Source organism: Schistocerca americana, chromosome 7 (assembly GCF_021461395.2).
Source record: "Schistocerca americana isolate TAMUIC-IGC-003095 chromosome 7, iqSchAmer2.1, whole genome shotgun sequence".
In the NCBI taxonomy this organism is placed as follows: Eukaryota; Metazoa; Arthropoda; class Insecta; order Orthoptera; family Acrididae; genus Schistocerca; species Schistocerca americana.
Genome location: NC_060125.1, coordinates 265,987,615 through 266,059,703, shown reverse-complemented (window position 1 = coordinate 266,059,703; position 72,089 = coordinate 265,987,615). Strand labels below are relative to the sequence as shown.

At 42.0% G+C, this 72,089-nt stretch overlaps 1 pseudogene; it reads left to right on the top strand.

Moving 5' to 3' along the window:
* The first annotated feature begins 49,133 nt into the window (after positions 1 to 49,133).
* On the top strand, positions 49,134 to 49,251 carry LOC124623400 (annotated as a pseudogene).
* The last annotated feature ends 22,838 nt before the right edge of the window (positions 49,252 to 72,089 follow it).

Below are 72,089 nucleotides of genomic sequence, written 5' to 3'. Positions count from 1 at the left end.
CTCCTGGTTGCAGTGTGTTTGATTTCAGACATTTCACGCCATACACGCCAACGATCGCCTTTCAGAGGGTGCATCACGTGAAAAGGCTGCCTGTCGGCCCTCAGAGGAAGTCCAGTAGGGCTAATGACGTGCTAACTACAGCCTTCGTCGCCGATTAACAGCAGTCGGCATCGGTGCATGAACTAGGCGCCTGTTGCGGAGGTCCATACGCAGCAACGTTAATTGAATGGCACTGTTGGTACCCCCTTCGTTCTTCTGGGCGGTCAGTTGCTCAGTCGTTGCACGCTTATTCGTAGGTGCAAGTCTCCGCAACAGTCTTTCATCCCTGTCTTCTATGACCCGTGCTGCACCGCTGTAAACTCGCGCCGATTATGGGTAGTGTCATTTTGTCATGCAAGATATAAATTAAGCACAGCGCCAGGCGAACTGTTTCCAAACTTAGTCGTTTCGGAAATGCTTCCACTCAAGAGCCAGTGACCAATTCATTTTGGAGGTGAGATAAATCGCTCCGTTTCCACATTACGACAACGATTGCAATGTTTTCTGCTTCCCCATGACAAGCTTTGTGTACCCGCCACTGCCAGCACGACAACTGCTGTCTGAGACTATATGTTACGCGCTGGTGTTGAACATAGACGCTGGCCACATTAAACCAGCTGGACAGTATATTACAATGAAATGAATAACCTTATCTGGATACAGGCGTTGATATAAGTCAAGTTGGCAGTTAAAAATTTCTTCCCCGACCGGGACCCGAACCCGAGATTCCCTACTTACATGGCAGACGCTCTATTCACCTGAGTCACCGAGGACACAGATCACAATGCGACTGCGGGGACTTATCTCTGGCACGCCTCCCGTGAGTCCAACATTCCCAACTTATTGCCCCGCACTACATTCAGAGTGCCCCTGGCCATCATGCTCATTACTCGCGGCTTTACTGCCGATTCCCGTAAGAGTTCTGGCACTGTTTGTGCATCTGCACAGAAGACGATGGTCGAATGGCCGGTGAACCTTAACTATACATACATCAAGATGATATCTGTTCTTTCGGACGCGTCAGCGCCATCTATCACAAAGCGAAAAAGGTGGTCCAACTAAAATATTCATATTTCTTTACGTACTACACAAATACGTAACAAAAAATGAGTGTTCCTATTTAAAAAAACGCAGTTGATATCCGTTTGACCTTTGGCAGCGCCATCTAGCGGGCCAGCCATAGCGCCATCTGGTTTTCCCCTTCAAGCTGGACAAGTTTCGTTCTTTGTAGTTTTTTCGTTTGACGCTTATTTCGTGAGATATTTGGCCCGGTCACGGTCAATGGACCACCCTGTATATGGACAGTATATAACCAGCGCAGCCGTTGTCATCCATCGATTCACAGAGATATGAGAGGGAAACACTTCATCTAGATTGAATATCCAATATATTTTTCACCAGATTTGTCTGCCCCTCAGTGTAGTCACTATCAGCTAGTTTCGATGGCCATGGGTCTCACTTCTCTGGCGCTATTAGGACGTGGAGCTGTCGTGTAATATTTGTGGCGAGTGGCCGAACTTATTGCAGTAGTAGTCAGTTCACACTCTAGTCACTCACTTCTTACCGATGTTCCATCCTGATAGAGAACACCCCCGTGTTGTTAGCGCATCCTCTCTGCTTGTAATTGAGGACAATGAGTGACGATGGGCCGCCTATGACCATTTAGTTTCGTAGAATTACGGGAAACTTCCGTCCAGTGTAGTATAATCAGGCATGTCTTGCTCATATGGCTCCTTAGAATGCAGTGAAAGAAAATTAAAAACGAATAGCAATCTAACTGTGAACTAAAACTTAAAACACCTCATGTACACTCTCCTGGGATTTTCCCAAACAGAAGGTCAACTCAATGATGTCAGCAGAATTATAACACGCGGCAGCTACCCACGTATCACGTGGCACATGTCCGTACACAACTGCTCAAATTTGCTACCGTTATACGTCGTCCTTGTTCCGCGCCGAGTCTGATTAAGATACTTACTGATTGAAGTGCTATGAAAGGCGCTAACTAACTTGACGGCTGCGCCAACACAAAACACGTGGCATGCGGACCTAATTAACTCCGTGCGTGTCGCGCACAATTATCCCCTAGGCACTCTTAATTAGCTATTTGTTCTGGATGCCCTTGTCATCTCAAAAACAATTAAATGAAGCAACACGTTTCTTTCTGCAAACAATGTACACTAATATTTTTGATCTCTACAACGGTTTTGTGACATTTGACGCATGTACGAAATACAGTGTATTCGATCTGATGATAATATAGTACTCTCAACAGATTCTGAAAAGGACATTAACTATTCCTTAAAATTTTGGTCTTACTCCTTTTATAACCACAGACTGAAAATAAACACAATCAAGACTAAAATAATGGCGAAGAACTTGTAAATTAGTATACGGTTACAGTATTTTATTGATAACCAGCTTCGACGGAAGCTGTAAGCTACTTTCATATCACAGGATAAGAACTTTTTTCTGTGTAAAATCACCAAGCGGCAGGACCCGCCACAACTTTTCGTTTTATTTTACAGCTATGTTGCTTCCACAGAATTTACGAGACGTGTCCTGCCTGTTGTTGACAGTACACAGAAAAAAATTCTTATCCTGTGATCTGAAGGTGTCTACAGCTTTAGTCGAAACTAGCAATGAATAAAAATAGTTAATTGCGATCTTCTGATCGAGTTTCTGAACAGAGACTTTATGGTATCCAGGCTCTCAGTTAAGTTCTAGACCACCAGCCATATACACTGCTGGCCACCGTAAATGCAATACTAAGAAGGACAAGACATAGCACAACAAAATATATTTTGTAGATAACATGTTGACCAAGTATCAAATGATTACGTTTACAGACGTCTGTGACATGTGGTTCCTGCCAGAATCAGTAGCCAGAGTAGCCGCCATTGTTGGAGATCACCGCTGCCACACGTCTCGGCATTGAGTCAAAGAGACGTTGGATGAGTTCCTGGGGTACAGCAGCCCAAGCAGCTTCCACACATTGCCAAAGATCATCTGGTGTGGCAGCTGGGGATGTAATCTGGGTCACTCGTTGAGCAACCATGGACCACATGTTTTCTATCGGCGAAAGATCCGGAGAGCGAGACAGCCAGGCAAGCACTTCAATCTGGTTATTGACGAAGAACCTTTGGACAATGCGTGCCACGTATGGCTGTGGCCTAGTCCTGAAGGTAAGGAAGGACAACTGGCTCCAGCACCTCGGATATGTAGCGCCGGCTATTTAAAGTACCGGCAATGCGTACTAGAGGCGTGCGAGAGTAATAGTCAATACCGCCCCATACCATAATACCCGGTGCAAGACCAGTGTGGCGGTGCATAATGCAGCTGTCCAGCATCCTCTCTCCACGGTGTCTCCACACTCGAATCCGACCATCGTGGTGCTGTAGACAGAAGCGTGCCTCATCAGTAAAGACAACGTCATTCCATTCTGCCGTCCACATCCGTCTGTCATCACACCATTGGCGACGGAGACGTCTGTGGTTCTGCGTCAATGGTAGACGAAGCAATGGACGTCTTGCGGACAGACCACTCTGCTGTAAACGGCGTCGAATGGTACGCGCAGACCCTGGATGATGCGTTACAGACGCAATGTGCTGTGCTATGGTTCGGGATGTCACTGAGCGATCCGTCATAGCCATGCGCACAATTTGCCTATCAGCACGTGCAGTGGTGCACCGAGGTGAATGCGATCGACCACGTCGGTCCGTCGTACCCTCCTGCATCCAACGGTGACATATCCGCATTACAGTTGTTTGGTTTCGTCCAACACGACTAGCGATTTCTCTGTCTGATAATCCACAATCTCGGTAAGCCACTATCCTTCCTCTGTCGAACTCGGATACTTGATCAAACGATGTTCGCTGTTGTCTACGAGGCATAACTGATCGTCTTGTGAAACAACCACAAGGTAAACACACGTGCCGAAAGTACACTCGTCGAAATCGCCAAGCCTTAAATGACGCTATGAGGTGGCGGCACAGGCGCGCGTGATGTGCGTCTGCGCTGAAATTCTAATCAGTTGCATATCTCATCGCTGCAAACCCATGGTGCAAATTTCTCTTGATTCGGATGCTTCTTTCAGGGTGTTGCATTTACGGTGGCCAGCAGTGTACATAGTAGATATATCGAACTGAAAGATAAGTGGAAACATTACGACACGAAATAAAGTGCTACAGCATGGAAATTAATTTGGCCACTATGAAGTACGGTACCTGGTACTGTCACATTAATGTGATCACCTTTAAAAAGCCTGAATAACCACCTTTTGCAGCACCGACATGCAAGAAAGGTGTCAGTGAGGTTCTGGAAGGTACCGACAAGATGTGAAGCTTCGAGCCATGCTGACTCCCGTGCCGCGGACAGCTACATTATGTTTTTCGGTTGAGGATCCATGGCACGAACAGCCCGATCTAGCTGGTCTTACATATTCTGTATTGGGTTTAAGTATAGGACGTTCGGCGGCCATGAGAGTACGGTAGACCGATGCTGTACACACGTAGACACATTGCATTGTCCTGCTGGGAGGTACCACCGTTCCAAGGAAAACCAGAATGCATGTAGGGGTGGACATAGTTCAAAAATGGTTCAAATGGCTCTGAGCACTATAGGACTTAACATCTATGGTCATCAGTCCCCTAAAACTTAGAACTACTTAAACCTAACTAACCTAAGGACACCACACATCACCCAGTCATCACGAGGGAGAGAAAATCCCTGACTCCGCAGGGAATCGAACCCGGGAACCCGGGCGTGGGAAGCGAGAACGCTACCGCACGACCACGAGCTGCAAACTGTGGACATAGTCACCATGGATGCATGCATATGATGGATGCATTGTTGCGTTGATCCATTGTGCCCCCGCCGGAATGACGAGATCGTCTAGGGAATGACGTGAAAACATTTCCCAGACCATAACGCTTTCTTCTCCTACCTCGACTCTTCCGACGATTGTTGCAGGTCCGCACACTCTCACAGTCATCTGTCCGATAGAGCATAAAGGGTGATTCGTCATAAGAAGCCACCTCTCGCGACTCAGTGGAGGTCCTAATTTCGGGCATTGTCGCCGATGAAGAAAATTCAGTGCGGATGCATGAACTAGGCGACTGCTGAAGTGGCCCGTTAGGAGAAAACTTCGCTAAACGGTTGTTGCGGAGACAATGTTGGTAGCCCCTTGGTTCATCTGGCATGTCAGTTGCTGATCAATTGCACGTTTACTTGCCCGTACACATATCAGCGAATGTCGTTTACCCTTGTCACCTATGACCCGTGTTGCATCACAGCTGCCTCGACGCATATTTTGCATAGCCCCGTTTTGCCACGCACGGCATACTTCAAATCATGGCCGACACGCGAAACATTTACAAACTTCATCGTTTCGGAAATGCTTCCACCTTTGGCCCGAAAACCTGTGATCATGCCCTTTCGGACGTCAGAAAAGTCGCTCCAGTTTCCACATTACGACATCAACTGCACTGTTTTCCGCGTCCCCCCCCCCCCCACTACCCCCCCCCCCCCCCGCACCCCCAGCCCCCGACACACCTTACCATATCTTCTAGTGCTATTACTGCCACATGCCGTCTGCGAGTGGTCATTACCCGTTGATGTCGGACATAGACGGTGGTCACGTTAGTTTGACTAGACCGTGTATAATGAAACAAAAGAATAATTGCAATGACTGAACAAGCATTCATAAATAAGAGTAATTTATTAACTTGTAACAGCCTTAACATAGAAACAAGAAAGAAAATTATCAAAATATTTATTTGGAGCTTTTTAAGCTTTGGTTGTGAACGATGTGCTCTGGGAAAATAGGGAAATAAAAAATTTTAAGCAAGGTATATACGAATGTGTGTAATGCCATAAAGGTATCTTGGACTGAAGCAAAACTGATTAGCAGATACTACAAGATATTAAAGAGAAAAGGATCATTGATTAACATGATGTCGAGAAGAAATACGAAATTAACTGGACACCTAATTCGAAATAAATGCTTGGTAAAACATGTTGAAAGAAAAAAATCTGGAAGAAAATTAAACATGAGGCCCAGACCAACCGTATTCCATAGTGTTATTAGTGGAATTATCTGCAGCAGGAGCAACAGCAACGACTTGATAAGGATGGCGAGGGCGAGAGACGCTCGGCTACGTTAGCAAGATGTTTCATTAATTTCTGGTGATGAGGATGATGGATATTTGCAAATCTCTTATATGCACTGTGTATTTTAGCGAAAAATATATACACATTTAAAATGTGTTATACTATTTAGTTTTGTTGTAAAGCAGTTTGAGATTTAGAAGTCCATCATCAGACAACAAAACCGCTGCTATGAAAGGCAAGCATTGTAAACTAACTGTATTACTACTTGAAGCTACTTGACTTGAACAGCAAAAAGATTTCAATGCTCGTCAAGTCTGCGTGCTTACGGTAGGCCTATATAATGGAGGATATGGTTTCACGAGGATGCTGTGAGCAACCTCCTTCGGGAATGATTTAGTCCTTCCAAGACTTTTAGCAATGAGTCTCAGTCTGCCTGCCCCATGGCTATATTCTTGCTGTGCTGCAATGTTAAACCGCTTAGTACATATATTTTTAGAGATCTCACGCCATCGGATGCTTCTATTGAGTGACAGCCCTACCGCACTCTCGATTATTTAGATTGGTTACGGTTCAACAACGAGTCTCTTGACCCGGTTCGAACCATGCGGAAGTCTTTCTGCAGTGCATAACACCTTGCTGAAAGTACGACTTCCCTGTACATAACTTTTTCGTCAGCAAACAGTCTCAATGAGTGGCTACAGAAATCGTGCCATCACATTTCTTGCCGATAAAATGGACGTTACCTTTTGGTGATCGAAAGCTAGTGAGTGGCGTCTTGCTTATCTTCCGCTTGGGCGACATCAGGTAAATCATAATCGTATACTCTTTAATTACGTAAATTTACTAAAATGATATGTGTACTGAAATGCTGGTGTTTTCTGTTTGTCTTACGTTGCGCGGCAGATACCCTGGTAGTGACTGATCGGTGTTCCACCGATGCAGCAAATCGGCACCGCGGGTCACTGATCACAAGAGCGTCGACGGTCCGCGGCGGCGAGACCATCGGGTCACCATCACCTTTGCACATTGTTAAAAATTGATGTTGTAAATGAATATACAAAAATTTATAGTTCTAAAGGTCTTGAGCTTGAATAACAATTGTGTGTTTTCAACGTTTGTAAAATAAATCAAACTGAATGTTAACTAAATGCGTGCCAACTATGTCTACTGATTAGCTGAGTAGTGGTACGGCTGAACCATACTGAAGTTACTGAAGTTGTATTTCTTGCAACATAATCTTTAAAAGCATCTGACTGATACTGTATTGGAAGGATAGGTCTTCTACTGTAGTATGATAGCGACTATTGAAACCAGTTTTGCAGTTATTAACGGACAAGATAACTTTATTTATTAATGCACGACGGAACATACAGCAAAAGGTTTTCCGATTTGTAAGAAGAGCCGAAACTAAACTCGGCAAGAGTTATATAACTGAAAACATTAACTGTTTTTAATACGACGAACTTGGAGCAGAGAGCGAAACACTTTCATCGGCTGCCTGACTTAAAATTTCATCTTGGTGGTCATTCAAGCAATCAATATCTTCACGTAAATTTTCACCTTGCATTAAAATGTATCAGGCCTACTGGTCATCATTCCAGAAAAGTGAACATAGGAATTTAGAAGCGTAATGACTCTTACAGTTTCTTGTCAGTTACCGATTGACAATCGAAAGTCATACATTTTAACGTTACGCGGCAGAACTGTTAAAGAATATCTGTAGTCGTTCGAATGTTATCAAGCTGATGTGCCATTGTTTTAGCGAAGTGAAAAAGTAACCCTTACTCAACGAGGACGATTTAGTATAAATTTAAAGGAGCCCCTTCTCAGATAGGCATTCTAAACAAATCTGATATATGCGTATTGCCAGAAATAGGAGTGTAATTCCGCTTAGAGAAGGCCTTAAATCACCTACGAAGAGCTGTGGTCCCATCGGCGAACGCTCATTTATGTTATTGAAATAGTCTTTGAAGAAAAGTTAACTGTTGGTACTTCTGTAGAAATGCTTTATCATAACCTGAACACACCGGCTTGACTCTGTCAATTATTGAAGACGGAGAAGCCTTTAATCATGAAGATAGTATTAAGGAGAGAATACGCTACCAGTGGAAGAGTGTGTCACGCCAAGTACGTAACTAGCAGACCATCTCAGCTTTCGTGTCTGTATAGATCTTCTCAATAAAAATGAGGCATTGTTTCGGAAGCTAGAAAACATAGCCTCAGACTAAGGACTAGATAAAAATGTTATCTCACTCTGTATATGTAACTGTGTTAAGGCTTACTAATCGATGGCTAATGATTTAGTTACAATGTGGTACACATTTGCACAAAAACCAACGTGATACAATTGCATTACATGTGTGAAATATGAAATATACAAGTTTGGTGCTACTGTGGGTGTAGGGATGGGGTGGTGACGATATATCAAGACAATAACAGTTTCTGAATTAGATGAATCTCACTGGAGAGTAGAAACATACACTGGCACCTTATTGGGCTGTAAAATGTGCCGACAATAATTTATAGTGTAGCGAATGAAGAAACACTAATTTTATCTTACTCGCTGGATAGAAAATAGTATTACGGTATTAAGAATACGTCGACACCAAGTTAGACTATAGAGTTGTCATCGATATAAACTGCATTACAGCAAGGATGAAGTGAGGATCAAATGCAATAAATTGAATGCCTGAACACTTCATTACAATGTGAAGTATGAATACATGCGCAAACGTAATGATTAACCACCTGCTACTTATAACCGCTAACTAGCGGTTCTCTGTTAAATGTGAAGGTACTCCTTTGTCTTGTAGGGTGAGAGGGACGACAGTATTCACCTAGTGAACTTCGACATTCCTTTGGCATTAGCAGCAATAATAAATGTTCGGATGTGTACTACTACAGCTAGTTAAGCTGTGCGTAATTTATTCTCTTGGACTTTATAGTTAGAGGTTGCATACACTTCCCCAGATGACCTACGGTTCACGAAAATCGGATGCCAGAACACACACGTGTAGGTACGTACTCCAATTACCTTCCAGTGGATACAGGAGTCCTGTTATAGCGATACCAGATCCTCTTCCCGTTAATTTACGTTACTCTGTGACGCAACAGGCAGATATATGAAAATCCTCTTCGTGTTCCCTTTTCACTCTTGTTATTATGCATGGTAATGTAAATTTATATTGTCATTTCCAGGGCTTTGCTTTGGTAAGGCTCATTTGATTGTATTGATAATGTGTCGTTCTTGGTATCTGTCCGAATAGCCATGGCTACTTTTATCGTGGAGTTCATCGTGAAGGCAGCGTAAACTGCCATCAAGCCTTTCGTCTTCATACAGAATTAAGAAAAAGCGTGCCAGATTGCCGTAAGAAAGAAACTTTTTTACTCATTAACGGAGAGACGGGTGCACTGATCTTTTGAGACTGTCTAAATCCGTATGACGAACAGGTTCTCCTTTCTGTTTTTTTTTTCACTTTATGGAGTCGCATTTATTTTCAGCCAGTTATCTGACGAGTTGATAGTTCAGCAGAGAAAATCACGAAAACAATGTGCTTTTCTTTCTACACTTTCCATTTCCTATTCCTGAAGGCAGAGGGCTCTGTTCGATTAATGAGACTATGGGATTTTTCGGCCAAGTACCAGACGACCTCGTGAGACAAAGGGAGTTCAAAAGGGGAATATTTGAGTAAGGTTATCCAGTTCCAGCATTCGTATTACAACCAAGGAAACTCTTCCGAAAACCTTGTTCAGAATCCAGGACGGGCGCCATTTGTCATTTAATTATGGGACACTATATCCCAGTCAAAAATGTGGAAGACTAATGTATGTTTAGGTGTATTTGTTCATTAGTATACACACCGAAGTCGAAGACTTGCTCGACGTAGGTAGTGTACCCGTTACTGTATGTCACACCCACATCTATATTAGTACTCCGCGAGCCATCCAACGGTGTATGGCGGAGCGTACTTCGTGTGCGACTGTCGTTTCCTTCCGGTTCCTATCCAGGAAGCGAATGGTTCGCAGCAAAAACGATTACTGTTAAGTCTCCATGTATACTCGAATTTCTCTAATTTTACATTCACGGTCCTGTCGCAAGAAATACATAGGAGGAAGCAATATGCTGATTGACTTTTCTACGAACTGTAGGCTCTACGAATTCTAACAGTAAACTACGCCATGAAGCAGATCGCTTCTCTAACAGTCTGCGATCGTAGTTAGTTGAGAATCAGCGCGACACCTTCGCGATTGCTAAATGAACCTGCAACGAAACATGCTACTTTTCTTTCGGTCTTCTCTGTTTTCTCCATCAATCTTGTCTCGTACGGATCCCAGGTTGACGAGCAGTATTCAAGTGCTGGTAGACTGAGGGTTTTGTAAGCTGCATCATTTGCGGATGGACTACAGTTCCTGATGAATCTTCCAATAAATCAGTCTCACGATACGTGCGAGTTATTTTATGTGGTGGTTCCACTTTAAGTCGCTCCGTGCGCATGTTCAGGGTGAATTTTCAGTCATTGGACCAAGCGCCAAACCACTGCCGGTTTTCCTGCATTTCATTACAATTTTCTAGTGTAATGCCTTCTCTGTATATAACAATCACCCTCTTAGAGACTCGGAACTTCTGACGTTATCTACTAGGTCCTTTATATACAGAGGAATGTCAAGGTCCGATAACTCTACATTGGGATATGTCTGAAGTTAGCTTCACGTCGTAAGATTTCTCTCCGTTCAGAATGATATGGTGTGTGCTGTTTGCTAGAAGCCGATCGGTAGAGTCACACAGCTGGTCTGATATTACGTATGGTCGTATGGTTTTCATTGGACGGTAGTATGTAATCAATTCGAACACCTTCCGGAAGTTAAGGAACACTACATCGCCGGCCGACGTGACCGAGCGGTTCTAGGCGCTACAGTCTGGAACCGCGCGACCGCTACGGTCGCTGGTTCGAATCCTGTCTCGGGCATGGATGTGTGTGATGTCCTTAGGTTAGTTAGGTTTAGGTAGTTCTAAGTTCTAGGGGACTGATAACCTTAGAAGTTAAGTCCCATAGTGCTCAGAGTCAACACTACATCAACCTGGACGCCAGCAATACTAATTTCTGGGTCTCATGGACGAACAGCGGGAGCATGGTCTCACAAGTTGCTGTTTTCGGGACCCATGTTGAATCATACATAGAAGATTTTCCGTTTCCAGAACTGTCAAAATATGCTAGCGTCAAGCTGTTTCAAAATACAACAGACCGGCGTCAGATATATAGGCCTATAGTTTTGTGTGTCTGTTTACACAACCCTTCCTCAGAACGGAAATAAGCTACGTTTTCTTTTTCAATCATTACGAAAGCTTCGTTCCTTTAGTGGCCTACGGTACACTAATTCAAGAAGGAAAGCAAGTTGTTTCTCTTACTCTAAGCAGGATAGTACTGGTATATAGTCATGTCCAGTGGCCTTTCCTCGTTCGAATGATTACATTTCCATTCCAATTTCGTTGTCACTTATTTCGATAGCTGTTATTCTGACGTTCGTGCAACGAAGTAGGGAATGAACTATAATCCAATCTTCCCAAGTGAAACCGTTTTGGAAAAAATTACTATTTGGGCTTTCTGTACTTCATCATCCATTTCCATGCCATTATGGTCGTAGAGTGAAGAGGTGGTTTCAATCCGTTTGCTAATGTCATATAAGATCAGACCCTCTTGGTATTTTTTGTCGACGGAAGACAGAATTTTACCGCAGAATCTGATGAAATCATCACACATGGCTTTCCTTACGCTAGTTTTAGCTTCGTTCAGTTTTGTTTGGTTTTGAGGTTTTGTTTACATTTAAATTTGCAGGGAAACTCCCTTTGAATTCCTAGCTACTTGCTAAAACGACTGTCGAACCACAGCGGTTTCCTCCCATCCTTAACATTTTGGCTCGGCACATACCTGTCGAAACACTATTGTACAGTGCTCTTGAACTTTGTCAACTGATGCTGAGTATTGTCAGTGCCGCAAATGAAGTTTCCACGTTGACTACTCAAGCAATCTTAAATTTTTCTTCTCGCTCTCTCTAAGGAGAAATTCCATCCCACCTTTCTCTGTATTCTTATTCACAACCATATTCAGTGAAGCTTTAACATCTTTAAGATCACTGAATCCTTGTTTTACATTCAGTCTAGAAGTTCGGACCTGTTGGAGACGAGAATATGTAAAACAATATTTTCACGAATTTCCGGATAAGGCATGCATAAAAGTTTCGTTACTCCGGTGTGCCCACTACCAGTCCTAACCACATGAGTCTAACAGTCTTTAGCTGGTAATTAGAAATTACAGCTAATACTATAACATGACCAGGAAATGTATACGAAATGTTCCCCATATTTCCACTCAAACGTTGAGGCACTACTGCTCCTGAGGCAGGGGGTGTACAAAAGCATCCGATGATCACGTTTGATCAACATTTAACACCTATCTTCACAAAAATTTCTTCTAATTTAGAATATGTACTAATCTCAGTAGATATTATCGTATTTTTTACTGCAATAAATACGTATCTTTCATCGGCGTTAAAGGTATCTTTGCGATTACATTACAACCATAATTTAGAAATTCATTGTTGTTAACATCCGGTTTCAGCCGAGTTTCTTTCTTTGTTACTACATGGGTAAGTAATCGCTCCTTAGTTATTGGTGATAGTAGTCTCTCCTGTCTTACATCAGAAGTGTTGTGTGGGGCGTATGGAGGGATTTATCTATCCTAAAAAGCCCTTACTTGTACACCATCCGTCCTCTCTCACACTTTTATGTGCTTCCTGTGCATCGTGCGCGCCTATCCTGTTAAGAGCGTTCGTGCAGTTCTCCACCCGATAACCGAGATCATCACAGAATGTCTAAACCGCTAGCTCAAGCCTTCTAGTCCACTCCAAAGTTCCGTGGTCGTTTCTGGGAACACTAGCTCTGCTTCCAGTCCACAAGCAAAGTTAGTTTTCACCAATGCAGCCAGCCACCTGTAAGAAACGAGAGTGGCCTCTGAACCTAGACAGCAGGCGTAATTTGTGCCGAAATGAGCAACGATTTACAGCCGGGTGCATGAAGTGCAGTGCATTCAATCGTTGCCCGGAAGAACATCCTCCACATCCAAAGGACCCTGGTCTTCTTTCCCCACCCGACAGCCAGCTTTCTAAGGGATTCCATCATTCCATCACCCGCCTAACGCAAGAAATCGTAATGATAAGCAATCCTACCCTCGGCGTTTTTCATGTTCTTTCTAGAAGATCTGCCCCTGTCGCAACAGACAGGTACCGTCATGTAAGTGTCGACTGGCCGGGACGTGAGAACTGGAAGGCCTTACGATATCAGGTAACCGAGGCAACCTAAAGGCTCGAGAAGTCCCAAAGCATTCGTCTCCAATGCACCTGTGCTACTGTAGCCTGAATCATGTCGACTGTATCTACATAGCTTCCATTTGTTTACGAACAGTAGCTAAATCCCTCTCCATCCGTACACAACATGCACAGTCCTTATACACATTACATTGACTTTCGTATACACCAAGAATAATATAACATAAACCCAAGTTGTCGCTGGATGTAATATAAGTTCTGATACTACGTAAGCTTCATCGCCAGGGTGCGTCAAAAACTGCCTGCATGATGCAAGGAAACAGTTTGAAACTACAGTTTTCCAAACTTTTTATTTTGGCTATGGTTATCATGAACATGTCACGTACCGAAGTAATGCAAACCGCAACAATGAATACATTCGCCTTGGCAATCATCTTCCGCAACAACTCTTGTACTAGTTAGATCTATTGTTTTGACATTTTCCTTGTCAAGTGATCTGGAAATTGTGTAAGTCTCCAACTGACTCGTATGTGGTTGAAGTACCAGTGGCTACATTGTATACAAGTGCATCACAAATCTTTGAACTTTCTTTAACGATGACTGTCAATTTTCTGCAGTGTATTGCAGCATTTACAGTTTCTTTTTATATTTTATGAGGTCATCAAATTTTTCCTTGTGTTTTCCGTACAATTTGTAGTCGAAAATTAAATACACATTCACTGGTTACTTCTTGATAGAAGAACAATTTTTTATGAACTGTAATAACCTACAAAATCTGATCGTGGCTGACCCTGTATTTCAGGCAATGAGGTGTTGCTGAGTTTTCGTTTCTTTTGATAAGTTCTGAGATTAGTAGAGTCCGCACAAAATAAATTGGTCCTTACCACACTGGATAGCGTAGTAACGGCGAGGGGGACAAACGTTCCTTTGACAACAAATATTCCGCGGTAGGTGAGATATATAATTACAGCTGACTTAAACAAACGCGTACCTCGCAAAATTTTACAGTTTACAGCAAGTACGCAAATGATCGTATTAACAGGTTATTTCAGTACGTCCAATAATTTGAAAATGTTGACACTGAAAGTCAATAGTCTCTAACTTGAGTTCCGAAAAAGAAATAGTGACATAAACGAGCCAGAAATCAAAGTAAATCAAGTTCGACCTCGCACTGTCAGAAGGAAATCTCATCAAATGTCGCTTACTACGACACTGACGATGAAACATGAAGAACATTGGACACATCGAAATTGTGTCAGTTTCCTGACACCTAGTTCCCATTATTATCTAAAAATAAAACTTCCTTTCTATTCGTAAGTGTGTTTCCGTAGTAACGAAGCCTTCTTAACTGCCCAAAGTTCTGGTTTCTACCTCGTTCATTACGATCTTTTTTGAGCGAATGGAATAGTGAGTGACGCCTGTAACCTTCTCTACACGGAGATTTAATGATAGTTTTGCTTCCTGGTTTGACACTTCTGAAAAAAATTAATTTCATTATAAATTACACTTGCCTATTTACGGAGAACTTACCCCATAGCTACGGTGCATGCAGACCTCATTGCCGTGCTGTGTAGCAGAGATAGCAACGAGAACACTAGAAGTGTACAGGGCGGTAGGGGGTCGCAACTGTGGTAGCTGTAACTGGGAAAAGGGATGCACACACCCACCGCTGAAGACGACATTATGCTTCTGCTCAAGTGCTGCGTTATTCTACTCCAGATTTACCTACACCGTACCTATACTGTCTTTATTTCACTGTTCATTTCCTTGACATAACTATCATCATCATCGTCATCGCCATCATCAGCCATTTGATATGCACTGATGTGTTAATAAATACATCCCTGCATTAAGGCCAGCTATTCACTTCCACATTGCTCTTGCAAGATTTCTAATGAAATTTACCCACCTGGCAACTAGTTGTTTTGGGCCATTTTTCGTCGTCTGGGAATCGCCTGGCTGCACACCCAATCCCTGCCACCAAATCACCCTTTTATTTTCTTTACCCAAATTTCTAACGTGCTCAAATTAGTCTGTTGTCTGGCGCATCTGTTTGTTCTCTGTCTCTCTCAATAATTCCCAGCATCCATCTCGTCCATTTGTTCATTGTCGCCCAGTAACTTTCAATTTTTGAAGGGATCTCCTATTAAAAATATACATCATGCTAGCGACGGACAGAACTCGTAATACGTATCCATAATACGTTTTGCTTTACAGACATATCGGAGCTTGTCCAGGAAAACACTGCGAAATGTGCAAGAAGTTACCAGCCAGCCCACTTTTACTCCTCTGTTTAATTCTCTTTCAGTCCATACAGTCACTGTCTTCGGTCGTCCTAAGCACAAAAGCTCATTACCCGTCTAAGTTCAGTGTTACTTATGGCCTAGCCCGTATCGCCTCCGGCTGATACTAGGGTATGTTTAAATTGGTGCTTATATACGATTTCGCATGCTTTAAATTGCTTATTTTACTCTCTCTGTGCCAAATACCCGTTTTATTTCCTTTTAAGGACACCCTGTTTTATCTATTTGACAAACGCTTCTGGCGGGTTACAGTTTTTTCGGTGACGTAAAGGACGGGAGAGGCTACAAGGAAAGAATTAAAAAATTTTGTACACATAATTACGTAATTATATAATGTTCGAGTCTATTCTACTTCATGTAAAAGTATTCACTAAGCCTGTGTAAAAAGAAAAATTGTGAAATACTTTCTTTCTAAATCCTGTTTGGCTCACTTGACGATACGCCTAAACTTGCGAGAAACCGATCGTAGTATTAGCAAACTTTCTACGGCTAGAGCGGCGTTTGTTGCTTTGATATAGAATCCTACCTAACATTTCACTGTTAATATAATTGCGTAGGTCCAACACTTCACTGTTAATATAATTGCATAGGCTCCCGCGGCCAGAGTCCGTCGACATATAAGTTTTCTGGTTATGGTACTGATTCATAATGTATAAGACTACTGCTGCTGGAGAAAAACCAAAAATGTTACTGACCGCCGGGTTGGGATGCAGCCTGTGTTCTATAGCAGTCGCAGGATCCAGGACGTGCTAGGCTCCACTAAGGACAAGGTGGATACCTTACACACTGCAGGCGTGTACAACGTGGAACGCGAATGTGGAGAGGGATACATCGGCGAGACTGGCAGGCCAATAGCGACGCGCATTAGGAAACACGACCGCTATATTCGTCTAGGTAATACAGCAGATTTGCAGTGGTAGAACATCAACAAGACTGCGGAAAAGAAATAAAATTCAGCAAATCCTGTGTGTTGGCCGAACAGCCGGCTATGACGAAACGCAAAATGAGAGGGGCCATCGAAATACTCAAACACCCTAATAACATGAATAGAGAGGATGGAGTCAGACTGGCCCCATCTTGGCGCCAGCAATCAGAGCACAAAAGACGGCACTGTCAACACGAGGCACGAGCACTACCGGCGAGTAACTGCCGCCGCGCGGCCGACGTCCAGCATTTGGTAAACAGCAGCCAACTTCTCAGTCTTTGACTCCACGCGGTCTGATACATTCTTAGTTGAAGGGCGGTAGGTCACGAACGTATTCAGTAGTGTATATATATACTGAATCAAGAGATCAAGTTTGAGGTAAGTCTGCGCACCTAATTTGTAGAAATGATTTTTGGCAACTAGTTAAATTTGTTCATATGCTCAGAGCTGGTATAAAGACCACCCCACTTTCCTGAATAATGCTTAACATACCAAATGATTAAGCCGTTTGGTTTTTTGATAGAAATTCTCTGTTAACGTTGTACCCTATTTAAATCATAGTTCACTTCGTTAAGCATAGTTCTGTTCAGACGAAAGTTATGTTTGCAGAACATGCAAAGACTTGCTCTTTTTTTGAATACATACTTCTTTCTAAAATTGTTCTCCTGGAATATCATTTCATAGTAGTAGTTACTCTCCCTATCCCATTGTTTAAAGGTTTATCACTACGCATTACCACGTTGAGCCATGTGGTATGCAAGAGTTCATTTAAAAATAGATATGTAGCTTAGCGGCAGCCTGGTTGCTATTTTCTGTTGTCTTTTCGAGAAATCTGCAACAATGTTATCAAGACTCGAGGTAAGTGGAAATTTTGACGAGGGCCAGACAATTGTTTTAGTTCAGTTGTGCATTTAATATAAAGACAGTTTGTTCAAAAAACTCTGATCACTATGGGACTTAACTTCTGAAGTCATCAGTCCCCTAGAACTTGGAACTACTTAAACCTAACTAACCTAAGGACATCAGACACATCCATGCCCGAGTCAGGATTCGAACCAGCGACCGTAGTGGTCGTGAGGTTCCAGACTGTAGCGCCTAGAACCGCTCGGCCACTCCGGCCGTCTATTCTCCTTTTATTAGTTATTAGTGGTATATGGAACATGATGATACAGGTAGTTATGGGGTGGACCTCCGGTAACTAGTAAAGTTTTACTAGTATATGACACCATGTAATCAAATGTTTTACATGCAGTCAGTACCCGTCAGTATATAACTGCATTATTTTACTCCCGTTGTTTCATGGGCACTGCATTAGCATTATACCGTGATTATCTATGCATAACATGAAATATTGACCTCAGTTTAGTAGATTCCCCTTTCACCCTCATATGTCATATATACTTCGCTCACTAGTTTAAGTTAATATGGTACCCACTGTTCTCTTATTTTATTCCTTAATTTATATGAAACTATATGTAACTGCCACACTGCTTGGTATTGTGATGTTATTACATTTTACCAAAGTATACAAGACTCCCATCACGCCCCTTTTTTAGTTTCGTATTTCATACTAGTACCATTGTTGTCTGCACACATGCCCTGAAGATGGCGTAGTAAAACGACCACAACGGCCAAAATGAGTGAACTGCTCCCATAATCCACGTTAAACGGTTCATACAGTTTGATACGTCGTCTCAGTTGTAGTCCATCTGTCTCCGAAATCTTTTAAAAACGATTATTGACAAGAAAATAGAGCCTGCGAATCATCTCGTACCTGGTGTAAAGAGTGGAATGTTCAGCTGAGGTGCACAATAATATCGTCTAACGTCTTAAAGATGTGGAGCAGAAGGAGAAAGTACATTTTCCATTTGAGATATGTACGTTTGTATACTTATTAAAGGACCCTACAGTTAATTGTCTTTTACCAGTTATCTCGAAGTTTTAATTTTTGACCAGTTTGTGAAGAAACACAACGTCTTTGCGAGGACGACTGCTTTAAGATAGCGTTCCCCAACTGCAGAGCCGAGACCCGGCACCGGGACACGAAATTAAAATACCGAGTCGCACAAATATCTCCTAAGGGAATCATATGACAGTTGTATGTAACATAGAAGTTGTACTCATTCTAGTAAATAATGAAATTGCGATTCGTTAAGATACTTCCTGCGTTTGGCCTTACACTGAGGCTCACAAAGCTAAGAGAATTTCAAAGAAAGTACAATATGGGCTCATTCCCGCACGATACAGCAACTCTTACGAAGGCGCTGCAGTCATGGACTGTGCGGCTGGTCCCGGCGGAGGTTCGAGTCCTCCCTCGGGCAGGGGTGTGTGTGTTTGTCCTTGGGATAATTTAAGTTACGTAGTGTGTAAGCTTAGGGACTGATGATCTTAGCAGTTAAATCCCATAAGATTTCACACGCATTACATATCTTACGAAGGAGCATTTGCTAGGACTGGACAGTGGACACTAATCTGAAATATTTTCCTTCAGTCAACAGCAACCAAACATGGATAAGGAATCTATTTTCAGTCAATTTAGAATCCTGTAATTTGTCAGATTCAAATGCTAACTAGTTACCTGTGCTGTAGTGTGACAGATTCTTGGATATCTTGTCGTCAAAAGAGCCCGCTTTAGCAGAACAAGCGATAAAATTTCTAATGCCTTTAGATTCGATACGTAAGTGTGAACCACGGTTTTCAACATGGATGTTCCTGAATACACAAAAAGGCCTATTAAACCGATTGGAATTTGTACCAGTCCTAAGGATAATGATAACGTCTTTTGAACCGAATATGTAGTTCATAGTTAAAAATAAACAGCTAAATGCTCCTCAAAAAAGGGTTCAAATGGCTCTGAGCACTATGGGACTTAGCATCTTTGGTCATCAGTCCCCTAGAACTTCGAACTACTTAAACCTAACTAACCTAAGGACATCACACACATCCATGCCCGAGGCAGGATTCGAACCTGCGACCTTAGCAGTCGCGCGGTTCCGGACTGCGCGCCTAGAACCACCAGACCACCGCGGCCGGCTAAATGCTCCTCACTAATAGAGGACAGCTACGGTAATATAGCTGTGAAACTGTAATTATCATTTTAGTGTTGAAAGTTGACGCTTGAAATACATTGCACAATGTGTGCACTTTAGAAAGTGTTTTAATTTGTATCATTATCAGCCACACGAGAATTTGAGCCTTTTGCTTCCTATAAATGCTGTTGAGGTCTCGGCGGTATCATCAGAAATTTTAATCGTGTCAGCTGTGCCCGTTTTCTCATTTTTGGCGACGTGATTAGATGCAACAATTTTTGCACTCTATGTGCGTGGCGAAGTGTTGTTACAATAACAAGTCGAATTTAATTTCATATTCGTTGCTACTTACCAGCACTGTATATGAAAATAATATTCCCTGTAATATCAAATCACTTGTTTTATAAGTTCACTTGAGCGGGATGTGAGGGAGAAGGAACAATGCAGTAGGGCTGACAATGTTTACTCACGCAGAACTCACGCACTTCAGTAATGTATCTTCTCCTCCGTGCCAACGGCTTTATTCTCACAAGTGCTGGAATCATAATGTGGAAAGGCAGGAGAAGAACTAGCAGTGGGGGCGCTAGCTCTTTCAAATGTTCTACTGTACAGTAAAAGAAAATTTCCCTGATTCAGGAAGGGAAGGCAAACTAAGAATAACCGGACCAGGACAAAGAATTTGGGAACCTCTGCTTTAAGACATATTAACAATTTTAAAAAAACCTTTGTTTCCGTTACCATTTGCGACACACAGTATACATTTTTCGTCTGAAACTAAAATATTTGTATGGAATTTTGTGTGCACTTTTCTCTCGCTTTATTCCAAGAGGGAAAATAAAAATTCTATTTCACCACGTCCAGATGAATTATTATACCTGTTCCTGATGCCCAAAACCTGGAAATCGCACGTATTTGCTAGGAATGTGTTCGTGTCTGCGTTTATGCAGAAACTCGTTTCCTATGAGTTAGCACGCAACTGGCGCCAGTGGCCAATTCGTTCTTACGAGAAATTCGCAGTATCACGCAACTTAAGCTCTACAATCTGACACTACGTAACTTGATGTAGCTCCTATGAATCGTACTGTATAGCATATTTTACTTAAAATTTACCTGGTCAAATTTGAACTGCTGTACAAACTTTCATGGAACATATCTAAGAACCATTCTGGTTAAACCATCTGTCAAATAAAAAAACTGCCTTACAAAAGGACCTTTAGATTGGAAGTTATGAAGCCACTGACGTATACAGGGTGGTCCATTGATCGTGGCAGGACCAAATATCAAACGAAATAAGCGTCAAACGAAAAAACTACAAAGAACGAAATTTGTCTAGCTTGAAGGGGGAAACGATATAGCGCTATGGTTGGCCCGCTAGATGGCGCTGCCATAGGTCAAACGGATATCACCAGAGAGTTTTTAAATAGGAACCCCCATTTTTATTACCTATTCTTGTAGTACGTAAAGAAACATGAATGTTGTTTTAGTTGGACCACTTTTTTCGCTTTGTGAAAGATGGCGCTGTAATAGTCACGTAAGATTCCGCCAGTGCAGACGGTACTTGCTTCATGATACATTACCCGTGTTAAAATGGACCGTTTACCAATTGCGGAAAAGGTGGATATCGTGTTGATGTATGGCTATTGTGATCAAAATGCCTAACGAGCGTGTGTTCTGTATGCTACTCGGTATCCTGGACGACATCATCCAAATGTCCGGACCGTTCGAACGATAGTTACGTTATTTAAGGGAACAGGAAGTGTTCAGCCACATGTGAAACGTCAACCAAGACCTGCAACCAATGATGTTGCCCAAGTAGGTGTTTTAGCTGCTGTAGCAGCTAATCCACACATCAGTAGCAGACAAATGCACGAGAATCGGGAATCTCAAAAGCGTCGCTGTTGAGAATGCTACAACAACATATATTGCAGCCGTACCATATTTCTGTGCACTAGGATTTGCATGGCGACGACTTCGAACGTCGTGTACCGTTCTGCCACTGGGCACAAGAGATATTACGGGACGATGATAGATTTTCTGCACGCGTTCTATTTACCGACGAAGCGTCATTCACAGACAGCAGTAACGTAAACCGTCATAATATTCACTATTGGGCAACGGAAAATCCACGATGGCTGCGACAAGTGGAACATCAGCGACCTTGGCGGGTTAATGTATGGTGCAGCATTATGGGAGGAAGGATAATTGGCCCCCATTTTATCGATGGCAGTCTAAATGGTGCAATCTATGCTGATTTCCTACGTAATTTCCTACCGATGTTACTACAAGATGTTTCACTGCATGACAGAATGGCGATGCACTTCCAACATGATGGATGTCCGGCACATAGCTCGCGTGCGGTTGAAGCCGTATTGAATACCATATTTCATGACAGCTGGATTGGTCGTCGAAGCACCATCCCATGGCACGTTCAACGTATCTGACGTCCCCGAATTTCTTTCTGTGGGGAAAGTTGAAGGATATTTGCTACCGTAATCCACCGACAACGCCTGACAACATGCGTCAGTGCATTGTCAATGCATGTGGGGACGTTACGGAAGGCAAACGACTTGCTGTTGAGAGGAATGTCGTTACACGTATTGCCAAATGCATTGAGGTTGACGGACATCATTTTGAGCATGTATTGCATTAATGTGGTATTTACAGGTAATCACGCTGTAACAGCATGCGTTCTCAGAAATGATAAATTCACAAAGGTACATGTATGACATTGGAACAACCGAAATAAAATGTTCAAACATATCTATATTCTGTATTTTAATTTAGAAAAACCTACCTGTTACCAACAGTTCGTCTAAAATTATGAGCCATATGTTTGTGACTATTACAGCGCCATCTATCACAAAGAGAAAAAAATGGTCCAACTAAAACATTCATACTTCTTTACATACTACACGACTATGTAATAAAAAATGGGGGTTCCTATTTAAAGAATCGCAGTTGATATCCATTTGAACTATGGCAGCGCCATCTAGCGGACCAACCATAGCGCCATCTCGTTACCCCCTTCAAGCTATACAAGTTTCCGTCTTTGTAGTATTTTCGTTTGACGCTTATTTCGTGAGATATTTGGCCCAGTCAGTATCAATGGACCACCCTGTACGTACACAAACACACTTTAAACTTGTAAATCTGTTTGTGTTACCAGTTAATATGCAAAAAAGTGCAGTAATAGTCTAGAGTTCTCGCACCCATGCAACACATCCAATAGGAAGAGCCCACTTCGATTTGCTGGGTGTGTTGGGCTCTGACAGATGATCCATAGTAGCTTTGGGTTAATTAAAGCCGAGTTGCCACACTGTTTATGACACTGAATTATGACAACGTTACTTACCTCTCTTGAAGCTGTGAACTGAAAACACAGTGACGTTGGGCATTGCTAAGCTGGTTACAATCTGTACGCGCTACGAGACTAACGCCAATAAAACAATCACCAAAGAGCTACCGGTAGGGGAATGCAGCTCAGTAATAACACCTTCAGCGCAAGTAATAGTGAAGGTCTCGAACTTGAACGCGTCATCAGACGGGTCGTGTAAACGCATTCTATAATGTGGTATTTTAGGTTTGGGACATAATATGGAAATAAAGTGTAAAACGCTTTTACAGTGCTAAAAATGTGAGAAATTGCATGTTGAAACATCCAATGACCGAGACAGATTTGATTTGATGAAACTGGAAAATTTAGACGTCCCGGCTGAACGCGGTCGGTACAGAGGGTCAGGACCCCCAAAAACCGGATGTGTCCCGGCCAAATCGAGACTTCTGGTCACTTTACAGTTAGATGACCGTCCAAGAAGCGGCACCACACAACCAGATACGACAATGAATGTCCGATGTGGTGCAATAGAGAACAGTCTGGTTCACACAAAAATGGTGAGTTCGAATACAAACACCTTACGACAGTACTTTGAAGACATGGTACTTACCAACCCATACAGTCCGTCAGAGCTAATTCGCATTTGTTTTACAAAGTTACTTACACATTTGAGACACGCAATTTTGGCCGGCAGATGTAAAGATGAATTGGAAGCGTTTCAAACATTACTTTAGGAATTGGATAGTGACAACAGTTTAACAAAAAGACACAATAACAATCACAATAGAGACCATGACACACAAGATGCTTATGTACGATACGGAAACAGAAGCTATGGAACTCGCATAACAAAAACAACGACAGAAGCAATTACAGACGGATAGCTGACATCGCCCGTACGAAACATTAATCTCGCAGTTGAATAATTATTATTGTGAAGGAAGTACTTTCCATAGATCTGTCACTTACAAGCCATCATAGACGTTAATTTATTAAAAGTAAAAGTAACACCTTTACAATATCAAAGAGATTAGTTACAGACAACACTGTAACTGAAATAGTAATTGTGGTGTCACCGCCAGACACCACACTTGCTAGGTGGTAGCCCTTAAATCGGCCGCGGTCCGTTAGTATACGTCGGACCCGCGTGTCGCCACATCAGTGATTGCAGACCGAGCGCCGCCACACGGCAGGTCTAGAGAGACTTCCTAGCATTCGCCCCAGTTGTACAACCGACTTTGCTTGCGATGGTTCACCGACAAAATACGCTCTCATTTGCCGAGACGATAGTTAGCATAGCCTTCAGCTACGTCATTTGCTACGACCTAGCAAGGCGCCATTACCAGTTACTATTGATACTGTGAATAATGTACCGTCAAGAGCGACGTTCACCATTAATGGATTAAAGTTAAGTATTCCACCAGCTACGTCCGTTTTTTCTAAATTCTAATTTCCTTGTCCTGTTCCAGACCTCACGCCAGCCTGCGTGAGCTAAAACGCGTGCCTTTCGGCCTCCTCTAGTAACCCGGTGTTGGCTCTCATGCCAACCCACAACAGTAATCATGCCTTCATGAGCACAATATAGATTGTTCAATTACGCAAAATACATGGCATAACAACAATTATGCAAATAGCAACCAACACAATCAGAGTAATCAACATCAAAATTCTGAAAGGGTAAGCCCAACGCGACAGACAGAAATAATGGATGTCGGATCACCAATTCCAAAAGACAGTCAACGACGAAAAAGCAATACAAGATGAAATTAAATCTATTATGACGCACTTCATTATATTTTGCATATGAAACCATACACAGAGTAATTCTATTTACTACAGTTGTACCAGATGATAGAACTATATGTCACCTATTTCTAAAATAGCAACTGTCGTTGTGCTGCAGGCAACTTTTGACATGAATCGTGCGACAATCGTCGCACAACAAACTTCACTTACCACGCACGCAATGAATGGAGCGATTTGCTGCCACGATGCGTACGCTAAACAAACAGCTACGAATATCGAAATTTCATCTAGAATCTGAAGAAGAACAAATAACTTCTAGTAAAATTAACAATGACAGTATTTTTTAAATTATTCTGAGAGGATACACAGGATATCAGCAAGTGTTGTTCACTTCAGAAATATACTTGGATGTAGACAGTGATGATAATACAGAGCTTTAAACATTTTCTACCACTTTGATGAGACATACAGGCTGCTAGCATGGTAATTTTGATGTCTGGAAAGAACGATAGTAAGTATTTCGATAAGACGTTTTCCAGGATCTGTTATGAGGTAGTAAAGTTGTGTTTACTGAACTGATATATTTACAACTATGGCTAAGGGGAGTTGTCTATGTGGAAGTGGACGGAAACAGAACAGGAAATTGTTATTTGAAGTGTGTTCTGAGACTAAGACAGCGAATATGATTAACGTTGTAATAGGATAATGAGATTTATGTTCGTTAGCTACATGAGATGACAGTTATGAGATTTATGATGCCTACTGCAATAGAATAAGCCAACGACTATGATAATTAGTTTCGAGAAAGAGTAAGTGAGTAATAGTTGAGACACAGGGACGCCGTTTCTTGTTGTAGAAAGTTTTACGCCGCTTGGATGCATTTCGTGTTTATAAGCGAAAAGGTAAGTTTTTGAAAAGATGTGGCTAGATGACAATAGTAATTAAAGGGAACGTGATTTGAGACACAGCAGTTATTTTTTTGATGTGGACTTTATGATTATCTGATGTAAATTATTCAACCTTTTACTAACATGCAGTGTATTTTTTTTTTTCATCAGAACAACACAAGATGTAACGCCAAGCCAGTTTTACAGTAATTCGAGAAGTGTATGTTTTTGTCTCCATTAGCGCACGAAAAATGTTGTGCACAGATTTGGCTCAGCACTAGCTGCTACGCTGTACTGTAATACTTCTTTTTAACATATGGTACCTCATTGAACTTTTTATGATTTGTCTTTGTGTTATCTATATCCTTGTATATATTGATGAATGACATTTTTTCTGATTTGCATATAGCTACATGCATTCAGAATTTAACTCCCACTGAATTCTGTAGAACTATCTCACTTCTCTTTGTCTAACAGATAAACTTTACATATGTATGAAACGACGTCACAACAATAGTTTCCATCAGTCTAGTAACAATAACGGCGTGTGACGAGGGTCTCCCATCGGGTAGACCGCTCGCCTGGTGCAAGTCTTTGACGCCACTTCGGCGACTTGCACGTCGATGGGGATGAATTGATGATGATTAGGTCAACACAACACCGAGTCCCTGAGCAGAGAAAATCTCCGACCCAGCCGGGAATCGAACCCGGGCCCTTAGGATTACAAGCCTGTCGCGCTGACCACTCAGCTAACCAGGGGCGGACAAATCAGTCTCGTTATTCTTGAAGTTTAGCTTTTGGAAGTCAAGATGAAATTCAAAATGGCTCTGAGCACTATGGGACTTAACATCTTAGGTCATCAGTCCCCTAGAACTTAGAACTACTTAAACATAACTAACCTAAGGACATCACACACATCCATGCCCGAGGCAGGATTCGAACCTGCGACTGTAACAGTCCTGCGGTTCCGGACTGAAGCGCCTAGAACCGCACGGCCACCGCGGTCGGCGATGAAATTCATTCTTTTTGCCATGGCATAAGATAAGAGTCTCTTAGAAATATTTTTTCTACTAACATGTGTGACATTGCAGACTGTTTTCTTCTATTTACATACGATGTAATATAATAACAAGCACTGCTTTATCTCAAGGAATTTTCAGGTTGAATTTTCCTCTTACACTTACGTCATTTATTGAATGTCTTTATAACGGATAGTCTCTGTATAAGTTGTTACTATAGAATGCACCACGATTTGGTATAATATTTATAATAAGTGTATTACTGTAGTGAGATCTCACTACAGATGTGTAAGAAGTCATGAAAGGTGTGTAAAGAAGCAGCAAAGAGAAAAAAGTAAAAAAGGAAGTTGCACAACATATACATAAGCAAAGAAATTTTTACAAAGATGAATTTGGGATGAGAAATGGTTAGACAGGGTACATATGAGAGAGGTTTAGGTACGGCAAAGATGTCATTTGATTTGACTAGGTAACTGGACTAAATAATATGAACACATAAGGAAGCATGAAATGTATGACATAAAGAATCAAAGAGATAAAGTAAATAGTGCTATTTGAGGAAATTATGGGCAAAAATGAATTACAAATGCACAAACTAAAGGATGAAATATAACTAGATAGCATGCTAATTACTGACCATATTCTGTATAATAATACACTGTCGTTTCACTGACTGGAAAAAGTGTTCTTTGACGTGAACCTTGGTTAGTATCTATTCCATGTTTTTCCTAATTATATATTTTTCTTCTTCTTATCTATGTGTGTGATCACTGTCATCATTTGTTTATTTCTTGTGTGTGTTCACTACCCTTATTTTTCTATTTCCACGTTATTTCTTTACTTCTGTGTGTTTCTCTGATGTCCACATATACGTATTTATTTGAATAGATTTACAATTTTCGGTAGTTCTTCTCTACAGATATAACAATTGCTTATTATCATGCCAATTGCTGTACACTGTTCCACGTGATTCACTTGTCTGATGATTCTGTAACTCATTATTGTAAAACCATAATGAAATTTTTTCTCGCTTTTTATAGACATAAAAACTTTTAACTGATCGACCATTCGTAAATTAATAAGGCTTGCCAGGACAGAAGTAATATGTCTACTAATTACGTACTGAAATATTCTGTCAAAAGTAGGGATACTTCCCCTATACAGGCTAGAAATAAGTTTTATCAGGAACTATTCGATACTGTAAGACAGCTTCAGAGTTATTAATGGATCTACAGTCTGCTTCAAGCAGATACAACTACATTTTACTGTCTTTACGTGTGTGGGGTTGTCGGCTGAGAACTGTGCTTAGTGACACTGGGTCTGCTTCCCCATAGCCTCCCACAACAATGATGTTATTGCAACGAGCTAAAGAAAGTTTGGTCGTTTGTGACAAGCATACTCTACAACCTACTTTAACCTTGCAAGTTACTACTGACATACGTGACTGCCCATCAGAAACATAGGCCTCGTGTGATATTGACACTGTAATCCGCTTTCTCTGTGCTACAAAAACAGTGTAGATCACCAGTACTACTTAGTACAATACAGAATGTGACACATAAACTTTCAGAATAGCTCTTTGCAGAACGTTCTCATAGACATCATTAAATATGATAACCTGCCTGTGGAGATTTCTGTTGATTGCTTAATTCACATATCCTTGAAGTTTTGTAAATTTTTTTACTTACAATTCTTTAACTCACATTCTCGTAAAGCTACTTTTCTCTTTGATCTTCGTAAGTTATCGATGTGCATGTCAGAGAGAGAGAGAGAAAGAGCAAGTTATGTTACTGCCGAAGTCTTTGGTTTTGCTGTGCCACAGGCTTTGCCTCTGTGCAGACTGATACATTCTTAGTTGAGGTGTGGTAGGTAATGGACGTATTCAGTAGTGCTGTGTTGCTTTTGTGATTGTATCTTATAGGTGAGGGAAAGATTTAATGTAAAGGATAGCAAGGATGAATATGACATATGTATTGAAAGGCAAAACAATATTAATTTTGAATAATGTTATTTTCTGAAGAGAACATGTTTGAGGTAAGACTGAAGCACTGCACACCTAATTTGAAGAAATGATTATTGGCAGCTCATTTAACGTTTCCTAATTGGAGCTACAGTTTTTACTTTTTTTTAAGAAAATCTAAATTTTTTGGCCATCTTCGATAGAATTTCAAGAAAAAGAAAATCTATTGAAAATTTAATATCTTACAAGTTCATAATTTTTGTTTGAAGGTAATGGTTTTTGTAATCACTTCCCCTAAATGCTTCGACTAATAATATGACACTGCTTCGAGGACGCCCAACCGTAGTAGATTATAGAAATGATCGAAAGGCTTGTTAACTCTAGTCAGCGTCTTGCACCTTTATCTCACTACTAGTTACAGATTGGCTCCTTCCTGAAATGTTATGTAGCCTTGCACTACTTCACGTAAATAGAGTACTAGCGCCTTTACACGAAGTGTAACTGGTTCGTCCTTCGTGATAGTGTCTCCCAGAGTTCCACAACGCACTGCCGAAGACCATTTCTCGCAAGAAATTTTCTCTTACTCTCAATACACGTTAATCTGCATGTATCGTCACCTTCTTGAAAGCTCCACTCCTCAGGCAAACTTTCTAAAGGGACTTGCAGTGGTTGACCTGATCAGTGGGCTTACAAGATTTTTTCTTTTTCTTCTCTGATCCCCTCCCATTTTATGAGGAAGTGCCGCCATCACTGCTGAATCTACATGATTTACAACTAAATGTGTCTATACCAGCTCATTATCCTTAACATTCGCTACATTATTAGCATAATTACTGTCTTCTACTGCATCTTCACAGAAGAAGGAGGAGGAGGAGATCACTGTTTAACGTCCCGTCGGCAACGGGGTCATTATAATCGGACACAAGCTCGGATTAGGGAAGGATGTAGAACGATAGCGGGCGTGCCCTTCCGAAGGAACCTCTCTCACACTATCTGAAGTAAAATGACCGTCAGCAGCTACCGTCTGCACGACACAGTCATTGCTGCATGTACTTCATCGCACATGCCCATCCAGAATTAGACCATGTCTAGTCCACGGCCTGTACACAACACATTATTTACCAGTGGGATGGATATTACTTAACGTAAATCACTATCACCAATGTTGCCATTGACACACTCCATCTCAGTACAGCACATACTTCGTCTGCCTCTATTCTGATTTTCTGCTTGATAATGGAGCCGGTAATTCCACGTTAATTTCCTTAACTTCCACAGTCGTACTACCGTCTACGTCAATTCAGTTTTTAATGCTAACTTCATTCTGTTGACTTTCCGCTCTCACGCAAATCCTCCTCTTATTTAATATCTTCAAACGCCTGCAGTAGTTTGGATCAACGGCCGGTAAACTTATTGTGGGAGCAGGTAACCTAGACGAAGCCGGTTCCGAATCATAGACTAAAATTGTTTAAATATATCTGCATTGTTTGCTCTAAACTCTGGCAACTGAACTGCTGAAACTTTCAACGTTTCCGCAAGCGTAGCTCTCTGTGTTTCAACTCACAATCGGTGGAGCTTCCATCAATTATACAAAAAAACTACAAACGGCTGAAGAACAAAATAGGATTATGAGGCGGAAACTTATACACACATCAAGAAAAGTTTGCATCACCTCTGATCCGGGAGTTCCGGAACCTGTACAGAAAATTGGAAAAGAGATCAACATAAACATCATTTCCGCCCTTTTTGTTGCTCATGAAAACGACACACTGCATGTTGTACCACCATACAGCCAGACCTTCAGAGGTAGTGTTCAGATTTGCTGTACACACTGGTACCTCTAATACTCAGTAGCACATCCTCTTGCATTGGTGCATGTCTTTATTCGTCTTGGCATACTATCCACGAGTTCTTCAAGGCACTGTTGTTCCAGACTGTCCCACTCCTAAATGGCGATTCGGCGTAGATCCATCAGACTGGTTGGTGGGCCACATCGTCCATAAACAGCAATTTCGAATCTACTCCAGGCATGTTCGATAGTGTTCATGTCTGGAGAACTGGCTGGCTACTCTAGTCGAGCAATGTCATTATCCTGAAGGAAGTCATTCACAAAATGTGCAGGATGGGAGCGCCAATTGTCTCCCGAATGCCTCGCCAATAGGCTGCAGATATGGTTGCACTATCGGCCGGAGGATGGCATTCACGTATCGTACAGCCATTACGGCGCATTCCATGACCACCAGCGGCGTACGTCGGCCGCACATAATGCCATCCCAAAACACTAGGAAACCTCCACCTTGTTGTCCTCGCTGAACAGTGTGTGTGTGTGTGTGTGTGTAAGGCGTTCAGCCTGACCGGGTTGCTTCCAAACATGCTTCTGACGATTGTCAGGTTACAGTCATAGGCGACACTCATCGGTGAAGATGCCAATTCTAAGTGGTCCAGTCGGTATGTTGTTGGGCCCATCTGTACCGCGTTGCATGATATCGTGGTTGCAAAGATGGACCTCGCCATGGTCGTCGAGAGTGAAGTTGCGCCTCATGCAGCCTATTGTGCACAGTTTGAGTCGTAACACGACGTCCTGTTGGTGCGCGAAATGCATTATTCAACATGGTGGCGTTGCTGTCAGGGTTCCTCCAAGTCACAATCCGTAGGTAGCGGTCATCCACTGCAGTAATAGCCCTTAGGGGGACCGAGCGAGATGGCCCAGTGGTTATCACACTGGACTCGCATTTGGGAGGACGACGGTTCAATCCCACGTCCGGCCATCCTGATTTAGGTTGCCCGTGATTTCCCTAAATCGCTCCAGGCAAATGCTAGGATGGTTCCTTATAAAGGGCACGGCCGACTTCCTTCCCCGTCCTTCCCTAATACGATTACACCGATGACCTCGCTGTCTGGTCTCCTCCCTTAAAACAACGCAACCCCTTGGGCGGCCTGAGCGAGGAATGTCATTGACAGTTCCTGTCTCTCTGTATCTCCTCCATGTCCGAACACTATCGCTTTAGTTCAGAGACGTCTGGACACTTCCCTTGTTGAAAACCCTTCTTGGCACAAAGTAAGAATGCGGACGCGATCGAACCGCGGAATTGACCGTCTAGGCACGGTTGAATTACAGACCTCACGAGCTGTGTACCTCTTTCCTGGTGGAATGACTGGAACTGATTGGCTGTCGGACCCCCTCGGTCTAATAGGCGCTGCTCATGCGCGGTTGTTTACATCTTTGTGCGGGTTTAGTGAAATCTCTGAAGAGTCAACGTCTGTCTTCAGGAATTGTGGGAACCGGGATGATGCGAAACTTTTTTTGATGTGTGTATATAATTCTTCTTTCTTTATCTTAATTGTGGCTGTGAGATCATGATCAGTGAGACCATGTGCTCCAAACTGCATGTAAAAACATAGTTAACACCCTGGTTAGAGACCAACTGACTTTCCGCGACAGTTACAGAGAAAAACTAAAGCAATAAATAAATAAAAAAGCACCGCCTCACTAAGTCTGCGAAATTCTGGATGTTGTCAGTTGCGACAGCCAATATAGAGCTAGCCACAATTTCTGACACTACTTGTAGATGTGTCAGAGCATTTAAGATAGCTACAGCGATTTTCGATGTTGAAGCGACCACTTCTGATACCAGTGTAGAGGTGGAAGATACTTCCGACACCGTATGACGTGTTCATTGGTGAGTGACCTCTGTGGTGGATGGTGGAGCTTGGCTGCGAGAAGTCAGAATAGCCTATAGTTCACCACCATGAAAACGGTTGCGGTGGTGTGGTGACAGGTGTTGCGTGGTTTAATGTTGCGTCAAGAAAACAGTATTGTCAAGTAATCTCTTTATTTCGTAACTAAGCGCAGCAGCCGGTACTGGGAAGCACAAAAGGCTTCATCCGCAGCTCGTGGTCTAGTGGCCAGCATTGCTGCCTCTGGATCATGGGTCCCGGATTCGATTCCCGGCTGGGTTGGTGATTTTCTCTGCCTTCGCACTGTGTTTCATCGTCATCATCAATCGTGACAGTGGCTAGATTGGATTGTGTAAAACTTGAACTGTGTAAGAACTGGAACTTTGTATGGAAGCTTATGACTGCGCAGTTGAGCACCCCACAAACCGATCATGATGATCATCATCATCACCAAAGGCCTCCATGAAGTAGACTGGCTTCAGCCAGTGAAAGCATGGTTATGTCAGCAGTGGCCACAGGTACAGACAATTTATAGTGTGCAACTGAAGCGGCAGCAGCAGCAGCCAGTGATACTGACATGATGCATTCAGCAATGTGGATGTCGTTGCTGACTTAAGTCTGAGTCTGGGTGGCATGTGACTGACAGCACACAGCACTTTCATATTACTAAGTGTGAAGTGCACCAGGGCAGGTGGAATAAAACCACAATCCCCAGAACGAAAGACTGTGGCGCACAGAAGTGAAGTGTGCCTGCACAGGCGATGGCAAAAAGTTACTTTGTTTACCCACTCGTGATGGCTGAGCAGATAGATGACCCAGGCTCAAACACTGGTCCGCCAGGGAAGACAGTCAGCAGTGGTAGGAAGTTGGCCAGAGATGGCCTATCGGTCAGAATGCGCTGAGTCAGCAGCACGCAGGCATAGCAAAGGCAGCAGGCCTGAGGTCAGCATAGATAGAGTGCAGTGGTGGTAGCTTGTAGAATCATGTCGTAGACCATGCTGGACCTCCTCTCCTACGTAGAGCCTGAAAGCAGCTGTTCGTTTCTGTCTAAATTTGGAGATATGTAGGGCGTAATGGGTATCAGTGCAGATATTTTTACTGGTGGCTCAGGACAGTTTGCTGACAACAGTACATCAGTATTTACTTCATTTACAGACTAATAATTACAGCTATTACAAGTCGTACATTTTTAGGTTGGGTAGTACGGCCAAGTAGGCTTACCTGCTTATTTTCCCCTGAGCACCATGTCAGGTGTGAGCCGTGCTCACTCCAAACTATGCTTCTCCTTGAACTTGGCTGTCTATCAGTGTTTGGTTTCCCACCGATGTTGCAGTTATGCCATGGTTCTTCCTCTTCCTACGTGCGGCAGCAGCGATGTGTATCGATATTTGCATCGTCTACCATCTTTGGTCTTGTGATATAGTTTCTGGCTAAGGGGTTTGGGGGCAGTCGGTCGGTTGGTGCGGACCTGGGAGAATATCTCCATGTGGCACAGTCGGCTGGGTCCGCTGGTGGTCCCTGCGCAGTGTCGGAGCGTGTGTGGAGCTGTCCGATCGCTACGAGCTTTGTGGCTTAAAGACCCAGGACGTCAAAGTTGAGTGGTGTCTCAAGTACCCAATCCACGTCCGTTCATGTTGTGTCGTTCGTTTCGGTGGTTCGCTGTCGGGGAGTGTTTCCTGTGAGCAGCACCGAGTGTTTGTAGTGGTGAAATCGATCCGCCGTGAGGTGGACTTAACTATACTGGTTGACTACAATTCAAGTGCACCAGTGGAATTTTCTGCCTTGTGGCCGTTAGTATTCCGGTTACCTGCCCTGGCCACTAACGTAATTTCAGGCAGTGTCCTCTCCTCACCTGTTGTCGCTGTCTAAAACGGTGTGTAGTTTTGACAGCTTACTACATATTTCATTGTGGATAATCACACCCGTAACAGTTTGGCCTTTGAGTTTTCATGTACCGATTGGTCGTTTGATCAGTCGGTCCGTGACTGCCTCTTGGCCGACGGATCAAGTGTAGTTGGGCCCACCACCTGTCTCACCTAAGTGAATGTTTATGTTTGAGGGCAGCCCCCCTCCCTCCGCCGCCCCGCCCCCCCCCCCCTCCCGCCCCCCTCCCACGGAGGCGAATGAGTGCCGTTGTCTATAATGTCCTTTTCATGGGTGTTTAATGGTCTATCGGTAATCTAATATAGCCATTGCTTTAAAGGGAAAATTTTTTATTGTGTTTTATGTAAATCAGGGGCCATATAGGTAAGTTTCAATTTTGGCAAGTGGATATTTTGCTGAAATAGCTACTATTGTTGTGCTATCTTTTACTGTAGTGCGCTGTCAGCCACTTAAAACTTAAGGGTTTAAGTTATTTTGAATTTTTGGAAAATCAATTGTGGGCCTTCAGACGCTTAAAAATTATTCTTAAATTTAATTATTGCCGTTGCGTTGCCTTTTTATTTAGTGTGCTTTCGGCCCCTTAAAACTTGAAGGTTTAAGCTATTTTTTTAAGTTTGGAAAATCAACTGTGGGCCTTCAACCGCTAAAAGCCTTATTCTTAAAATGTCCCCTTAAGCGAAAACACTGCGGCCTTCTGCCTTAAAACATTATGGTAATATATTTTAAAATTTTGAAAACAATTGTGGCCTTCAGCCGTTGGTATTGCACCTTGTTTATGTTTGTTTTATCCACTTTTACCTTGAGGCTTTCAGCCTAGCTGTGATATATACATATATATTTTATTATTTTATTACCAATTTTAACCGTGTGTCTTCACTCACCTGAAATTTAGCTTGTTGATTTTTAAGATTTCTTGTTGGGAGGCATTCAGCCGTGAAAGAATTGGATTTTGAAACTCGTAGTTGTGAAGGTTCGGCTATGTGCCGTTTTGGTTTACATGTGTTATTAAATTACAATAAATTACAATTTTGAAGTGAGACTGACCGCCACCTTATTTGACCCTTTCCACAATCCTAATCGCCTGCTCTGGCCTGCGGGTTTAGCGGGCATTTCAAAGTGTTTCAGTGTGGAAACGTAGGGGCAAAACTGTAAGTCTACACTGACAAGCGTAGCCCACGTCGCACTGCAGTTACGACCATGCAGGTTGTGACGTTTGTGGGTAGACTTCCCGTTGCAGAGAGAAAACAACCAACACACTAACTTGTGTACACATACAAGAGTATCTGCACTTACACACGATATACCCTGTATATGCCGGCCTGCTCTACCATTGTTTTTGAAATAGTCCTCTTCCTGAATACAAGTGTCATTGAGGAACTGTGCTTTCTCATCCTGTCAGCAACTTCACATACCTGATGGTGCAGTAATGGTTTCATGTTTTGGCAACCTGTGCTTTCAGAACAACCTGGAAATGGTATCTGTTTTTTCAGAGTGTTGGATGCATCTTCTTGCGCGAGTACTCCTACTACTGAGCTTTGTGTCACCATCTTTCCTATGGCGTCTCTTTGCTTAGACAGTCAATGGAACTTTCCCTTCTGCTAGAGGGGATTGTGGTACAACACAATTTGGGCTCTCCCAGCTAACAATGCTATACCATTTTACTTTAATGCCTAGTTACAAATAACAGCTAATTTCGCTCGTACTAGCGTGGAAGACATATCGATTATGGGGCAGATTTGTGATCGTGTCGGCCATAAACTTAGACTGTTGCAACTGTTTGAAGGTATACATCTGCAGCTTCCTGGTTCCATGCCTATATATTTGACTGTAAGCGATAGCGCTGTTCAAAGAAAGTCACGATTATTTCCCGAGGTGATTATTACAAGTGACCTCGAGCAATCGAGCTTATTGTGAGCAGCCGTTCTGCAGAGGGCGACGGAGCTCAAACCTGGGTCGCAACTGTTTTCTAAATGTCCAGAGGTCGTGTGAAAGTTGAAACAGTAACTACCTATAAGCTAGATCGACTGAAGTGGTAATGGCTTTGGTAGCAAATGTAGGGTCATGTTACAAAACATTCCAAAGGAGAATTGCACAGTGAAACCTGTACATTGGCAAGAACTATCAAAATAATCAGTGTTGAGTTTTACTAGGTTACGTGGACCATTACTTGAGGCAGAAAACAAAATTCTTTGAGATCAGAAACATCAAAATAATTTTCAGTTACACACAGCAGAAGTTCTGGTACTGATACGCAGTGTTGAACACGTTCCAGGACAGTATATAGAAATAAATTACAAAAATATGTCCAAAATTTAGTATCGAGTTAGTTTACAAAGTAAATCTGTTACTTTGTTAACCATGTGCAGCACATATTGCAGAGGCTCTGGGAAGTCTCTGCAGAAGCTCCGGATGGACTACTCTTTACAATAACCAAACATTCAGTTGAACTAACACAGACATCTCGAAATGATCCATTCGAATAAAGGTTTGAGTTTGGGGAAGGGCATGAAATCTGCTAGAGGTCAGATGAATGTAATGGACGTTCAAGGATAATTATCTCTCGTTAACCAAAACAATCGCATAAGAATGTTCCTGCGGGCCACAAAACCATGCCAAAAATAAACAGACACTGTTCTCCGACATTCGTGTACTCGCTATCAAATCTCGCTGACCACTACAACAACGAAAAATCCTAACACTTCAACAAGATTTGGTCAACGAAGAATCATATTTTTTTCAAGTAACAACAGCACTTGTTTTTCGTGAAAAATTCAGTCCCTGAAATTGTTGATCCGATTGTGTATATGACGTTCTGAACCGGCGGTTGTCAAATTTTCCTGCTTTAGACACTGCAGGGCGACATCTAGGGTTGCATAGAAAGGATGGGGGCTGAGGGACGGGGTGAAGTGGCCTCTCAGTGTGAAATTATCACGAAACCGTGGTTATGGAAAGATACCTCCACTTACACATTTCGAATCTACGTGTTATAAAAAATAATTTTAAGTGCAAAAGAAAGTAATATACTGGAAGTACACGCATTTTTCTGAAGGCTTAAAGAGCGACCAATTTCCGTAAATAGGCAGGCACTGTGGCCAGTGCAATCGCAACGATTTCCCATGTTTCTTTTTTTGATATCCAGGCATCCTTATACTACAATATCTGAAAGAATACCAAGTGACTGCAGCAGACCGTTTCCAATAGGAGTTTTCTACTAGGTCAAATAAAAGAAAACATAGAAGGTTTTAAATAATATAATTGAATTAATCCAAAACTGTCACAGGTGGAATGATGGATGATAGGTTTGTGTATAAAAGCGTAATAAAAGTCAGTTTTATCTGTTTTTTTGGAAGTAAGTGATTCACACCGCCGGACGGAGTGGCCAAGCGGTTCTAGGCGCTACAGTCTGGAACAGCACGACCGCTACCGTAGCAGGTTCGAATCCTGCCACGGGCATGGACGTGTGTGATGTCCTGATGTCCTTACGTTAGTTAGGTTTAACTAGTTCTAAGTTCTAGGGGACTGATGACCTCAAAAGTTAAGTCTCATAGTGCTCAGAGCCATTTGAACCATTTGAACCCTGTATCATGCGAAGTCCATTTGACATTTATACCACGGCAGCTGATAGGTGCTTGTTGTGCACACGCCTGAATTGTTAGCATCAGAAGACAAACAATAAAATCATCCCACTCTCGCTTCTGTTAACACTGCAGAGGTCGTGATGCATACGACTCGGCCCCTGGCGTACGGGGCAAACTTTACCTAGCTCATAACCGAATTCACGAACGTCAGTTAAAAATAAGCACGTCTTAAAATATCACTGTCTCAATAAGTATTTTTGTTTGTAACCGAGCCAGAAAAATAAACTGTTCAGACGCTCTTAATGTTAGATGACTTTTATTCTGCTGTTTGTTGCTGGAACCTATTATGATAAATTACGGCTGAGACCAGCTGGCAGCAAGATTACTTGACACGGGCCGCACGCGGCCTGCGGGCTGCTGTTTGACAGCTACCATTTTGAAAGATGATAACCGCTCTCAGTTACGAGGAAGGCTGAACATTTTTCTTTTACGGAAACTGAATATTTCTGCTGTGACTTTTTTATTTGTAGTTTAAAACATCAAACCGTAAACTTGCCATTTTTCGCATCGTTCTTGTTTCCACTGTGGTATATTATTAGAAACGGTACACAGATCAGAGGCCCGTTAAGTGAAAACGAATTCATAGGTTTTGTTGTGTATGGAAAGCACGAACACTGCGATCTCTTTCACCTTTCGTCGCAGTGAGAAGTAGTAAGAAGCTTTCAGAGTTCAGAGAGTCTCGCTGAAGAAGCGCAGCCACTACGAATAATTTCCAATGATACGGTCGTAGTGATGAATGTTCCAAGATGTTTCTGTAATACATAAAAAGAGCCGTTATTATAATATGCCTCGCAAGACTTCGCCCGTGGCGTGCTGCATGTATTGAGCCGCAGAGCGCCTGGATTATGAGTTTCACAAAACGACCATCGACCTGTTGTAACAAGAAACGTGATTCATCCATTGATCCACCGTCGCATCTTGACGATTCCTAGCCCACAGCAGTCGTTAAAAGCGGTGTCGCTGGGTCAACATGAAAACAAGTAGGGGACGACTGTTGCGAACCTCCATGTACGCTGAACGCTGTGCTTCGAGGCACTTAACGCTTAAGCAAGTCCTGCACGCGAGATCACAGCCTATTCTCCTCTACAGAGCCTACAGGTCTCCAACATCCACATTCTGTTTCTTCGCTGTGCATCAATCGCTACCCATACATGCTTTACAACGCTACAGCGTGAGCACCAGACTAGCTTCGCTATTTCCGTATGCTCTTTACCAGGCACAGGCGCATGACAATCTGCCCTTCGCCAAGTCGCTTATGTCGCTACATTTCCTAATTTGCGGCTCGTATCGTCGCTGTAATGATTGCCCAAACGTCTCTGACCTGTTTGTATACTTTCTTCGCCGCGTCACGTGCCCGAAACCAAGTGGCGTCCAGTCTCGCGGTACGGATTGGTCATAATTTTTTGGCTCATCGCTGTACGTTGAGCCAAATAGAGTTCCTTGTCCACTACTCCTACAGAAAAATTGTTTGGCTAAATATCTATCTGGTCGCATTAGTCTCCCTGTTTGTAGCGACGTTTCTCTCACCTCCCGCAATTTTTATATGTAAGCCTACGTCGTCAGTCAACGTTCAATAACCACTCACAGACGGCAGGTGACATTACTGTCAGCGGAGGGTATATCAACCATGTCATGGGGACGCAGAAAACAGTGCAGTCTGTCTTAACACTGAAACTCAGCTACATATATACGAGGTATGTCCACAAAGTAAGTTCCATCTGTTTATACAAAACAAACGTGTACAAATACAGAAAATATATTTATTGTACAGAAAATCTACAACTGTTAAGCTACTTTTCTACTAAGCTTCCGAAATTTTGTGCGACTTGTCATAGCGAGGCACAAGTTTTTGTATGCCTTCTTCAAAGATGGTTGCCGCCTGTGTATTTAGCGATGTGGTAACATGTTCTTTCAGCTCGTCATCATCGTTGAAGTGTTGACAACCAAAGAAAGAGTTTAGGTGTAAGAAGAGATGAAAGTCGCTAGGAGCGAGGTCCGGCTGATTAAACGCGTCCCAGTGAAATTCCCGTAAGAGTTGTTCGGTCACATTCACCGTGTGCGGTCGGGCATCATCGTGGAAAAACACAACTTTTGACAGTAATCCTCGGCGCTTGTTTTGTATTGCGCGACACATTTCCTTAATGGTCTGACAGTAACTACATGAATTGACTGTTTGGCCTCTTGGTAAGAAATCAATCATCAAAACGTCTTTTCTGTCTCAAAAAACGGTGCACATGACTTTTCGAGGTGTCAAGATTTGCTTAGGCTTAACCTTCGTTGGGGATTATGTGTGCCTCCATTCCACTGATAGCCGTTTTGTTTTAGGGGTGTCGTACGATATCCAAGTTTCATACCTTGTAACTATTCGAGAAAGAAAACCACCGCCTTCTTCATTGTAGCGTGTCAAAAATAGAAGTACACTGCCCATCCGCTATTTTTTGTATTGTTCAGTAAGAATTTCGGGTACCCAACGTGAAATTTCAGCTTTTCAGTAACAATTTCATGAATTAGTGATTGTGAGATTTGCGGAACTTCCTTAGTAAAGGCACTAAAGTGTGAACTTACGGTTGTACTTAATCTTTTCTTCAGTTGTGTGAACCAGTTCATCAGTAACCACAGACGGGCGTCCACTTCGTTCTTCATTGTGTACTTGATCACGTCCTTCATTGAACAGTCTGACCCATCTTCTAACGATTGAACCACTCATAGTATTTTGTCCGTAAACCTTGCAGATTTACCGATGAATTTCCTTTGGTTTAAGTTTCTTTGCATTTAGAAAACGAATCACAGATCTGATTTCACACGCTGCGACTTTTTCATTTACGGCTGACATTACAAAGAAGCTCTACAAAGCACACGTCGGCAGGAGCGATCTGAAAATGGCGTACATGTCTTCTCCTTGAGTCAGAGTAACTGCCGAGGATGCTCGGAACTGCGATCGTAGCGCTGTCGCGGATAGAAATAGAAACAGAACTTACTTTGTGGACGAACCTCGTATATGACGTTCAAAAAGGCATGACCATTGGGCTTTAGGAAGCATTTCCAAATCGGATACGTTTGTAAACCGCGTCCGCTCAGTGAACGTTGCAGCGTATAGGCCCTCGCAGCAGATACCTAGTTCATTCACCTAAGCTGACTGCTGTTCAGCAGTGACGATGGCTGGAACTCGCATGCAAGTACGGCAACAGGACGTCCACGAGTGGGGAGAGGTGGCCTTTTCAGATGAGTCGCGTATTATGCTCCTTTTGAAACACGGCCGTTAGCATTTACGGCGTGAAATGTCTGAATAAAAACACCTTTAACCCTCGTCGGAAGGGTTGTGGTCCAGGAAATGTTTTCTTGGCAATCCGTGAATGGCCTCATCTTCCTGGAAGGAACAATGGAGGAACACAAGTAAGAATCCATCTTTGTGGACCTTGTCTATCCATACAAACAGTTTGTTTTTCCCTTGCGATGCGAATTGTGTGTATCAACAGGACAATGCAATGATTCACTCAGCTCACAGAGTACGTGCGAAGTTCGAAGAGTATCAGGACGAGTTGACAGTATTCCCGTGGCCACCAGACACCCTGGATTTAGGTCCAGCGGAGGATCTGTGGGACCATCTCGATTGGGCTGTTCGTGCCGTGGATTCTCAACCGAGAAGCCTACCGCAGGTGGCAACGGCACTGGCCCCACATCCCTGCCGGTACCTTCCAAAATCTCTCTGACTCTTCCTAGATGTCTCACAGCTGTCTGCGCTGCCATCGACGTTACTCAGGCTTTGATTATAAACGAGGAGGAAAATGACTTCTGAGTCAGTTATCAATAATATGTGAAACTTTTCACGATCTGTAGCCTCTAAATGTCCTAGGACGGATTGTTTGAAGACGATTTGGCTAAGTTTTGAGGAACTGTTCTTCGTAACCTGTACGCGAGATCACAAAGGACCAACAGTGATCACTCGAGAACCATGACGATCGGGTTACCAACTGGACATATCTCAGACAGGAGAGCGACGTATGAGATAAACGGTTTGGTTATGGATGTGGTTCTATGCGTCGGTCCTAGCAGAAAGATGCCACGCTCCTCTCTACAAGGAGCCCTCGGCAATCACAAGCGGATTTATGACACAACTATGTGAAATTTCATTAAGATACGGTACTACGTGGTTATCAAAGATATCCGTAATGTAGAGGTTCTTGTGATTTTCGTTGCTATTTCTTTTAGTTCTTTCATAACATTAATCTGGGCCTTACTAGTATTAATGTATTCCAGGACTCGCTTACACGTTATCTCAGGTATCATTCCTTCGGCGTGTTCTCTCAAACGATAGAACTACAGATTCTAATTTTTTCACCAGTTGCATTCTTGTCCACCTTTCTTAATCTCTACGAGCTTTCTCGCATTCTTTCTTTCTTTCCTTTAATTCTGTAACAGTCGTTTTCTCTTCTATAGAATTTATCCAACTGCATAGAAATTTCCTGGCCTTACTACTGGATTACAGTGCTTCAATTTTGTATTGATTTAATTAGTTACCTAAATACTATTATTTTGCTATATATAAGGTATTGGAATTTACTCACTGTATAATTTTAAGAGAGTCTGTGCATCACAGACGACGAATGAGATGCTACTTTATGACGTATGAGACAGAGGTGACATTCGGTTCTTGTAGATATCCCAGACATGAATAATTACTAAAATGTCTTTTTAACTGATTTCCTCATTATGAAGCATTTTCGTTTATATCATCCCAGTCCACGAGGTGCCTCGACGACATCATTCGGGGTACGATTTAAAAGCACACTTTCAAAGGTTTTCTAACGTTTGAGATGCCAAAAGTGGTTGCTACGTAGCTGAGAGTTGAGTCAATGTCGATCTATATCATAATGCTGTGTTGGGATGTTGTCGAGTTATCGAATTCCCCGTACTCAAGTCCCTTGTTGTCCGTACTTAAACAGGACGGTAGTGTCAGACTAGTACTGGACGCCAAATCAATAAACAAAATAATTGTACCGATAAGGACTCGACCTGAAGCACTTGAGGAGCACTTGCAAAAATTTCATGGCATTAGATTCTTGAGTACACTCGATTTAAGAAGTAGCTATTGGCAGATGAAATTGGCCAAGGAATCCAGAAAATATACTGCTTTTATATTTGCCGGCCGCTCATATCAGTTTAAGGTCATGCCTTTTGGTTTAAATGTAAGCTCGGGAATATTTATTTCTGCTCTCGATTTTGTGTTAGGATCTGAACTTCTGGATGAGGTAACTGTTTATGTAGATGACGTGTTGATAGCCACTAAGAACTGGGAAGATCATTTAGCTATTCTACGAAAGGTGTTTCAGAGATTTCAAGAACATGGTGTTACAGCGAATCTGAAAAAGTCAAAATTTGGAAAACGTGAGGTAAAGTTTTTAGGTCATGTGATTACACCTGAAGGGATTAAACCCGACCCGGAAAAGTTGTCTGCGATTAAGAATTTCCCTACGCCGGTAACTAAGAGGCAGCTATACAATCTATGACCGAGAGTTATGAAGAAAATTTATTTAATAAAGGCAAAGAACAACTAAAAAAAAAAAAAAAAAGTACATGGTCAAACAGTCCAGACAGTGGACAGGAGTAGAAGAAATAGCTTAACGTTCAGTTAAAGCGTGCTGTTAAATGGAAAAACAAGTGGTAACCCACATGTGTTCACGCAAGGAGACAATAAGCTGTAGTAAACTAAGCTAGGTGAAATACAGTACAAATAGAGGCAAACCATGAAGCATCAATAATGTAGCGTAAGTACTCCACGAGGCCATTAATTGCTATGAAAGTAAACTATTTCCCTGTGATCTGAGCCCAATGTAAAGAGTATATGGGGAATGTTAGCTGACGAATTGATTTCAGTAGAATAAAGGTACTAAATAACCACACAGCAAGCCCCCTGTATCATAAATAAGTCCAAGTAAAGATCTTCAGAAGATTTGTAGTGTAATCTAGCGACCATTCAATACCCTAATTGAAGGCTAATCTAAAGAACAAGCAATTCAGTGATATTTAAACTTAATACTGACTATAACCAGAGTAAGACGTAGAAGTAGCAAAGCATGCTGTAATGAAAGAGGTTGAAATTTATATATGTGCCTATGTTTATTATGATAATTTTATTTACATACAGATTTTATTGCAAAAATGTCTCCTAAGACACTCCTCTTATGAAATCCATTTTCCTTGTGCCCGTTCCTTTTGATCCTGGTTCATTAACCCAGACCAAGGGTCGACTTGTAAAAGGCACGTGTGCTTCGAAGCAAAGCAGTGCTTATGAGAAATGAGACACGTAGCGTGATGAACTTCGCTAGCTTTGGTAATGTTTGTTATGGACCGGTTGCGTAAACCCAGTGAACTGTCGGTAATTCCATTCATGCGAAAAATAGTAGACACGCGTTACCCTATTTTTTTTTTAACAGAGAACGATTGCTGAGTACATGAAGCGAAGAGGGAGACCTATTGTTATCCAGTCTGCCCTCAAATATAAAAAAAAAAAAATTGGCAAGCACAAAAAAAAAAAAAAAAAAAAAAAAAGATTCAGCGTTAAATGCGTACTCGTTAAGTAGTAGATATGCTGCGTGGCAGTAGAAAATGATCTTGGGTGCACTAAAGAATAAATGCAACTAGTGTTGCGAAACCTGTAGTTTTCATAATGAGGAGATGAGCCCTTAAAAGAAAGTTTGAAAGAATATTTTCAGGTTCACTAGTGAAAGTAAACCTTGGGATATAAAGAGTCCATTCATACAGCAGTTGTTCACTGGACTTAACAAAAGGAGTGACCATTAATTGTAAATATTAGCTCGTAAGTGATCTTTTGTAAATAGTAGAATATAAGTCTTTCTGTACCAATGGAGGAAACCTGCAAAATTAATTGTTTTGTAAATGAACTCTATCGGCGAAGGAACTAAGCACGAATGCTGGGTGAAGATGCACACTAAAGTGCGACGTGCATAATAAAAATAACTGTTCACTGTATATTAGTGGTAGTGTTGTACTGCAAGTGTAAAAAGAAGTCAAGGCTACGACAACAGGTGCAACGTAAAGTTCAGTGTTGTTCTAAGTGCAGCGACAGCTAAAACATTCGTCATCACTTACCTGTGAGCCTCATGGGAGGCAGTTGACAGAGAAGTATGGAGGCAGCTTCAGTGTCCGGCTCCTCCGATGGAAAACGCGTGCGAGGTGTGTGTATCGATGCACTCGCGTGTTACTAAGTTCACAAAGAAAAAGGAGCAATCGACGACCAGCAGCTCTGTTACAGCATGAGCACGAACGGATACTGAGTATTGGAGCTCACGCAACACTGTGCAGCCGCTGTGAGTGGCTAACGTGTGGGTGACGAAACAATCCAAACTTTAAACTGCTAACCGCCATGACTTCCATCGTACATACTGGAGGAAAGACATTTGTACACTTGTGTGACTACATTTTCATACGTAAAGTAAGCAATTTTCTTGAGTTGAAGTTAAGATGAGTGAGAAGTAGATTGTTAGATTACTCAGACCTTAAAGCCATTAATACCGGCACTCCTGAACACTGCTAAAATGAATTATAATCCTGTCTCTTGATGAACAAAGAAAATGAATGTGCACTATAGGAAGACCCTAAACTCCAGACCAGTCCCGATCCTTAACAAATGTATCCAATAGGTTGTAAGTTATACTAATAATTTTCCACTTCTTCTGTTTCATATTGTAAATAAAAACCCGGGAAGCCACTTGAATTCCTGGCACCACAGTGGAAAGGACAGATGTACTGCATGATGAACGCCGTAGACAGCTAACACAGAAAGTGAAAGCATCACGAAGTGTAGTGCTACGTTATTAAACTGTAATTGAACCACAATGAGTCAACGGATGCTCGAACATTGTCCACTCTAGTTTAGTGAAAATAAGCTCTCACTGTACTCATGTATTAGTTGTTAAGCTCAAGAGAAAGTAATTTCTGAATTCTACCCCCTGAAGAGCGAAATGAACGTTCACTCATTGTTATAAGCAAATATGGACCAAACTTAAATATGCACATAAATGTTAATCTTGGTATTATGGAATGAAGTGACTGATGAACAAAGAATGAAAAACTTTATTTTGAAAAATGATAAATATCTGATATATGTTTATAAATGTAATTTCAATTTATGTACATAGTACGCCAGTAACATTATGTAAATGTCACACCAAATATCACGAATATCTCATGAGGACATGAGGATCGAGGTAATCCTTCGGCATTCCCTCTCTCCTCATGGGAGGCAATGTGATATTCGCTATTTTTGACTACATTAAAACAGCAAATACGAGCAGTTAATACTTTCAGCCAGAAGGCAGATACTTGTTTGTAAATAATGATTAATGTATAATGAGGCGTCGCATGGCGACGGTGGAATTTTCTAAATAATGTAATTCGTCGTCTTTGGGCGGCAAACAGAAAAATACGGATAGATATGCGATCCTTCACTATTTTGTTCGCTGGAGAACAAATGAAGCCTTGAGCACTAAAAAGACTTGTACTGTTTTTCTCAAGTAAGACGGACGCAGATTTGTTGCAGTCTGATCTAATATCAAATTTTTTACTAAATGTATAAAAACGTGTGATGTCTAAGTTTGAGTGAAGTGTAAAGAACTGTTATAACTTACCGTGACGACGCACGAGCGACTCAAAGAAGACAATGGCTATATAAAAGAGCGCTCAATGGACATGATACGGACATAAAAATCTACCGTCATTGTTGTATTAAGCTTATGGTACGATATATGTTTTAGTTATAATAAATATTTGTTCTGGGAATACTGAATCATTTAGCAGTGCTCATTCCTATTATCTACTCAGTATTATTTTCATTTTAATTATGCATTTTGCTAATATTACAGACACCAAGATCAGCAGTCCAATGTGCGTGTTACATTGATAAAAAGAAAACTGTTTTATCGTCTTCTTGCATCAGCTTTAATATTGAATTTCCCTTTTGTGTGATGTTACAGTTGTTTTTGCGCCCTTAAGAACTTTCTGGTCCCTTAGAAAATTGTTTTGTCATAACAATAACTTCACAACCGGGTATGATCGTATCTACGATCATGAAGTAATTAGAAAGACGATAACGCAATTTCTTAATCAATAGCACGCTAGTTGAGACTGCCTCAAGCCACGCGAAACTGCAAGTAGAAACTATTCACATCTCATAATGCAATATTTTATGACAATGGTCAGTCCATGATTCTTACGCCAATTGCGATTGATAAAACAGTAAGCTAAATCTCAATTTCCAACTTTCCATTGAATAACAACATCACTTTTATTTTGTAACATCACAGGCTATACCGTAAAATGACGAGACTGTTAGTGTAAAACATTTTATTTCAAAAGCACACATATTTAGTTGCATTCAGCCTCAATATACGTCCCTCCTCCGTCGCTATAACGTTGCATGCAAATCTTCCATTGGTGGAAACAATGCAGGAAGTCTTCCTCTATGAGCTCCTTGATGACGCTTGATATTTTTCTTATACTGTTTCCAAGGGCTGTAATCTTGTTCCTTTTAACGCAGATGAGACTAGGAAATAGACAAAAAACACATGGTGCTAGGTTAGAAGAATAAGGTGGGATCCTGCACTTCTCTAGAAACGGACAGTGCGGGATGACCCAGTGTATTTTGTTAATGCAGAACCCATGACTTGTTCTTACACAATTCTCGTCGTGTTTTCTTGTTTTCTGACGGTGTTGAGCAAGAAGCTCAAGGTAGCAACGTTGACTAACAGTCTGATCTTCAAAATACCCACCAAAGATACACAGTTCAACGAGTACCTCTTTGCCTGATTTGCTGATTCGATCTTTTTCGCTTTCAGTGAAGTTGGGCCCTTCCAGTGCATGGATTGGCGATTATTTTCTGGATCTTAAGGGAAAAACCAAGATTAATCTCATGTTATCACTCTTTCCTAGAAATTAAGATCATTTTCAGTGGTATTCTGTCAGTATCGATCTAATATTCTGTTTAAGATCAGATAGAATGAGATTCCGTACTTTTTCAGTATTTTCATCCATTTTCTACGTTAAAGAGCTTCCTGACCGTGAGTTATCTTCAACGTCTTTCCAGCCATCTGGGAAACGCTTGAACCAGTCAAAAACTCACGTACGAGATAAATAATATTCGCCGTACATTTCTTTTAGAAGCAGACAGACTTCAGTTGTAGTTTTTCCAAGTTTCACGTAAAACCTTATGTCGATTCGTTGCTGTATTATAATTCTTATTAATTTTCTGCCGAAACAGAATAACAACTCTTACACAAACTAAGGCTACGGCCATACAGATTTGACTCCAGACACCAGCGATGCCGTATTCGACTGGGATGGCTTCGCAGCTAATGGTCGTTCATCTTTCGCGCATGCTACTTCCTCCGTGACAGCGTCAGTTTCATTATTTTGTAGCCACACCTCGTATACCACAGTTTTACACAAAACACATTATCCAAAAGGTCACACCCTGGGGAATATAGACTACAGAATTACACGAAACGAATTTTCCAAATTGTTGCACCTTGTTCAGACTGAACTGGATTTATCATTTTCTCTAGATTTGCTACTAGGCCTTAGTTACAGTCTACTGCCGACATCTAACTGCAAGTAGTTACCTATCCCTTCACTCCTTAGTCGCGTTATTAACTACCCGTTCTCGCTCTGAGCGGGCGACAGCGACACAAAGGGATGCCATTACAGCTCCGGGTTCTTCATGCTACATAAATAATCTCGTCCTTCGACGCCTTTTCTGGTTGTTTTGCTGTCAGAATACGCACAGCCAATGAACATCAATCAAGCGTGAAAAGGGCGACCTCGTTTAGCGACTGTTTAAGAATATTGGCAGCCTCTGACTCTCTCGAATCATCGCTCATGTGCATTGTTTGCTTTTCTTCCAGAAGATTAATTATGGCACGTAGGGCTCAGATGTAACACGCTTGTTAATTATTCATACGTAGTACCGCAAAACTATGCGTGACGGATTTTTATTTATAATAAAGCTAATGTATTTTCAGTTTCACTAGAGTAGTATACTCGAGGAATTTCGTTTTACTTGATAAACTATATAACAAGGGAAACAGCGCTCCATAAAATGAAACACATACGATATGAAGCAAATCTGCTGCGAATCTAGCTGACTGCATTAAAAATTTCAGCGACAGAAAAAGGAACTTGATAATGGCAGTTTAAGATATCCGTATTCTCACTCGATTACACCCAAGCATGCCTAAGAAAAGGCAACGGCCTTGCCGCAGTGGATACACTGGTTCCCGTCAAATCACCGAAGTTAAGCACTATCGGGCGTGGCCGGCACTTGGATGGGTGACCATCCGGGCCGCCATGCGCTGTTGCCATATTTCGGGGTGCACTCAGCCTCGTGATGCCAATTGAGGAGCTACTCGACCGAATAGTAGCGGCTCCGGTCAAAGAAAATCATCATAACGAGCGGGAGATCGGTGTGCTGACCACATGCCCCTCCTATCCGCATCCTCAGCTGAGGATGACACGGCGGTCGGATGGTCCCGGTGGGCCACTTGTGGCCTGAAGACGGACTGCAATAATATATACACGTGCCTAAGAAAAGTGGGTGTGGGTAATTCAGTAACAGAAAGAGAGTGTCTCAGTCATCTGAACCAATGAGATACTGGTATATCCATTCACAGTGGCATAGAAATCACCAAATCAGGAGAAAAGAGGGAGAGTTGGTAAAATTTAGCAGCAGAAAAGACAAATGTAAGGAAAGTACAATGGAGAGAGAAGAAACTAGAAAAGCGGAGGAACAAGGATGAGGAAGGGGGAGACAGATATTTAAAATCAGTTAGATGTGCTGGTACTCTGATAGGACGCTGAATTGAGAGATTTCTCGATAAGCAAGCTACACCAATAGCAAAATAAGTTTAGTGTCCTCTTGAAAACTACATGGTTAGGGTTATATGCAAATTGTTAAGAGGTTTGTGCTATGTGGTTGAAACACAGTCATTTGTAGGTACAACCAAGACGCTCGGATCTTTCCCCTATTCGCGATGGTGGCTGGAAAACTATAGCTAGTGTCCAATCCTTTTTTATGGAGGAATCGTATTTTTCGATTACGACACTAGGTGGTTGTGTCTGCGCATTCCCTCGGGGGTTTGGGGCTTTCCGATATTCAAAGGAAAGCTTCTGTGTTATTTGTTCAGAGCACCGTGCTGACTACCCCTCACGCAATCCACACATTCACGTCTCGGTTATTTTACTGTCTGCGGATGGGCAGTCGCGATCCGCCTGTCGATGCTGGTCCAGGGAATTTCCAGTTAAAACATGTCCGTTAATTCTATACTGCTGTCAGTTGTTTGGTGGCTGATATTCCACAGAGGCGGCATCTCACTACCAGCATCTCACGACCACATTTTTGTTAATGTGCGGGAGAGGGATTGACTGTACAGAGACGGCTGAACGATCATCAGAGCAAAATTATTGGAAGACCATGTGGTTTCATCTTTGCCTTCGTGTTGAACCAACTTCTATGGCATGCTAGAGGTATTCCGTGGTACACAATCTTTTATCGACCAATGAGCGCCTATTTCGTATTAGACTTAACGTCACGGATCAGCGTACTCGCTCTCCCGCCCAGACACGCTACAGCATAGACTTAACTGTCATGGTCATGAAGCGAACCGGTTCTGATGCATTTGTGACTAGTGATGGGTTAACGAACATGTGCCCTTACAGATTATGTTGTTTTACGATGTCTGAATACGTGTGCTCGCACTGTGTAACAACATCACGAATTTATTTTACAGTATTGACAACTACGTACAAATGGTCAGCTTACATTACGTTGACATGGCTTAAAGCCATAAGATCAGCACTTGATAATGGCCTAAGGCCGAAATTGCAATAGTGTAATAAAAACTTATAACAGCCACTGTCGTGAAGATGATGTCCTTCAAAAAATATTCGAGAATACGTTGAACCTTCTATATCGACGTCAAGGTATCGGCTGAGTTAAGCGACCCTTATTATATTTAATCATCATGGTCGCATTTCTGGAGCCTTGTTCCGCAGTTTATTTCACTTTTGTGGCCCTATTTGTCTTGTTTTCCTTTGTAATTAATAACAAGTAAGTAACCAACATTTTTTTTTCCTTTTTTTTAAGTGGCGGAGACCTTTTAGAATTAACTCCGATTTTTTTGGGAAGAAAGTTGAAAGGACTAAAAAATAAATGAAAAATGATGAAAAAAAATAAAACACCCAATATTATGCGAGGAACCAACACTGGGATAGGAGGGCTGAAGCGAACTTTCTCCGTTCTTCCCTAATGGTACAAGCATTTTCTGTATCATAAACGAGAAACAAAAATGTTGCTGGAGTGCTTGCCTACGAAGATTAGATTAGATTAGTTTTTCTTTTCACAGATCCGTGCTGAGGAGATCCTCATGGATGTGGAACATGTAATTTTTTTTAAAGCTGGAATAACAATACTCATAGTATGAATATATGCAATATATCATTTGTTTCTATTAAAAAATTCGTCAATGGAGTAGAAGGAGTTGGCCACTAGTAAGTTTTTCAGGCTCCTTTTAAACTGATCTTTATTTGTAACTAAATTTTTTATGTTTGCTGGCAAATTATTGAAGATGAGTGTTCCTGAGTAGTGGACCCCTTTTTGAACTAAAGTAAGTGCTTTTAAGTCCTTGTGCAGATCATTTTTGTTCCTGGTATTGTATGTATGAACTGAGCTGTTTGTTGGAAAAAGAGATATATTATTTAGGACAACTTTCATTAAAGAGTAAATATGCTGAGAGGCACTAGTTAATATACCCAGTTCTTTGAAGAGGTTTCTACAGGTCGTCCGTGAATTTACTCCACAAATAATACGTATTACACGCTTTTGGACTCTGAAAACTTTTGACTTGCAGAGTTACCCAAGAATATTATACCATATGACATTATGGAATGAAAGTAGGCAAAGTACGCAAGCTTCTTAATTTTTATGTCGCCTATGTCTGCTAACACTCTAATTGCAAATACAGATTTGCTAAGGCGTTTCTGCAGTTATGTGGTGTGCTCCTCCCAACTGAATTTATTATCAAGTTGCAATCCCAGGAATTTTAGACTGTCAACCTCTTCTATCTGCTCGTCTTCATACTTTATGCATATCCTGGGTGGAAACCTCTTACAGGTTCTGAATTGCATATAGTGAGTCTTTTGGAAGTTTAATGTCAGTGAATTGGCTTTAAAGCATTTATTAATATCCATGAAAATATCAATAGCAGACATTTCTAGAACTACACTCGACATACTATTTATTGCAATACTTGTGTCATAGGGAAAGGGACTGAGAACGAGTCTCGATCCGGCAACAAAAGAAGAAAGGACCCGGTAGAGCACTTACCCGGGAATAGCAAAGGTAGTGAGTTCGAACCTCGTTCCGGCACACAGTTTTATACGCTAGGAAATTTCGTATCACTGCACATTCCGCTGCAGAGTGAAAATTGCATTCGAGAGCAACTCGATTAATAAACAAATGTGGCCTGTGACAAGAATTAAGTATAATAAAATTTAAAAAAAAATTACTTTTAAAACATCATATGTGTCATTCGCGTATCTTTAAATAGACCTCATGCAGTAGACATGGTGGCTGGCAACTTTCAAAGAGCGCAGTTGTTCATTTGTTCCTTACGTCAATCGGCGCTCAGAATGAAGAATGTAAAGTTCTGTGTAGATCAGAATATGGCACTATGTAATTATTTGTTACCGCTTGTATGGAAGTTTGCTGCTCTGCTTAGCCAAACAATATTACATCATAATCATGAGCGATAATGTTGATAAACATACGAAGGCACGCTGAAAAGTAATGCCTCCAAATTTAATATGTGAAAACTCTTATCGCTCTTTAAATAAAACAGTTATTAACATTGTACATTTTTATTCTTCATGTCTACATGTTTGTTTCTCAACACAGTCATCCTGGCGATAAAAGATTTCCCCCAACGAGAGACCAGTTTGTTGAGAGCGTCGCAGCAGAATTTTTGACTTTGTTGACGGAGGCACATCATCATCTCATCCCGCACTGCTTCATGATTGTCGAAGAGATTGTCCTCGAAGATGTTCTCTAAGTTATGCAAAAACTTGAAAAATCACCTGGGGCCAAGTCGGGCCTGTATGGAGAGTGATACATGACTGTGAATCCAAGGCATTGCATTGTTGCAGCGCTCGTGTGTGGTGTGATATTGTCACCACAGTTCATATCTTTCATCTTCTATTGATTTCAATTGGAGGCACGTTTTCTGCGGTTAAAATCTTGATTACATCGTGCTTAAGATATACACTCACGTTGATGTTACAGTTAGGATCCCTCGAGCCGCAGAGGGTTGTAACTTGCAACAGCAAAGCGTTAAAGTCGACTGATAACATGTATTAAATGTAATACCTCAAGAACAGAATCAAAAATGGTAAGGCATTACTTTTCAGCACGCCTCTGACATAAATGTGAAAATCCAATCAATGCATGAAATTAATTAAAGAACTACATCTAAATCATTTTCGTTCGGGGAATGAAACCTAATATCATAACATCAGATCAGCAAGCTCACAGGCCATGCTTCTCATCAAAGAACGCTTTGTACAGCCTACAGAGAGGCGCTCTGCATCGCGGTGTAGCTTGCTCGCCAGGTTTCGAGAGGGTGCGTTTCTGGATGAGGTATCGAATATATTGCTTCCCCCTACTTATACTTCCCGAGGAGATCACGAATGTAAAATTAGAGAGATTAGAGCGCGCACGGAGGCTTTCAGACAGTCGTTCTTCCCGCGAACCATACGCGACTGGAACAGGAAAGGGAGGTAATGACAGTGGCACGTAAAGTGCCCTCCGCCACACACCGTTGGGTGGCTTGCGGAGTATCAATGTAGATGTAGATGTAGATGTAGAATTTGAGAGGATAGTGTGGGATAGTGGGGCACGCATCAAGTTGCCAGTGAAATGAACACATCCAGGAACTGAATGTAGAGAATACTGATGGAGGACCAATTACACAGCTGGTATTGGGGCAAAATGACGATGCCACTATGGCTCCAGTATATTAGGACATGTTTCATAAAAAATATCTGATGATAGTCATTATAGACCGAAACCGGTCGTCTGACGTAAGAATTTGTAATCACAGACGCGAAGTAAAGGAAATTTATTCTATTTTCGGGTCACTGTTCAATTCGCGACCATGTCGCAACTTGTGAATCTAAACGGACACCTGTTCACTAAACTGTTTGCTGCTGATGCATTAAATATGACCTTTATGCTCCATCCACGTCAGCTCATACGATGAAAACATTGCGTTGCACCTCCTCTGGTGGTAACAGAACAGTAGTCATGATACCACTCCCTGCAGAAGCATTTCCGTTACGAAAGCATTTGACTGGATGTGAAACCTGTAGGATTCCGGACGGTGGTTGTTACCAGTCTGCCATTTGGTGAACTCGGCTCAGCTCGTTACACAGACATCAGTATTCAAAGCGCGTCTAGACTGTTATTGCCTTTGACAGGTGCTTCTCACGCGGCACACATGTAATTTGGCAACAGGTGCGGGACCACCTCACCTGAGAAAGGAGACCATCTGGCTGTCCGCTCTCCCTGAGTCACCACGTTCTGCGAAGCACTCGCCGCCCCTGGGAGCGGCGGGTTCTCAGCCGCTCCCACATCCTGTTCTGTTTATCGGCTGCTTTCATCTGCTGCGACAGTCCTCATGCCGGGCCTCTGAACAATGCTCGTCGAATGAGCAGCTGGTGTATACCTGTCGGCGTAGCTCGTCGTAGATCTCCGGGAACGCTCCGGCGTGTCTGCTTACAGCCGTCCTCTCATCACAAACCACGCCAGCGGAGGTTTCTGCACGCTCTCGAACGGCCTGCTACTTCTCGCGAAACATAACACGCTCCTCATAGTGATTTGCGTCCGCAGAACTCTCAAGCGGCAGTTCTAGGCTGCATCTGGCGCGAAAATTACACAGTTTTTTTTACGAAAATGGACGCTGCGTTAACACAATTGGCTGTTGTCGAAGAAGAACGGAGAAAATCGCGAAGGAGACTCTGGGCTCATCGATGGCTTGAGCAGCGATTTGTTGGTAGAGGAACAGTAAAAAATTATGTACAACGATCTGAAATACATACTAGTACAACTTATAAGACAACTCAAACAAGAGCCCACCTCACTTTCGGTTTTATATTGAATATAGGTAACTCACAGTGTCTAATGTCTCGATGTTGTGTTGACTACCATTACTCTGAAGTAACGCACGTGGGTTTCGAGGTTGAGATGGGTTTCTAGGGCGTGATTCGATTCGTAATTTCAGTGAAATGGAAGACAACATTTTTTCGTGTTGTTGTTGTTGTTGTTGTTGTTGTGGTCTTCAGTCCTGAGACTGGTTTGATGCAGCTCTCCATGCTACTCTATCCTGTGCAAGATTCTACATCTCCAAGTACTTACTGTAACCTACATCCTTCTGAATCTGCTTAGTGTATTACGTGACTTTAACCTATCCATTTCCCTTTTTAAATTTTCTAACCTACCTGCCTGATTAAGGCATCTGACATTCCACGCTCCGATCCGTAGAACGTCAGTTTTCTTTCTCCTGATAACGACGTCCTCCTGAGTAGTCCCCGGCCGGAGATCCGAATGGGGGACTATTTTACCTCCGGAATATTTTACCCAAGAGGACGCCATCATCATGTAACCATACAGTGAAGCTGCATGCCCTCTGGAAAAATTACGGCTGTAGTCTCCCCTTGCTTTCAGCCGTTCGCAGTACCAGCACAGCAAGGCCGTTTTGGTTAGTGTTACAAAGCCAGATCAGTAAATCATCCAGACTGTTGCCCCTGCAACTACTGAAAGGCTGCTGCCCCTCTTCAGGAATCACACGTTCGTCTGGCCTCTCAACAGATACCCCTCCGTTGTGGTTGAACCTACGGTACGGCCATCTGTATCGCTGAGGCACGCAAGCCTCCCCACCAAAGGCATAGCTGCTCAAAATCTTTGAAAAATCTATTTACTGGCAACATGTAAACATGAAGCACCCTATGAAACCAAGATACGGGTACACAGATTTCACTCAAAGTTTCATATGGTGGATACTTCCAGTATGTAACTTGTGTTTTCTAGCTGACATAGATCGGCAGTGACATTAAGATTTCTGGTTATTCGAGAAAATAATATTCAGTCGTTGCCCTGTGCAACATGAATTGCAGCAAATACTTCTTTTATGACAAACAACACTAACTGTTGCAGTAATGCTTCCAAGAAAGTAATTGAAAATAGAAGGTGAAAAAAATCAGGCAGTAAGTAGATGCGAACGTGTAACTTTGCTCTTAGTAGTTTGACACGATCAATTACGTTACATCTACAACAAGTCAGCAATGCTTCAGTTATGTACTATACAATCTGTAACAGCTATAATTACAACTGTCATTTTGCATTTAACTACGGCGAGCTGTACCTAATATGACACACTTTTGATAGTTCTTCATTGTGTCGTAGCTTTGAAGCGGTATAGGTTACTTTCATAGCACACAAGTTATGACACTAAAACTCGAATAGAGGAGGCCTTTAACTACCGATTTTTTTCCGGTCATTTTACTATAAGAAATGATACCTAAATCGACTGGTTTATGAGAGATTCTCAGTATGACGATCCTCTAAACAGCTTTCATTCATACCACCCAACTTGTGATAAAAAGCAATACCAAATACGGAGTTGAGCTCCACACAGTGGGGCTTCTCCTCAATTTGTTTGTATGTAAACCTGATGCCGCACCTCAAGGGCCACGTTCCACTCCATGCGACAAAAATCTCTGATGGCGGGTTCTTCGCAATCTAGTGGGATTCTACGCTGTGACGTCACCATCTCCTCGTCCACCTAAGTTATCGCGTAGCGTTTCATGGACGACGTTAGAGGAAGTGGCAGGACTGCCAAGGTGAGACTAGAAAGGATTCTACTGGGGTACAATTGCATGTGGCACCCGAAAATGGTATTAATACTAATTTAAACTAAAACGAAATATTATATTATAAATGATGTATGTATCTGATGGGCTACATAAAGCGGATCGCTGACTATACACGACTGCAGGGCCAAAGATACTGCCCCTGGACTGAGATTGTAGTGTTGGAGTAAGAGAGCGCTTGACGCATAGTTGTAGGTAGCTGTCTGTGAGCGAAAGAAGATGGAGTAGGCAGTTTTTGTGGTGTGCTGTGTGAAGCCACCAAGTGTTAGATTAATGTAGATATGTCAGTATTTTTGGACATGGAAGCATAAGTGTTCGTGCAAGCGAGGTAAGAATGCTAAGTAGTTATGATATGTGTTTTGCCAGCACGTTAGTATAGATGAGTTGGCTGATAATTTGTAACCCCAGAATGTACGTAAACTGATTGACAGAAAGGCTATTTGGATCTTTCACTTTGGTAGTGCTCCTAAGATTTGTTAACAGAGTTATATGTAATTTGATGATTTGCATTTATGTTGGATTAGTGAGGTTAAATAATACTTGCTGTTTAAATCTCATTGTTTGTGAATCAGTTGAGAGTAATGGAAATATAATTGGCATATGTTCTTGAAAAGCCAAACTTAACTTGCAATATAATTTTTGCTAAAAACTCAGTGTTAGTGATTCACCATAATCAGTACCGCCTCCCTGTATAGGTCATACATTTTTCAGAGAAATTTTATTTTCTTAAATCTTGTCGTTTACCAGCAAAAAGAATTTCAGGTGCATTTCAAGTATTATGGCCAGCATTGCACACTGCTGAGCCTGTAGCTAGCATTCAAATCTATTTATGAGAGCCCAGAATATATCGCGTTCCACCGTTGCTGCTTTAGAAGTAAGACAATATTCAAAGAAAGTTATATATTTGTATGCTGACGGATTCATTCAATAATATTTAATGGAAGTTACACGCTCTCACTTAAGTATCTGATTGAAATTTTTTTTTAAAGATCCTTACAGAGTGACGCGTATCATTTGAAGTTCTTGTGCCTCTGAACCCTTCACTAAGTAGCATTTTCAAACATCTTGTAGTATGAGGAAAAAATAATACATCGAGAAAGCACTTGGCTCGTTGTCTCTCACACTGTACAATACGGTGTTACAATTCTTTAATGTTAGTAATGTTACTGCAAATCGCATAGAAAGTTTTACTCATTGTAATCCTACAAAATAATCTTTTATTTCTGAATGAAAGCCATGGGATTATTAAATAATTCACTTACGTTTTGCATACTGTAATATTAATGCTAACATCGAATATAATTGTAAACTGTAGTACGTCTTTTCTGCAGGTATTTGTCCGGACATTAAATAGTACAGACCAGAAGAGAATAGAAGCTTTTGAAGCAGAAACACGTTGTAGATTAAATGGTTACATCCAATAACTAAAGAGAAAGCAGTGAATCGAATTGGAAGAAAAAAAAATTAGTGCACAATTGGCCAAAAGAAGAACCACGTTCAGAGGACATATTCTGACGAATCAAGGAAGCATAAGTTGGGTAATGGGCTGAAGCGTGGAGGGTAAGAATTACAGAAGAAGTCCAAGGCTTCAACACAATAAGCGGGTTCAAATGGTTGTAGGCTGTAATAGGTATGCAGAAATTTAAAGGCTTGCTCAGAACAGTCTGTCTTGAAGAGCTATACCAAACCAGTACATATAATGATGACCACAACAACAAACGGCAATTGCATTAGTGTACAGAGTAAAATTCAATCACTTACAAAAGTAGGCAATCGTTTTAGTTTTTGTTCAGAATGAGTGAGTAAACTCTGCTTCAAAATTTCATTGTGTTCTACAACAGTTACTTACTGTCTTTGTACTACTTGGTGCCCAAACAGGTTCCTCATGCTGCACTGTAGGAACGTAGCTTCGCCTGAGTCTCCACTTTTTCACCGTTTTAAAGAGAAATGAAGTGCGAGAGATTGGGTTAAATGTCCGTTCCACGTCCTCCCTTATGACCTCTTGAAGCGTCGCGGTTTTTTGCTTGCCTTGCAAGCCAAATGCCTTCTGAACTTCCTCTTTCACTATCTGACGAACACTTGTTAAATTACTTTCTTCCTCCATCACAGACATCTATACGACGTTTGGAAGCGTTCAAACATCTTGCGTGTGACTCTTTTTTTGATGCATTGTCTCGATATACTGGCACCATTTTATGAAGTCGTCTGCTGTCGAAACCTCTTTCAGGAGTAGGGCTTCACACATGTCCTCAGCAACACCATTCATGATATGTGCAACCTTGTCTTCCTCCTTCATTCTAGGAACCATTATTTTACATGGCTCCAAGGCGTCTTGAATGTAGGATGTTGTCGTTTCTTATGGACGTTGTGCCCTGCACTTTAATTTATCTTCAGTCTTGCACTTCTGAGGGCAACGGCCTTGCCGCAGTGGATACACCAGTACCCGTCAGATCACCGAAGTTCAGCGCTGTCGGGTGTGGCCGGCACTTGGATGGATGACCATCCAGGCCGCCATGCGCTGTTGCCATTTTTCGGGTCCACTCAGCCTCGTGATGCCAATTCAGGAGCTACTCGACCGAACAGTAGCGGCTCCGGTCAAAGAAAACAATCGTAACGTCCGGGAGAGTGGTGTGCTGACCACATGCCCCTCCTATCCGCATCCTCAGCTGAAGATGGCACGGCGGTGGGATGGTCCCGATGGGCCACTTGTGACCTGAAGACGGAGTGCTTGCACTTCTGACGTTGTGTGCCGCGTAAATACTTGCGCAGTCTGCCTGGAGCACTTCCTAGCTTGTGAACTTCTTCTCGTTGTTATCGTACTAGTGCTTGGCAATGCCCTCCAAGTAGAAAAATACGTTACCCAAACACACGGTGTCATCCCATTTGCTAAATTTGGCTATACGCTCATGTACCTTCAGCCACTTGTTTGTATCTTGGCCATAGTCACCAGAGAACCCGGAAGGGTGTCTCATGTGATAGCACACAGTTGCTGTTATCGTAACGTCCTCTCCTTCTTCTGTCTCCGATAGATTGCAATCTGTTGAATATTGCTCGAACTCGGGTTTCTCGCCACGTAAACGGCAGCTCTGTCGTGGCCTGACGGGAGCCACTGTGTCGTCGATAATGTGCGCTATCACAAGTCCCAATACCCAGCGCCTCCACCAGAATAATTTCACGTAGAAGAAGGTGTAATTAGATGAATGACTAACACTAACTTAATGAAGGTTTCTTGATCAATTGCCCATACAAGAGCGGGGAGCGAACTGAGATGGAAGCAGCAAAAATTATCCCGCGAAAGATGTTGTTGTGTCAGGAGTGTTCCCGCTGCCACATCGGTCGTTGTGATTTTTTAAGTGCATCATCAGATCTACCAGCAAGTGTCTTTTTTCTGATCCTAATCTTATTGCATAACTCGGGAGAAACATGTAGTTGAACGGAGATATTGTCCGTGCTGTAAATGAGAACTATGTGAAGTGAAGTCAAATACTAATTTCATTTTCATGTGAATGAAAAGCAAATTATACATGTCCTTAATTTACTCTGATCGGATACTCAAATTTCACCTGTGTTTATTATTGATTTAGAAGTATTTGATCCAACTTGTTGTCCAGATTATGTTTCCATTTGTTAATAGATTTATAGGAGGCAGAAACTTGTCGTAGGTTAGTGGATAAAACACTTGAGACGCGAGCTGTTTTGCTTTTAACCCTTTCAGTACTAAAAATTTTAAAGCAAATATAAGTTTACAATTTTTTACGAATGTAACCCATATTATCACAATCGGCAATGAATAAAAGAAGAAAATCGCACAAAGTAAATAATAAAATCTTTTAAGGAGGTTGTTTTACTTTGGAAACTTGAGGCACACAGTTTTTCAGCACCCACTATTTCATGTGATATATTTGAAGACAAATTCGCACTTCGCCTGGACATAATTCCCTATCTCGAAACTTCTGTGAACTCATAATGCCTAAAAAATAAGCAAACATGGGCCTCAAATTGAATAAACGTTGTATCAAAGCTACATACTGCCCCAGTGGTTTCATTTCCGTAGTATCCTTAGAAGCAGTAGTACAAACCCATACATATGTTACAATAACTTACTTTCACTGACAATGATCTCCTCAGCATGGCCACTAAAAAAAAAAAAAAAAAAAAAAAAAATTGCCGCATGTCACTATCTCCTACAATTACGTAGTTCATAGCACAATCCCAGCGCGAATGTTGGTTTGATCGCTAATAAGTCTCTACTATAATGCACTACATTCGTAGAAGTACCTCAGTGTACCACTAGAGGTCTGTCTTGCAACAGCATCCGTTGTTTCACGCTGAAGGCACAGGTTGTGTGCTGGTACTTCATAAAGTTTAACGAAGTGGTTGCTTCAGGCAGAAACTGCTACTACTGGAAGGGTTGCACTTTTTCATCAATTCCTCAATTCGAGAGTAATTTACTTTAACATATGGTAGTCTCCCTACAGCAAATTTATTACGTTGAATGGGGGAAGCAGAGCAACGAAATTGAGTGTTCACATTAGATTTGCGATATTACTCACAAATACCACGTGTCACACATGACCGACGATTGTGTATCATTTCTCCTCTCCTCCGCGTCCCCTCTCTCTCCACGCCACCCCCTCCTTCTCACACTCTCATTCAATCCTGACAATAGCAACTGAAGTTCATCCCACGTTCAGATTCATACAACCGTAGTGAATTAATTATTATTTTGGCAGAAGCTGCATGATTTGTGGATACATACCAATCATATGGTGATGTACGTTGTTTCATTTTTTAGGTTATCACCAGTATAATCTAAAAGTCGATACGGTTTGCAAAGTGTGAACTTTTTGAACAGCACAGTTTTAAAAAGCAGTATGATTCGTGTAGAAATAGGAACACACGAATATGTATAACAGCTTTAACATCTATTCATATCCTATTAACAGTGTTTGTAGAAGGTACCAGTATGTGTAATTACCTACTTCCCTTTTTTCCGTTTCAGGTAGCTCTTCATCGTAAAAGAGAAATGTATTGTTAAAGAAGAAAATCTGGATTTACGTAAAGAAATAAAAAAAGCAAAAATAGCAGTAGCCTTCTCAGTTTTTCCTAACACGTACACCAATATTTCGCAATTCATTTACTCTCCCCTGCTCTCTTGCCTTATGCTTTCCGTACTTACGTTTCACCTAGTGATAATGGAAAATACGTTTTGATAAGTTTCTTCCCAGGAACAACGCGAAGTTTATTTTATTTATTTGCTAATGGTTAAGACAAACATTATCGCATTAGAGACAATAGCCACTCGTCCTGCATTTCGTGCGCAGACGAAACTCGTCTCCCTTCCTTAGGTAGTGTAATCATTATATACGTCTGTTATTACAACTTGCATTACTTCGGACACCAATGATGAAGACTGAGATCGGACAAACGGAACAGTAGAAAAGAGAAAGAGAATCTCGTGACAAGCAATTCGCAGCTACCCGTCGTCGGCATGCACATGAAAAGTAATAACTTTAACAGCAAATATGAATCTTAGATTTATCTCCTCAGCCACTCGCTAACTCATAACAATGACCCTCTTGCAAGGCGAAAAATACTCGTTAGCAAGTTGAGAGTCTATAATGATGACGATAAATGCATCTAAAACTCGTATTTAACTTTTCTAGTTTCGTAGTTCGAAGCATGTTCCTGTGTATTTTGCTTGTGATCCGTCTGGTAAGACCCATTCCCCGTTTTGTGTACGACATTCAACATCAGCCATTGAAATACATTTCTTATGAGTGTTTTGTTTCCATGTATCCGCAAGAACCAAGTCCACAGAATATGACAGGTTATTACCATAGTAGAGTAATGTTACCAGCCAAAGAGCAAAGTTTTAATTCCTTGAGAAACACACTCCGGGAACCACGTAACGAAGACTGCAATGAATTTACGCAGTTAGTTGTCCTTTGTCGCTTCAGTTGCAAATTTAATGATAAGCAGACCATTGCTCTTCCTAAGATATAACGAACGAATTCGTCAACTAAATATCTGAAAACTATTTATGCTCTTTGTTGTTATACACAAAGGAGTAAAGGGCATTATTTCAACGCTGTAGATATTACAAAAGCGATATTCCCATGCTACTCCTTTGGGACTGAGATGAGTTAGATATTCTTGGATCAAAGACACTGCACTGTGCTCTGCACGCCACCAGGCCCGTGAAAGCGTCGGTCGACGTCGATCGGGACTTTTGTTTACATCCCTCCTACCACGATGATAAATGATGGGTGGAGAGCGAGGTCGTTCGACAAGAGGGAGCCAGAGAATCGGAAAAGACGTCAGGCTTTCTTACTTTCCCAGCTACACAACAGTGACGTGTCTTATATGGGCAACTTTCTCCTACTGGTTTGCATTTGCATATTCATAAGAATATCACCGGAGAACACGCGACAAGTGTTGACATCTGCGACAAGACATAGCAGTCCGAGTTCTTGTGGGAGGACATAACACGACCTGGAAGAGTTTCTAAACATAGCCCGTAAGCGGAAGATGTTCCATATATATTCCGTAAACTGAAGAAAAAAGATTGTCCTCTACAATGCAACACACACTATAGTAAAACTTTTGTATCGCGTTGGTTTTGTCTGCAGAAAACAGTCAGTACTAACACAAGTCATCGGATTACAGCCAAGTACAAGAAGATACACTCTGAAATTCGAGACATTTCTATAATATCTTCGTTTCTTCTTGGATCCTCTTTCAAACAGATTCCGAGAAAAATATAAGACATTCGTTTCCATTGCAGTCTGCCTTTTCAGAAATCAAATCCTATGTTAAAGAAGGTAGGAAGATTTGTATTTAGCGATCTGTCAATGACGAAGTCATTGACAGAGCTCAAGCTCGGATTTAACAGTGATCAGTAAGGAAATACACCACGTCCAAAAGAACAATCCCTATATTCCACTTAGGTGGTTTAGAAAAATCATAGGATATCTAGGTATTGATGACAGGACGGGTGTGTAAAGAGCGACCCTGGGAATAGCCGTAACAGTTACAAAAGTTATGAAAACATAGCAACAGCCTTAAATCGGTCATTAAAACAGAGATACCAAAGTAAAACTGCAACTGAGTGCTATGCTTGGTAGCAGAATGAAGAGATTTGGAAATTCTACCACGCTTATTTTATTTCTTATAGGGCATGTAACGTATTTTATTCATCCCATAAACAAATGCCTCTTGGAAGTAGAAAGAAGCTGAATTGTAAGTGTATTCCCGTGGATTGCAATACATCAGTGAACATTTAACACAGGTTGCGTTGATGAAATCTTCGCGATCTATTCTACTAGTAAATTCATCTTCTTTAAGCAAAATTTTCTCCACTCATCACCTTGTGACGATCAAAGCTAAGTACCCAGTAAGGAACTTTGTTCCAAAACTAAACAGCCTGTGAAATTCTTCGTGAAGGCCTACATTCCAATATACGTTACAATGTAACCGAAATACTGTTTTGTTTAGCAAAATGTGCAAAGAAATACTTCTCTGAAATTGGAGAAGTTGGCCAAAACTAATTTTCTAAATAACTTTGAAGTTCAAAATGTCTCCGATCACACAATCAACATGGGTACAGAAAATCTGTCGAATACGTGTGTACCAGTCTGTCTGAAGTGATGATAAACTCTGTAAATCCTTCTGGACCTGCTGTGGGCGAAAACATAAATGAGTTGACCTCTGTGAAATATTTGCTAGAGTACCAGGGTGCATGGAAAGGTCCCTGTTGTACATTACACAGCCAACAGTAAATCTCATTTTAACGACGGGCATCAGGATTCGGGTAATGAAGTCTTCACGTGTCTCTTACGATATTATTAGTGAACTTCATTGATGATTTCAAGTGGAATTACGGCGGAATATATCCACAGCAAAGTTTGCACTATATTTTAATACATGTAAATTTACTGCTTTCTGATTTAAACACAGAAATTTTCAGTACGCGTCCATTCCCGATCGTGTTACGACTTACTGTATGCCCTATGACTTACGACTAAGTTTTACATATACATTTTCAGATTAATAGTTGCTTACTTTCGAATACTTCGTGGGAGCAGACAGTTACTGTTAAAATCACTCTTGATCACAAATTTATTGATTATGGTAACCGATTTTGACCACAGCTGTGGTCATGTTCAGACCAAAATGCTGCATGAGCAGGAGCGTCCTTCTGGTGGTAAATCATCAGAAGGAGGCTCCTGATCTCACAGCATTTTGGTCTGAAGATGACCACAGGCGTTGCCGAAACCGGTTACCACAATAAATAAATTTGTGGGCAACACTGATTTTTAATAGTAACTATTAATATAGGCTGATTAGTAAGAATACCGCAGGCGTCTTTCAGAGAAGTATTTCCATCAAATAAACATCCACTGCCAGACAAAGAAAAAGAGGAAGTGCCCAGATGTCATGGTCGGATGTCGCTTTCAACTGACTCGAAGCCAGACTGAGAAAGATTTATGGCGGTTTGCTACTACGAGGGTATCTAGCAACCAGAACATGAAAGTAGGTAACATAAGAAAAGATATATCATCAAACCAGTCGAAAGACTGCCGATTTAAAACAGCATTTGCTTTAAAATGATGCTGGCGTTATTCCTTCTGCTAACCGATGGTGCTTTTCTTTCCCCCTCTTTATCAGCTCCAAGAGATTGCTCTCTCTTTAGTGACACAATCATTGAAGGAACGATTATATTTCGTTGATTTGGGGTTTGCTACTTCGAGCGGGAACAACGTTATTGTTCGGCATTACACAAAATATAAAGAAAATTTGTAGATGCTGCTGCGTTGACAGTGGGTGATATACAGGTTTTACGAAAGAGATGAAGTTCAATAACTGCTGTTTTCTCGTCAGGTAAATGAAAACTGCCATTTACTGTCGCTAAAGTGTTGCACAAATCTAATTACAGCGCTATTGAGGAAGAAGTAGTGAAGCGTAGAACTCATTCTGTGCAGAAATATTGATACAAATAACAGAATAGGAAAACGATTACTCGTAAAACCTGCGTGCCCGAGATGCAAATCTGACAAGAGTCTTCAAAATTTATCGTTGTTAAAGGATAAATTACGACCATTGTAATTAGATACGAGCACACATTAAGAGACCAAACATTATGACCGCTTACGTAATAGCATGTTAGTCACCGGTTTCCAAAGCAATACAGGTATGGTTCTGTGTGGAATGGACTCGACGAGTCCTCGGTAGGTTTCTGTAGACATGAGGCTCCGGATAGCTACAAATAAGTCACACAGTTCTTGTAAATGTCGGGCCAGTGGTTTCCGGGTATAGAGCTGGAGCCCGACAGCTCACAGATGTGTTCTATTGGGTTCTGATCTGGCGAATTAGATGACCAAGGCTTCCACGCGCGTTCACTTCTGAAGTCATTGTAAAACGATTCCGGCATTGTGTCACGGACAGCTATCCTGCTAAAAGATGCCAGTGCCGCGATGGAAGGGGGGGGGGGGATGGGGGGGGGGGATGAAACCTGGAGGGATGTAGGTGGTGTGCAACAACGTTGACATAGTCCACAGCTGTTACGTTACCTTTAATTTTTACCATAGGTCCCATAGCGAATGTTTCATGTAACATACGTGTAATTTGCCGCCACCGGCTTGAGTCCGTGTCGTAGTGAATATTTCAAGAAACCTTTTGCTGGATGATGGCATCTGCAGAACTGACTATCGACCTGGTGAAGCAAGAAATAAGTTCATCCGATCAGGTGACTCGTGCCCGTTGACCCCCAGTCCATTCCCACTACAGTCGTGATTCACGAAGCCAGTTTAACGACAGAACGTGTAAACTTTGTCTGCAGCAACAAACTCATTTCCAACGGTGTGCGCTGAAACGCGTGCTCCGGAAAACTTGTACCGGCACCAGCATTATACTCCATCGTCAAATTTGCTACAGATCGCCTCCTATTCGGCTTGAGAAAGTGGGTAAGTCTCCGTCCTATCCGTCCTCTATGTCCGTGATTTGGCGTGGGCTTCCAATACCTAACAGCCTTCTCGGGGTTTCACAGTCCTCCAACACCTTCCACAGATGCTCATGACCTCAGCACGCAATCAGTCTACCATCTTCGTCGTTTCCGAAATGCTCGTTCCCAGGACTTCTGTCAAAATCACTTACGTCAGTGGATTTTCTCATCCTTATCCTGAACCAACGCTACAATGATTCTGTATTGGAATCAACTCTCCTTCTATGATTTCCTTACCACGTCACGTACCTGCATCGCCACTAGGCGCCGTACTGTACAATCTGTGGGCACTGGTAATACTGTATTGGCTCATCAATGCGTTTCTTTGTGGGGTGACTCCCTGTCTCAGAAGGTCAACTATCAGACGCTCGTCATGACGCCTAACTTTCTCAAGTGCTCAAAGAAAGGGATAAAGCGTAGGTTGCCCAGTGAAAAGACGGCAGATAGAGCAATACGGCTTCCAAGAGACAATAGAGGAACGAGAAGGAACTGGGTAAATGACATTTGAAAAGAGGCAGCTGCAAAATGGATGACTACAGGTGAAGGTTGTAACTCATGGATATGTCTGAAAGTGCTTTTTATCCAGCAGTAGATCTCGATTGACTCATTATGATTGCCAGTGCGTTTATGGTTAATATTGATGCGGTTCTTTCGACGACATTACACAAACATAATTTGGAACATTGGCAACGTTAATTTTTCCCAGAACGTAAACTGACAACAAGTACCAGCACAGACAATTACGTCTATTCACATACTCCGTAGATGCCAGCAGGGTACCTCTTTTGTTCCGGAAGTAATATAAAAAAAATGGTTCAAATGGCTCTGAGCACTATGGGACTTAACTGCTGAGGTCATCAGTCCCCTAGAACTTAGAGCTACGTAAACCTAACTAACCTAAGGACAACACACACATCCATGCCCGAGGCAGGATTCGAACCTGCGACCGTAGCGGTCGCGCGGTTCCGGACTGTAGCGCCTAGAACCGCTCGGCCAAACGAAGTAACATCTCTGATGTTCATAGTCTCATGTTGAGTCAGAATAATATGATGTACACTGGACGTTCCATCAATAAATATTCATTTAAAAGTAAACTTTTGTAGAATATATTATTAACGCACTTTTGGCAGCCGAAGTGAAATTCGAGCCCTACAACGACTGAAATCCGTAAATGCCAATGTGCAAGAGAGACATTCCTACTGAGGACATGCTGACGAATTTCGCGGCGTGTCGATAACACACGTGAAGCGATCGAGTAGTAAAGCTTAGGTCCATCGCGTCTGCGCTGGTTGTCTGCATCCGTACACTCGGCAGTGTTCGCTGTCTCGCAGTAGTGGAACAACAGTCTGTGTTTGGATGGATTGCAACCAGCGTGTATGCTCCGTGTGAGATTGGATTAAGTCTACGGTGAAGCAGTGTTCCATCTAGCCGCGATTATTGTCTATGAGCACATCCAATTGACGGAAGTCTACAGTCTGGCGGCCCTCAAACCTTTGGTCGCTAGTTCCGCAGACGTGTCTGTGGGTGGTCATTGTGCTGTGCCGTGGTTAATGAAAAGTATTTTTTAACAAAGTCATTACAGAAATTTTACCAATGTACAGTGACGTGACAAAAGTCATGGGATAGGTCTTAATACCATTTGGGAACTCCTTCTGACAGTTGTAGTGCAGCAGTTTGACGTGACATGGACTCAACAATTTGTGGGAAATCTGCTACAGAAATACTGAGCTCCGCTTCCTATATAGAAGTCCATAATTGCCAAAGTGTTGAGGGCCCAAGATTTTGTGCACGAACTGACCTCCTGAATATGTGCCATAAATATGTAATTGGATTCATGTCGGGGGTTTGGGTGGCCAAATCATCCTCTCGAACTGCCCATAGAGTTCTTCAAACGAATCTCGAGCAGCTGTGGCCCAGTGACATGGAGTATTGTCGTCCATAAAAATCTGATAGTTGTTTGGGAACGTGAAGTCCAGAAATAGGTGCAAACGGTCTCCAAGTAGCCGATCTTAAACAGGACTCAGTCTATTCCACGTAAACACAGCTATGGAGCTTCCTACAGCTTCCACAGTGCGTTGTTGACCACTTTGGATCACGGCATCGTAGCGTCAGCGCCACAATCTAGATCTAAGATCAGCTCCTGCCAACTGACATCGGGACTCATCTCACGTGGTCACGATTTCCCAGTCGTCTAGGGCCCAACCGATGTGGTCACGAGCCCAGGAGAGTCGCTTCAAGCGATGTCGTGCTATTAGGAAAGGCAATCTCGCAGGTCACCTGCTGCGACAGCCCATTAACGACGAGCTGATCTAACGGAAATGTTCGGCGCAAGTCCCACCTTGATTTATGCGGCTATTTCACACAGTGTTGCTTGTCTGTTAGCACTGACAATTGTACGCCAACGCCGCTACTCTTGGTCGTTAAGCGAAGGCCGTCGACCACAGCGTTGTCCGTGGTGAGAGGTAATGGCTGAAATTTTGTATTCTTTGCCCAGTTTTGACATTGTTGATATCGGAATGCTGACTCCCTAAACGGTTTCAGAAGTGTAATGTCCAACGTGTCTACCTAGAACTACCATTTCTGCGTTGAAAGTATGTTAATTCCCGTCGTGCTGCCACAGTCACCTCTTTTCACATGAACCACCTGAGTACCTAGAGTACCTACGACAGCTGCGCCAATGCACTGCCCACATACACCTTGTGAACCTGAGACTACCACCGTCTGTACATGTGCGTATCACTATCCCCTGATTTCTGGCACCTCAGTGAACTTGGATCCTATTGAAGCTGATGACCATGAACTCGTTAATCCTCAAATGAAGACCCATTTAACGGTGGAGGCAGCGCTTCAGGGAACTGAATGAAAAGTAACTGCGTCCTTTACACAATTACGCGTTTTCCTATGCCGCGATAATCTTATTTGAGGTAAGCTGTTTTACGATCATGTTCTGCATAAGCTGATAAAGGTTAATTTCCCATGGTCGAAGTCTTTTTTTCAGATGAAATATTTTTGTGGATATTTAACCTTTAATACATATAGTGATTTACAGGGTTAACTGCATGTCAGATATTGTTCAGTCTGTGGTGTCGTTCACAGACTGCAGTGCTACACCAAAGTCGGCTGAGTGAATCGATACCACAGGCCATACCTAGGGCCAACAGCAATTCTCAACGACGTATGAGGTGCGCTTTTAAAGACCACGTCTCTCCACCAGCAATGCAGCACCTTTGCATTGATATCAGTATGGTGTTGAGTACGTAAGAGCTCAGCCCAGTTGGAGACCTCAGCCGCAGCAGTCATCATCGTGTACTACAGTGGCAGTTTAAATGGTTCAAATGGCTCTGAGCACTATGGGACTTAACATCTATGGTCATCAGTCCCCTAGAACTTAGAACTACTTAAACCTAACGAACCTAAGGACAGCACACAACACCCAGTCATCACGAGGCAGAGAAAATCCCTAACCCCGCCGGGAATCGAACCCGGGAACCCGGGCGTGGGAAGTGAGAACGCTACCGCATGACCACGAGCTGCGGACGGTGGCAGTTTAAATTTCCGATGAAATATACCTTCGTAAATGTTGCATTTTGTACTGCAAGGCCACAGTTTGTTAATTTGTGTATCTAGTGATGCTTTCATAGTCAACAACATTTGCAAATTTTCAAGCAGTCTTGTGGCAAAGGTCTGTGTCAAATGTAAGTAAATCTTTTGCTCGTTTAAGTAACAAAGTGAACTAATATTTCACGTGTTCTAATTTGCTAAGATTTCTCCCATAGCAACCAAAGAACCCACGGTTATGGCTGAACGAAAGTACTGTAGTTTCGTCTGGCCGCAACATAGGTTATAAATCTTATTTTCGGCACAAATATTTTTTTATTCTCACTGGCAATTTCGGGTGTACTCGTCTTGGTGTAATCGTGTATGTTATGTAACTCGGCAAATTTTGCTGCCAATGTGGCTGTTTGTAACTGAACTAGTACAGGTTGGCTTTGAATGAGCTATCGAGTTTACTACAGAAATTATTTTCAATTTTCTTTTTTCTATTTGTCAATTTCAAACGCTTTAGAGGTATAATATTTTTTCATACGGATTATTGTTTCTTAAATGTGCCTAATTTTTTTTGTTAATATGGATTGACTGAAAAGAATGGGAAATTTTGGAATGAAGATTAGTGGATGTGCACAATTACGATACGCATATTTATTTATGTTGAAGTATAGTGCAAGGTAGGTCTTAATTGAATATTACAGCTGATGTACCTTCACTCATGACGCTCGAGATTTCAGAGATCGCGCTGTCCATACAGTTCACGGGCCCACTTACAGATGCCACCCGGGTTGGCCACTTGGTGTACTCTGGTGAGCCGCCAAAGAAACAACATTATTCATATTGTCGAAAACGAGTGCTCGGTCTATTCTGTAACTTGTATTACTGTTGTCCAGTCAATGTGTTCAGTGATACGCGCAACTTCAGTCTGTCTTACATATTGCTCTATGAAGTACTGTGTTCCCTAAATCGTATTTGCTCTTGGTATAGCAACAGGTTTTTTTTTAATATTTTTTAATATCAGACGCGATAGGTGAGCTCCACCTCGGCGCACATATTCCTGCAGCCTGGTAAGAAGGGTATGCCTGTCTCTACCTAATATTTCGCTAGGAACCCTGGAGATTTCCTCTCGTAATCTTGCTTTAAATACTTCGGTGGTAGCAGGACGAGTACGAAAAATTGCGCTCTTAGGGTGGCCCCAGAAGAAAAATTCCCACGCTGTCAGATCAGGCGATCTAGGGGACCATTCAGTGTCAAAGTGCCGTTAAATAACACGCTTACCAAACAATCGTCGCACAGTGCCATCAATAACCGTGCTCTATGTGGCATTCCTCCGTCGTGTTGAAACTGACTGTTGGCAGGAAAATGGGTCAGTTACCACACAGCAAAACATTCCATCATGGCAACTTACCGAACATTCGTTGCCCTGGTTCGCGTCCATCATCATCTTCAAGAAGGTAGGGACCTATAACGCCACACCATGGCATGACGCACCATACAGTAACCTCGCTGTTGGGCGATAGAAGCTCGTGTAGCTGATGGGGATTTTGCTTAGACCAGCAGCGAAAATTCTGTCAATTGACAAAGCCAGTGAGGTGGAAGTAAGCTTCGTCTGACATCCACACGTTGTTAACGTAACGTCATCGTGCACTTTTGTTAACAAGCGTTCAG